The 72,089-nt window shown below is 39.0% G+C and overlaps 1 protein-coding gene and 6 non-coding genes across 7 annotated transcripts; 4 read left to right on the top strand and 3 right to left on the bottom strand.

Annotated features, from left to right (window-relative positions):
- Positions 1–30,797: 30,797 nt before the first annotated feature.
- Positions 30,798–30,871, bottom strand: Trnas-aga. Its single transcript has one exon. It is a non-coding gene; the product is annotated as a tRNA-Ser (tRNA).
- Positions 30,872–31,300: 429 nt separating this feature from the next.
- Positions 31,301–31,374, bottom strand: Trnas-aga. The gene has a single exon. It is a non-coding gene; the product is annotated as a tRNA-Ser (tRNA).
- A 429-nt stretch (positions 31,375–31,803) lies between these two features.
- Positions 31,804–31,877, bottom strand: Trnas-aga. The gene has a single exon. It is a non-coding gene; the product is annotated as a tRNA-Ser (tRNA).
- A 643-nt stretch (positions 31,878–32,520) lies between these two features.
- Trnas-aga lies at positions 32,521–32,594 on the top strand. Its single transcript has one exon. It is a non-coding gene; the product is annotated as a tRNA-Ser (tRNA).
- Positions 32,595–33,023: 429 nt separating this feature from the next.
- On the top strand, positions 33,024–33,097 carry Trnas-aga. The gene has a single exon. It is a non-coding gene; the product is annotated as a tRNA-Ser (tRNA).
- A 429-nt stretch (positions 33,098–33,526) lies between these two features.
- Trnas-aga lies at positions 33,527–33,600 on the top strand. Its single transcript has one exon. It is a non-coding gene; the product is annotated as a tRNA-Ser (tRNA).
- Positions 33,601–44,639: 11,039 nt separating this feature from the next.
- LOC5574731 lies at positions 44,640–52,545 on the top strand. Its single transcript, XM_001661572.2, has 3 exons — positions 44,640–45,153; positions 49,822–49,932; positions 50,016–52,545. Exons 2-3 carry the CDS (start codon positions 49,839–49,841, stop codon positions 51,677–51,679), a joined length of 1,758 nt encoding a protein of 585 aa, XP_001661622.1. The 5' UTR covers positions 44,640–45,153; positions 49,822–49,838; the 3' UTR covers positions 51,680–52,545.
- The last annotated feature ends 19,544 nt before the right edge of the window (positions 52,546–72,089 follow it).

Genomic DNA, 72,089 nt, shown 5'->3' with positions numbered 1-72,089 from the left:
TGTTTATTGTATTATAGCCAACTTTCATATATGTTGAAATTATGGTATACATTCTTGCAAAGTTGTAGATGGATTGCCTTCTTCTTCTTCTTCTTCTTCTTCTTCTTCTTCTTCTTCTTCTTTCTGGCGGTACATCCCAACTGGGACAAAGCCTGCTTCTCAGATTAGTGTTCTTATGAACACTTTCACAGTTATTAACTGAGAGCTTTCTTTGCCGATTGACCATTTTTGCATGTGTATATCGTGTGGCAGGTACGAAAATACTCTATGCCCTCGGAATCGAGAAAATTTTCTTTACGAAAAGATCCTCGACCAGCGGGATTCGAACCCACGACCCTCAGCATGGTCAAGCTGAATAGCTGCGCGTTTACCGCTACGGCTATCTGGGCCTATGTATTGCCTATTACGGCTTAATCCAGCGTAAGTTGTGAATATATGACAAAAGGTCGAAAGACAAAAGGTCGAAGAACAAAAAAGAAGGGACAATAGGTCGAAAATCTCTTTTGAAAGAAAAAAAAATCCACCAAGCAAATGTTTTTCGACCTGTTACCTTTTCGACCTTTTGTCTTTCGACCATTTGACCTTTCGACGTTTTGTCCGTATCCCAAATAAAATACAATATTTAAAAAAATAATTTTGTAGAAGACAGTTTTTGTGTAAAGCTGCTAAACATCTTTATCGCCATATCCAGCTTTTTACGCTAGCTTTCTGTAATATTTGATTCATCCCCTTTTGACATTTCTTTCATTTTTATAGCTCAATCGATGCAAGCTTTGAAGAGATGAAAACTTTTGATATTGACAATGAATTTTACCATTCTTTTTCTCTGAATTTATATACAGTGAGTCACAGTGAAAATCGTCCACCTTGAACATTACCAGAAAAGTAATTCGTACTATTTATGTATAGAACAAGAATTCAAATTAAATGGCTCGTTACGTTAGTTCGGCAAGGTTCTTGATAATTGTATGCAATTCAAGTCATTCAATATAAAAAGAATAAGTTAAGCTTTAAATTTGTAAAAATAATCAATAATAAGGTCACAGTCAAAATCGTCCACCTTGCGGTTATGCATGATTTTTGGGGTAATATTATAAAGTTTTCATTCATATCATTTCTTTAACTCGCGCACCGCACACACATACATTCAAGCACGATCTGCTATGCAAGAATAAAAAAAAGTTTAGTTTTTTAGAGTATTTCCATTAAAATGGGACGAAATAAACAGACATCGTCAAATATAAGAAAACTTGTGATAAAACTACACAAAAATGGCAAAAATCAACTGAAAATCACCAAATTTGTTGGAAAAGGGTGTACTACCGTATAGAGTAAAATAAATCGCTACAAAATTAAGCATTGAAGTAAAATCAAACCTAAAACATCGTTGAAGAAAATTATCAATGAAGAGGTTGAGCGTTAGCTTCTTCGCCAGGTTGATGTTGACCCCAAGATAAGTGCACCGAAATTCGCAATTGAAGCGAAATAGTATCTCAGGAAGCAGATATCTCAGAAAAAGTATCTCATAAAGGCAGAAACTATGCGTAGAGTGCTTCGAAAACATAACGTTTCATGGCCGAGTTGCAAGTCGGAAGACGTTTGTATCACCGAAGTACGTGAAATGTCGTATGGAGTTTACAGAAACACACGTTGGAAAGGATTTCAACTTCTGGGAGCACTTACTATTCACAGATGAGAGCAAGTTTAATATTTTCGGATCTGACGGCAGGGTTATAGTTTGCCGGAAACCGAATGAAGACCTGAAAATGAAAAATATTTGTGAAACTGCTAAGCATGGTAGTAGTTCCGTGATAGTTTGAGGCTTCATGCCAGCATCTGATGTTAGTAACTGTCACTTTATCGACGGGATCATGGCTCAATACGTCTCGAAAGCCTAATGTAAAAATGGCTTTCAATTTACCTATCTACCTTATCTCAAAAAATGGGCATTACATCTACCAGGATAAACATCTGCAACATACAGCGGCAAAACCGAAAGCTTGGTTAAAAAATGCCCATCAATCATTAATCTGCCGAGACAATCTACAAATCTCGACATTATCGAGAACTTGTGGCAACTGTTGGATGTTTAAATCAGGAAACATCAAATAACGAGCAGTGCACTTACTATTGAGTGGATTAAGATCGCTAAAACTTAAACTGAGAAACTTGTGCGATCTATGCCAAATCGTCTCAGGAAAGTTTAAGAGAGCAAAGGCTTACCTACTCGATACTGGTTTATGGGTTGACACCAGAAAAAATGACAATTCTTTTAGATCAACTATAAATTGATATCGGTGGACGATTTTCACTTTGACTCACTGTATGTTAGAAAAAGTGTTTGCCTACTTTTCGAATGTGCCTTTTTTTCTATTTTAGGTTAATACTGAGCGGTGATAAGTGCCTAATTGATGATAATATTATTGGCTACGAATCTTTACCGAAATAAAATTGGTAAAATGGTTTTAATTAAAGATGTCGTCAGGCAATAGATCGCTTAACATGCCGCTCTACAACCCAACGGCTGAAAATATAATTCGATTCGATTTCATATCAAAACATGAGTCAAGGTACTTGGTCGTATGCTGACAGGGAAGGGGGAGGGATTTGCATCTGCAAACCTGGAGCGTCCGTACTCCATATTAGGAGCGGCTCAAAACACCATCTGCTTTCCATATTAGGGGCGGAAGATCATCGTCCGAGTACCAGAGAAGGACTCTAAGCTAAACTGCGCACTATGGTCCTCCGGAAATCTAGGGGGTTGGTGTCAAGCCCTGCAGATCAGCCTGAAAAAAAAACAAGCAACGAATAATCAACCAAAGAATGTAAACCGGGACAATCGGCGAAGACCACAACGACGTAAAGGGACTAGCGATTGGAGCTCGGTACGTGGGACTGTAAACCTCTCAACTTCATCGAGAGCACACGCATACTCGCCGACGTGCTGAAGGACCACGGATTCGGCATCGTAGCGTTGCAGGAAACGTGTTGCAAGGGATCAATAGTGCGAACGTTTAGATGTAACCATACCATCTACCAGAGCTTCGGCAACACACACGAGCTGGGAACAGCTTTTATAGTGATGGGTGATATACAGAGGCGCGTGATCGGGTGGTGGCCGATAAATGAGAGAATGTGCAAGTTGAGGCTCAAAGGCCGGTTCTTCAACTTCAGCATAATGAACGTGCACAGCCCTCACTCCGGAAGCACTAATGATGAAAAAGACGCTTTTTATGCGCAGCTCGAACGCGAGTACGGCAGCTGCCCAAACCATGACGTCAAAATCATCATAGGAGATCGAAACGCTCAGGTTGGCCAGGAGGAGGAGTTCAAACCGACTATTGGAAAGTTTAGCGCGCACCGGCTGACGAACAAAAACGGCTTACGACTAATTGATTTCGCCGCCTCCAATAACATGGCCATTCGAAGCACCTACTTCCAGCACAGCCTTCCATATCGATATACCTGGAGATCACCTACCTTACCTTGATGGTTACAGCGTAGCATCACGCCATTGCCGGGCGTATTGTAGAGCTCCATCTTCGTCGGTCTTGGGCGAAACTTCTCCAGTTGCCCCGAACGTTTAGGGTCGCCAGGTCCTCTTCCACTGCGTACAGCCAGCGTATTCGTAGTCTTCCCCGAAGCCACCGACCTCTACCTGGATCCCTGCTGAATATTATTTTCGCAATTCTTTCTTCCGACATTCCCACTGAAGTCTGCCGTATTTTACACGATTGATAATATTCGCATCTTTGTACACTTGATACAACTCGTGATTCATGCGTCTGCGCCACACACCATTTTCAAGTTTCCCACCGAGTATTGTCCGCAGCACTTTATGCTCGAAAACACCGAGAGCTTTCCGGTCTGACTCTTTCAATGTCCACGCTTCGTGCCCGTAGAAAGTCACCGGAAGAATCAATGTTTTCTACAGGGCGAATTTTGTTTCCGTTTGCAAGCTGCGGGACCTAAGCTGGTTACGTAGTCCGTAAAAGGCTCTATTCGCAGCCGCAACACGTCTTTTCACTTCACGGGGAAACGTCGTTGTCACATGTCACAAGTGTTCCAAGGTAAACAAATTCTTCAACAACTTCAAACACATCCCCATCAAACACTATCTCAGCACCTACACCACCATGCCTGACTCTATCTCTACCTGCAATCATGTACTTCGTCTTGGTAGAATTGATGGTCAGGCCTATCCTCGCTGTCTCCCTCTTCAGAAGCACGAAGGCCTCTTCCATTGACCTTCGATCGATTCCAATTAAGTCTATATCGTCCGCAAAGCCAAGGAGCATGTGCGACCTTGTGATAAAAGTGCCATTTCTCTGCACGCCTGATCTCCTAATAGCACCCTCGAGTGCAATGTTGAACAGTAAATTCGAAAGTGCATCTCCCTGCTTCAATCCATCTAACGTCACGAACGAGGTTGACACCTCGTCTGCGATCCGAACACTTGATTTAAAACCATCCAGCGTAGCACGTATCAGCCTAATTTGTTTCGCCGAAAAACCATTTTCAGACATTATCTGCCAAAGCTCATTTCTTTTCACTGAGTCGTACGCCGCCTTGAAATCAATAAACAGATGGTGAGTCTGCAAGTTATACTCCCGGAATTTGTCTAGGATCATTCACAAGCTAAACATCTGGTCCGTTGTTGAACGGCCCTCACGAAAACCAGCTTGGTATTCGCCGACGAAGGACTCCTCGAGCGGTCTCAGTCTGTTAAACAGGATGCGCGACAGAATTTTGTACGCCGAATTCAGCAGGGTTATTCCTCTGTAATTGGCACATTCCAGTCTGTGCCCTTTCTTGTAGATGGGGCGGATGAGGCCATCCAACCAGCCGGTGGGCAATTCTTCGTCCTCCCATACCTTCAGAAGTACTCGATGGTTCGACTGGTAAAGCTGCTCGCTTCCGTGCTTGAGAAGCTCGACCGGGATCTCATCCTTCCCAGCAGCCTTACAGTTCTTCAGCTCGCTGATAGCCTTTTTAACCTCTCCTATGGTCGGTGGGTCCACAGCTTGATCGTCATCATCTATGTTCATCCTGTTCCTCGCTACATTTCCATTCTCACCGTTCAACAATTGCTGAAAGTGCTCCTTCCACCTGGCAGCCACCGCAGTTTTATCGGTCAGCAAATTCCCTTCTCGGTCATTGCACATGGCGGGCACTGGTACAGTATTGTGCCGCGCACCATTGACCGTTGCATAAAATCTCCGCATATCATTCCGGTTCATGCTTTCTTGAGCGTCAGCTACCACACTTCCTTCGTGTTCCCATTTCTTTCTGCGGAGGATTCGCTTTTCTACGGCTCTCGCTGCCCTGTATCGCTCTCTGTTCTGTCGGGTACCGGCCACAAGCATACGGCTTCTGGCGACATTCTTCATGTCTGTCACCCTCTGGCACTCTTCATCGCACCAGTCGTTTCGTCTTCGTCGTTGACCAGACTTATTGAACCAAAAGCCCAATCTATTGGGGCCTAACTGGGACCATTTTTCCAATCATATTTGAATTCAACCATTTTCACGAGATGTTGTGTGAGATTTAAAATTTTATGGATCACATTTTAGACTATCATAAGTGTCGAAAGCAAGAACAATTTTGTTCAAAAGAGATTGGTTTTGAATTAGTATTAAATAATAAGGTACTGAACAATTGGCCATGGTTTCCTCAAGGTTTACTTTTTTCAGTAAGGCGCTTTTTAAATGTTATGCCTGATTTTTGTTCGTGGTCGTTAAACTTTGTATTTTGTCGCGTTTTTTATTTGGCTTTCACAATCAAGACTCAATCAGAACGGCTTGTTTTTTTATTACTTGACAAATCAGTCATTTGTATTTGTGTATATTGAAAGCGATGAAAAAGTGGAACGTATTCTATTGTTTTAACGATTGGTTATAGCATTTGTTGTTATAAGAAGTAAATATTATCTGCAGTTGGAGAGCTATCTATTTATTTAGGTGATGCAAACGTAGTTTTTAAAAGATTAAAAAAAATATCAAATTTAAATCGAAAACAACTTGCTCACAAAATGAAATAAAATTGCTATTAAAGTTGATTTGCGTAAACACTTTAGATGTGTTTGAAAAATAATAAGGTACCCAAACTCAAAATAACTCTACTCTACATTGTATAGTCTACAAGTTACAGTAAAATACTGAAAACTAACCCATAACACAGATTACTTCAGCATTTTCATAATCGGGTCCTGATTACCATCATGCTATTCAAAGACTGTTCTCCCGGCTGCGTGGATCATCAACAACCGTTCGTATCAACTATCGAACGAAAACAAAGAAAGTGGATTAGTGAAAGTAGGAGGCAGAGTGGAAACGCGAAAATAGGTTATGACATAATTAGCCGTGTACCGGTTTTGTTCTTTCCTCTTGCGTGTTCCACCAAGGCGATGGATGGATGCATTGAGAGGCAATAGCAAACGGCACAGTCAAAAGTCGAGGCTATCTCTTCAATAGGTTGATAATAGGTATATAAGCACCGCCCGGCCCTCTCCTTGGCATTCCCGATGGTGCCTACGGGATGAATTTAGGTTAGCGTGTGGGAGAGAAGTGTGCGGGCTCCGATATAGTCGACTGCCTGTGGTATGGAGAAGCCTGCAAACGTGGCACGTCGCATGATCCATGTTGAGCCACGTTTTCCGTAACTGACTGGACTGTGCTTTGTTCGTCTGAACTAAATTTAGCAAGATATGCATAACATCCAAGCAGAAGACTAAGAGACAAAAAAATCCTCTGTGCTAATTAAAGATGGTCATGTGGCTTTATGGAAATGTCATCCGTCTCCAAGCTCCAAGAATTTGATCTATTCAAAGAGTTGGTGGAAATAGAATAGCAGACAGTTTTTCAACTTTTTATAGACACTCACAAAGTCTCAAAATAACTTCTGCAAAGGAGAACATTTTATAATTATCTGAGGATGTTTCTTTGTGAAAAACTTCTGGTAAACAATCATCGACAGAATTAACTTTTTTCTGTTGATCTTCTGTTATTTTTAATATGCTGGCTCAAAAGTAGAAACAATTGGATGCTTTCAGTTATACCCACAGAGTGGATACGAGTAACTGACACTGAATAAGACTGCAAGTGATAGCCGAAATATGCGTACCTGTCAAAGATAAGCATTTAGGGTGGAATTGAAAGGTACAAGGTACTCCAATCTACTTTTTAGTTTCTCTATTGATATTCTACTCAGAGGATTCGAATACATTAAGAAGAGAAAAAAAGCTTCCCGATGAGTGGATTACAACAAAGTTGCAACAGATTTTGTTACTCAGTTAGCGCGTTTTTTTTTTTAACAAAATGTGTTATAATTTTGGCTGATTAGTAGTTAAAATAATAAAAATATAACAAAATTTCCTCCACAATAAACAAAAATGAAATAAAACATGTTCTAATTTGAACAAAAATGTAACTCATTATGTTTCAAATCAAACAAATATATAACTCATTTTGTTATTTTCCGTAACTGAATCATAACAAAAATTGTTATAAGCAATCTCTTTCAAACAAATTGTGTTATAAACATGTTTTAAATTGAAACAAATTTGAAACAGCCTTTGTTATTATAACTGATATTGTTTTGATTATGTTATTAATTCATCCATCAAACCAAAGTGATTCTAACAAAAATTGAACAAAATTTGTTATTTGTAACCAATTTTGATATAATTGTGCTACAATTTTGTTGTAATCCATTGGTCGGGTTTGTGTGCGATATAGATTTTAACTCACCTCGAGCAATAAGTTATATGCAATCATCCGTTCATTCCCTGTTTTGGTTTCCTACTGCAGATAATCAAAGCGCCATCCTTCAAAATCAGAAAGTGCAACGTTCTTTGCTTGACGTTGTGTACGTGCCAATGACATCATAAGCGCTACACCTTATACTTATTATGAATTGTGATCGCGTGGATGCGTTAATAAAAATATTCTCTGACATAAATAAGCTGCAGTTTCCTCTTTTAGTAACGACATCACCAATAGAAGAGCACAGTGACATTTTTGAAACATCCGTCATTACTGCTGTAAAGCAACAGTCACAAGGGGCGCTTGTTGGTAAGGGTATGCGATCTCGCGATTAAAAAAAAACCTGCGGAAACGAAATTTTGCAGAAAATCACGGAATCCAATGAGTGAAATGTATGTTTTCCGATTGCGTCCAGTAAAAAAGTTATTGGGGGAATTGTTTTTGAAACTGTCGAAACAAAACGAATTTGGCAAAATATCGAACTGAATTCATTAGGAAAAAAAATAACACGAAACAAAATGTGAGCTTGAACTTAACATTTTCATTGGGTGTAAATACGAGGAAATGTTTTTTTTATTTTTCGTGATTTTTAACCCAAAATTTCTAGGCAAACAAAAACAATCTAAAGATTTCGTGCAATATCGGATTTCGTAGTGAGCTACACAACAGTTTTTCATATTACGTTTTGTTTATGTATTATAATTGTAAGAAGTTCCGTATATTGTTTCGTTTCGTATCGATACGAAAAATTCATATTGCATACCCTTACTTGAAGGATGATTTCTCTCGTTCAAATGATGAGGCATCCGTTGCGAATGTGCTGAATCAGACCAGCACTGTTCTTTGTTTCGCAACGCTTCTACGTGCACCGGAGGTATCTTCGTGTGAGATAGTCAATTGATTATTCCGCTCTCGGCGCAGGCTAACTTGGTGAGTATTACCAACAGAATCATCATCATCCATTTAGCAGCAACGACTCCCCTCATGCAACAGATCGCAACGGCTAGCAGTCATGCACTACTGAGGATACGGAAATGATGCCGTTGGCATTCCATTTATTGAATTATTTACTCGATCGATCGATCGTTAGTGATGGGCACAAATCGAGAAAGGTAATGGAGCTTTATTGCGACATGAGAAGGAGCTGTTAGTGTATCGCCTGTGAGTTATATCACTTTTGTGCAATGACAGAAGATGATTGATTGCACCAATTGCAAAGCGTTACTGGAAACATTACCGTTTTCAAAAATATACTAGCACATCTAGTGTCAACTTCTGGTTTCAAAAGACCCGGGTCATGAAGGGGCCTTAAATTTTAAATTCAAAGCATTTTGCCATGCTACAAACTGACGTATTAAATTCTTTTCGTAAAGGAAATCTTTTCGCAAAGAAAATTTTTCCGACTTCCCAGGGCATAAAGTATCTTTGTACCTGCCACACGATATACAAATGCAAAAAATGGTCAAACAGCAAAGAAAACTCTCAGTTAATAACTTTGGAAGTGCTCATAAGAACACTAAGCTAAGAAGCAGGCTCTGTACCAGTGGGGACGTAACGCAAGAAACCTACCTGTGTTTGCCATCATTAGGGAAAATATTTTTATAAATCAAATGAAAGACTTCTTAATACTGTCAATACGTAGGACGAGAGCATGCAATCCATGTTAAGTAGGAAAAAATAAATAAATATATAGATAATAATAAACGCTCCAAATTTGAGAATATTATTTTGCAAATTATTGGCAGATATTATTATGTACCCGGAAACAAGCGATATTAATTTTCACCAAAACTGCCTCGCACTAAAAGCCTTATATAATGCTTCCTGTTTCACAATCTTTCCCGGCTCACAGTGCTCCTCCAAAACACGCTCATCCTCCTGCAAACGGTTCCGTCACTTGGCGCGTACGCGTGACGCGATTTACAGCAAACATGTGCACTTGCTCTAATCCCGTGTCGCGAACGGTTGTCGCTCTTCCTAGCGTTAACGGCTGCCGCATGCATTGAAAAAAACCCCAAACGATGCAACCGAGAGCCACTTATTGTGACACAAATCTAACGCTAATGTCGCAATAGCTATAGGTAGCAGACTTTTACATGAGCACGAATGGTTCCGACACCAGAACAACAGCTCATGGGGATGTCTAACTGATGTTTGGGGGATGTACTTGGTGTAACTTACCGGTAATGAGCACATACTTGACCAATGAATTTACGTCTAAACGCAACGTGTCGATAAACACATCGGTGATTTGAACGAGAAACGAAGAGGTTTTCAGGTGCTAAATTAAAAACAACTCTATCCTAATAGAAAACTTTGAACATTATAGGTGAACCTTTGAAATCCTGACAAACAACTAAGTCTTTACTGCATATACCATTTGACGATGTGATGCGGGAAAATCACTCATTTATTTATTTTTGTTCTTTTTAAATTGATGAATAATTCTAAAGTAAAAAATATATTGGTCGTTACGCATATAAATATGGCAATCTCTGTTGAACATGTATAATGTAAAATTATTGGCGTTTTTCTGATACTCTGCTTTAATTTCAAAAAATTTTGCTTTGTGTCCTCAATCCTCAAATAATTATTCAACAATTGTTACTTTTAAAATTTGGCTTCAAATATACAGTAGAAGCTCGTTGTAGTGACAACTTTTATAGTGACAAAAGCTCTCTATAGTGTTGAAAAATGATTCAATGTTATGACTGTTCTCTATAACGACTTTTCTCGATTACGAAGGTCCTTTGCGATGTGGTTATAAAAAGCTTTGACTGTATTCTAAAATTAACGTTATTCGGAAAGTAGCTTCAATTAACATAAATGCTATTAAAGTTGATGTTGAAAAGTCAAAACAAATGCAAAGTATCGGTATTTTGGTGCTTGAGACAAAAAACAAACTTCCTCAGTGTTATGTCAATAAGTTTAAGTATGTTTTTATCCCGTAAAAGTTTGCTTCATCTATCAACTTAATGTTGCGGTTGTTAAATTTTATTATGGTTCCTTGCCTTTTCATCTTATCCCAACCACTTTAAATTACCCGGTGTACCTAACATATTTTGTTATGTTTTCATGTAAATTGGCCACCTTTGCCAACATATTTCAACATGTTTAAGTGAATTATCTTCAATTTCAATTGAAAACTCCTGCAATAGGATTCACCGTGCTCTGCAGTTATTCATTTCATACAATCGATGGATACTTCTTTTTATTATTTCTGGCGTTACGTCCCAACTGGGATAGAGCCTGCTTCTCAGCTTTGTGATCTTATGAGCACTTCCACAGTTATTGACTGAGAACTGTTTTTGTCAATTGATCATTTTTGCTTCTTTATATCGTGTGACAGGTCCCTGAAAGTCGAGAAAACTTCCAAACCGAAAAGACCCTCGACCGGTGAGATTTGAACCCACGACTCCCAACTTGGTCTAGCCGAATAGCTGCTCGCTTATCGCTACGACTATCTGGGCGCCCCCGATGGATACATGTGGCGTTCTTTAGTTGACAGCCATGTATCCTATTCTACACTTATGGTGTACGATTGGTTGGTACAAAGTCATGCGGCAGCTCCCAGTCGCTGCACGGGACCAATATGACTCAATAACGTGAGTGGTTACCTAACAGCCCAAGAATAGTTTCGTCACTCGAACGGCGCACACGATTCTCGTTAGTCGAGGTTAGGACTACCAAGCGGGCAGAAAGGCTCCCGTTTCGGGTGGCAAAGGGGAAGTGGAAGGCAGATATCATTTTATAGAACTATTTGTATCGCATATGCGCCTATCCACTAGGAACTGCAGGTCTTCTAGGTGCTAATTTATTCACTTTACGTAATTCTATTTTCCAAGAGCACCAGACAATAATGATCGATGTATGTTAGGGTGGCTCATAATGATCATTTTTTTCAGATAAAAGATTGTTGGTTCCATTTGGGGTCTTACAAAGCATATACCACAGTTTAGAGCAAGATTTCGTGCATTCAATATTCGCTCTTCACGGTTGTAATTTATATCGCTAAAAAAGAGAAAATATGTTACATAGTTCAACTCCCAATTCAACTTTGCTGACGGAAGAAAACTGTTTGATATAACTGTTGAAAAAAATCAAACTAAAAAAATGTTTCAAAAGGTACTCTATAAATCACATTTATTGTAAACACGAATGATTGAAAACATTGAAAACGATTGCAACATTCCGTGAATAAAACTTATGAATAAACTATCCCAGCAACAGAGAAAAGCTTCGTTTGGTACTTCGTTATGAAAATCCCTCCCTTTGAGACTGAATATGATTATTATAATTTTAAGCTTTTTTAGGAAGATTGTCAAGCCGTTGCTGGTTCATCTCCATAAAGACTACATATGATTTGATTGAAGATCTGGCGTGCAGAGAAATGGCACTATTATAACAAAGTCGCACATGCTCCTTGGCTTTGCGGACGATATAGACCTAACTGGAATCGATCGCAGGTCAATGAAAGAGCCCTTCGTGCCTCTGAAGAGGGAAACAGCGAGGATAGGCCTGACCATTAATTCTACAAAACCGAAGTACATGGTTGCAGGTAGATATAGAGTCAGGAATGGTGGTGTAGGTGCTGAGGTAATGTTTGATGGGGATGTGTTTGAAGTTGTTGAAGAATTTGTTTACCTTGGAACACTTGTGACATGTGACAACGACGTTTCCCGCGAAGTGAAAATGACGTGTTGCGGCTGCGAATAGAGCCTTTTACGGAATACGTAACCAGCTTAGGTCCCGCAGCTTGCTAATGGAAACAAAATTCGCCCTGTATAAAACATTGATTCTTCCGGTGGCTCACTACGGACACGAAGCGTGGACGTTGAAAGAGTCAGACCGGAAAGCTCTCGGTGCTTTCGAGCGTAAAGTGCTGCGCACAATACTCGGTAAGAAACTCGAAAATGGTGTGTGGCGCAGACGCATGAATCACGAGTTGTATCAAGTGTACAAAGATGCGAATATTATCAATCGTGTAAAATACGGCAGACTTCAGTGGGCTTGTCACTCAGTACGAATGTCGGAAGAAAGAATTGCGAAAATAATATTCAGCAGGGAACCAGGTAGAGGTCGGTGGCTTCGGGGAAAACCACAGCCAGCGTACGCAGTGGAAGAGGACCTGGCGACCCTAAACGTTCGGGGCAACTGGAGAAGTTTCGCCCAAGACCGACGAAGATGGAGCTCTACAATACGCCCGGCAATGTCGTGACGCTACGCTGTAGCGATCAAGGTATCAAGGTAAAGTATGTAGGTCTGATTTGGTTGAATAAAATCCGTTTTCCGTTTGACCATATAACGAATGACCCACCCAATTAATATATTGTTGGTGTTTCGAATTAATTGCAACGATTTCTTTGAAATTGTGCGTCTAATATCAAATTTTCTTATGAAATTAAGTATAAAGAGACTGATTTAAACATGTGGATTCCGTATACCATGCAAGCCCGTTAATTTGAACGGCACCTTATGCAAACCATCGGGGTTCATTCTAAATTTGAACTTCGGCTACCTCCTTCGCTGTTTTGTTTTGATTCTGCGTTCCGTTCCACTGCAATCCAATGCACATAACTCCGTTTTATGAGCTGACGTTTGAACCATTTTTAATCAGAACAATATGCAGATTAGCGGGGTAGAAATTAAAAATTGTTCAGATCAAATGTGGTAAAATCATCCGGTATAGAAAAATGTTTATTCGAATTACAAAAATAAAAATTAAAGGATATTAAGCATTTATCGCTGAAACCAGGCCACCATCGGCACCCGTCGTTAGAATTCCAATTTTCTGTCACTGATCGCTAGTATATTCTAAAACTAAAGGTTTCGGTTTTCTCAAATTAATGGACCCCTCGTACACCAGCTAGCTAAACAGTTATCGAAAAAGCCCATTTTTTGATAAATCTTAGGTATTTCTTCACGTGATATGTTTCATATTTCCCTTGGAACACATAGCACACTTAGTGGCAACGTATAGAGGAAAGGTAAAGCTGTCTTCTGAGACTTAACAAATTTAGGCGGCCATTTTGAATTCGGCTGCCATCATTTGTGTGCGTCATAATCAAGCTAAATATGTAGGTTAAGGTCTTCAAATAATTCCTTGAAGTTCAAGGTCAAGAATCAAACCTCAATTTCGTTTAATTTATTGATTTGAAAACTTCCTGCAGTATGTGCAATAGGAATGTTCAAAATATGTTGTTTTTTTTTTATTCACACCGCTTATTCAATTCTAGCAATCTTGATCAAATTTTAAGTGTCCTCCCAAAACTTGAGCACTTTGTACTAAAACTGAGACTGCCCTAGTCGTTTAAAGTTTTTATGGATATTAGTATAAGAAAATAAACAAATCGTTTAATCAGTTTAATATTTTGCCCATGTTATCTTGATGGATAGTACAATGCAGATACTGTTAGACAGATTCATCGGCTACAACTTTGTCGTTTTTAAATAGGACGTCTTAGCGGTGTGGAGCAAAAACGATATTTTAAACCACCCTAATGTACATTTAATCTAACGGCTTTAATATAACACTGATCCTTTATCGTTCGTTCCATTAGTAAATGGAGTATTGAATTCATTTGTACCGATGTTCTTGGTCCTACAAGGACTCCATGGAATAAAGGATGCGTAAGAATTTGCACAATGATGGCTTTCTATCATTGTAAAAGTTCTCAATTCATGCTTTATTTCAACAAAATATTGTATCAATTTGTACCAATGTTCTGGGTCCTCCTCGTTGAAAGTAAACGTTAAGATCTACAAGTGTAACCATTGTATGATATTGCTGAACATGAAGATGCGGTATAAAAATATAACGCGCATTGAATTTTTCTCGTTACAGATCATCATTTGGACTGTATTTATATAAGGCAGTTGCAAATATTATTATTTTTATGTCACCCCCCTTCGAAAGGCCAAAAATATTGAAGGAAAGATAGAAGGACCCATAAGTTTTTGACATCAGTTTGTACTACAAGAAAAAATATACACTGAAAAAATATTTTATATTTTTTTGTCAAGAAAATTCCAAAAATAAATCTTTGTTTTCAAATTACCGTGGTGAATCAAAATCCGGACGGTACCAATATCCGGACACTCTGATAATTATCATTAATTAAATGTAGAAACAAGCAATCATTTGTATAATTTTATCCATAACTTCTTCTTTCAGGCCTATTAAGCATTTAAGTTACATTCATGATCTAGTTACCTTTGCCTGATATTTAATAAAAATAAAAATAAAAATGTAGCTCCAGTTTGACGTGATTTCTCTGCAGTGTTGGTCATATTTCAAAGGAAGCCTTGGCGAACGCACAACTACGCGTTGCAATGTTCAGTTGACAATAATATGTTTAATCAACCTAATTTTCGAAGTGTTCTGAATAAAAAGTGAACGTAACGTATATTTCGAAGTTCTGAAGCACTACATTTGTGATACAACGTGAAAATATACTCTTAGTGGTATAAAAAGAGACTATCCGGAATTGCAGACAAGTGGCTTGAAATCCGGACATCATTGGAAAGCATTGTATTTTACTTTTGTAAGCCAATATGTTTGAAGTTAGTATACTAGAAAGGCAGAGAATATTAAAATTAAAGTGATACGAGTGATTATAAGTGCTAAGAAAATCAGTGCGATGTGTTATTTGATGCTTTCCAAACACTAAGTACCCAATCGCATGTGTTCGCAAGACTCCTGAACAAGTAGAGGTAAATGAACCACACTGAAATTTATGTCTTTATGTGCCTCACAGATCAAACGCTTGCATCAAATGATCCTTTAAGTTAATTAAATGCAATTTTATAGATATTATTCCAATAATCCATGCTGCGATACAGGTGTCCGGATTTTGATTCACAAGTGTCCGGATTTAAAACCAAGGTATGAGTCAGATGTCCGGATTAAGGGACAGGACATGGTTGATTATTTTAATGTTTTTCATTATATTTTAAAAACTTTTGGCATGAAAATCATCGTTTATACTAAGATCTGGTATATATCTAAATGCGTCAATATTACATTTCAAATTAAATCGAAAAATACTTGTCTAATACTGAGTTCGAATACTTGTATCTACATAAGTGTCCGGGCATTGATGCATCACGGTACATAAAAACCCATTTGATTTTTTTTTTTTAATTTGCTCCATAGAATCTTGATATGATATGATGCTTGGCACAAATTTTAATGATGGGGAAATTTTTCATTCAAAAGTTAGGATAGGCTATATTTATATCCACTTGAATTTGTTTCTCTTGATGTAGCATTGGGAATAACTAATGAAAATGACCTATTTTATTATTTAATTATTATTTTTTGCATTTAACTTCATATAACTCTAAAATCACGAAACTTTGTCTCAAATATCTGTTTCATATCAAGATTCTATGGTGAAAATTAAAAAAAATATTGGAAGTAGGGTTTTGTGTCATTTAAAATTAAAATTTTATTTATGATTTTTCAATGAAAAAACATAGAATATTTTTTCAGTGTATATTTTTTACTTGTAGTCAAAATGGTTCCCTCCAATTTCTTCATGGGACTTTTTTTTTTGTAAAATTAACAGTTTTGGAGTTATTATTTCACACAAAAAATATGATAAAATGATAAGCCATTTGATTCAGTTACTAACGACGTTTTTGTACCAGTGTAAAATCGAATCAACCTTATGCCTGGAAAAGCGATCGGATATATCAAACAGAAACAGATTCGTACCGATCAATTATACACTATTAAACTTTTGATGTGTTTGTAAAGCACTCTAAAATACTAAATTGTTATGAAACCAATCACAAATTAAAATTATTGCGCTGTGTTTTCCTCGGCAATTATTTTTTTTTTTAATGGATCAGGTTGCCAGAAAACCATATTCAATTGTGGTGTATTTAATAAAAAAAATTAAATTCACAGAAAAAATCGAACATAACTAAATAAATTATTGGAATTAGGCAACAAAGCATGTATTGGTAACAATTGAGCCTTTCAATACCTTCCTTACTTGAAGATTGTAGTGTATAAACTTTAATATACTGAGAAACATATAATATGAATCTTCTATAGTATCATCCTTAATTATTGAAATCGTTTTTCAGAAAAGTAGGCAAATTTACGCGTGAAGTAAACCAAATTTTTACAAAAATGTTAATTTTTATTAGCTTATGAATATAAAAAGGAGAAACGCCATGCTTTCAAAATGTTCCATCAATAAATTATGATACAAACGTTTTACGAGATGAGTCTCTACGATACCTCTATCTCTACGATGAGTCTCAATGATACCCCAGATTACGGTAATAAATGACATCTATTAAACATTAATGTTACAGTCGTATATACATCTCAAAATTCTCCATCGAGTTTCTAGAGGTGCTCGCTAGGCCCTTCGAAACACATAACAAATACGAAAACTATAATTCTTTGTGTGGGATTTCTTCCTATATGTAAGCTTCGTGGTCGTGCGGTTAGTGTTACCAAGCATTTAGCCGCATCGAGTCAAGGAGTGTGGGTTCGATTCCCACTTAAGTCCGAAAAACTTTTCGTCAGGACTGTATTTCGACTGTGCCACTGGGCGTTGCATGCTAGTACGTTGTCTAGCGTGGTGCTTTCTACAAAGGTCATAATCGTCCACTGGAAGCATTAACGTGTCGGTGTCTTTTTAATGTCATAAAAAGGGTAGGGTGCTGGTGCCATTAGTGGACTACCTATGCTATAAAAAATCATAACAAAATAACGAAATGCCTTAACAGAGATCTTTTGGCGTCAACAGAAAGATTTCAACCTCTACTATATGGGAAAAATATAAAAAGAGTGATAAAACTATTTTTTTAACATAAAATCGTTTGAGCCACTATTGGTACACGTGTTCCAGTAGTTGCGGGGCCCAGATAGCCGTAGCGGTAAACGCGCAGCTATTCAGCATGACCATGCTGAGGGTCGTGGGTTCGAATCCCGCTGGTCTAGGATCTTTTCGTAATGGAAATTTTCTCGATTCCCAGGGCATAGAGTATCTTCGTACCTGCCACACGATATGCGCATGCAAAAATGGTCAATCGGCAAAGAAAGCTCTCAGTTAATAACTGTGGAAGTGCTCATAAGAACACTAATCTGAGAAGCAGGCTTTGTCCCAGTGGGACGTAACACCAGAAAGAAGAAGAAGAAGTTCCAGTAGTTGCGCTAGTGCTCCAGTAGTAGACGTTCGGGAATGATACAGGGAATTTCAAACAAAATGGTAAATTTTTACACAGGTTTAACATTTTTCCCTTAGAACGGCAACTTATATCTTTCGAATGAAGCATAAAGATCATCTCTGGAGCTCTTCTTCATTTTTATACATCCATTTTTAAAATTGCTTCCACCCGTTGATCCACTACTGGAACACGACGGCTACTACTGGTGCAAGGGAGCAAATTTTTTGCATAAACTTAATTATTTATATGACTTTTTGATAAATTAAAAAGTTGAACTTTTGGCAAATCGACTACACTAGAGACGATCTAACCACCAAAAATAGCACATGTCCTCTTATCGAAAAATGTACGTTTTATTCCATAGTCCAATCTACTAGTACATTACAACCATTGGTACCAGCACCCTTCTTAATTCCCATAGAGAAGTTTCTATTCGTGAAACAACAATGGGTATATAATACGCAGGACAGTTTGCAGACAGATGTAACTATGAACTTGAGAAATAATAGATATGTGATGTTTCATGTACATATATTATTCTATGATTCCTAAATCTATATTTTTGAAACTCTCATCCTAAATCCAGAACAAAATCAGCAAAAAAAATGTGTACTCCTTTTTTTTAATTCTTCAAGGGTGAAAAATACCTATGTTTTGAAGTTCCTGCCGAATACTCTTTAATAGGTAAGTTGGCTTTACCCATTTATTGAATTAAATCACTTTAGTTGGAAATGGGTACGAGAATACCCATTAATGGGTATTTCAGAATTAGCGTGAGGGTCATTGTTTTAAAACTCAGCTGTCAAGTATTTTTTCATAAAGGAATTTTCTCGAATTCCCAAAAAATGAGTATTCTTGAACCCGCCACACAATATACACATGTAACAATGGTTATTTGGCAAAGTAAGCTCTCAATTAATAACTGTGGAAGTGCTCAAAAGAGCTGAGAAGCAGGCTCCGTCCCAGTTGAAACGTAACGCCAGAAAGAAAAAGAAAAAAACTTCAAGAATTATGGGAGGAAAGTGTGACAATTCATACAAAAATAGCTGAAACTGAAACAAAAAAGGACGTTTTCCAATAGTCCTTAAAGTCTTTAAAAAGTGATTCTATCATACTACTTGGAAAAGTTCTACAAAAGCTCACCGCGCTTTGGCAAATTCCACTACTGGTACAAATAATCCTCATATCTAGTAGTAGCCCCTGACCTCACGTGGCCTCTATGCGGTCAAGCTCTCAATTGATATAGCCATCCCACCTACTTCTGCCTCGTCGTGTGTATACCTACTTTCTCGTTGGAGGCTACAATTCCTTATCGCGTTGTTAGGACAACCTTTTTCTACGGAAATATCCAGGGATGTTCATTTTCAACTAAAATATGTTATTAATTCATGTTTTTGTCCTCTAACCGTTTATCATACCGTTATAAGCTTCATAAAACAGACACAATGTAATTATTTAACCTGTATCATCCATGATTAAAAGAGACCATCCCTAGAAAAAATATCAACCGTATCGAGAGTCCAGGCAGCCCTTATCATCCGCAACAAGTAGTTCACAGCAGTTTAATAACCGTGCAATAAACAGCCTAGAGACCACTACCACGACACCGGCTTCTAGCTATGAATCAAGCGTTGTACGTATACGATAGTATATTCCATTAGAGTAGTTCAAAAAATCGTTTTTACTCCACACCGCTCATTCTATTCTAGATCAAATTCTGAAAGTCCTCTCAAAATTTGAGCTCATTTGGATGAAAACTGAGACTGCACAAGCCCTTCAAAGTTTATATGGGAAATACTATGGGAAATGCAAGCAATTCATTTAATTGTTCAAAGTGTTTGCCCATGCGCTCTTGAGGCTTAGAACTACGTTGATACTGTGAGATACAATTAGCAGCTACAACTTTGCCGAAGACCGTTTTCAAATCGGACGCCTCAGTAATTAGTTATTGATTTATATCCAGTCACAAATTCTCCAGCAGTGTTCATTTAACTTCTGAACAGGCAACATTGCTGCACCTGGCGCGAAAGATAGCATGCACAAATCATGGCTACTATGTTTTACTGCATATATCCAGTGATGCCTGCAGAACAGCCCAGTAATTATAGCCAAAGTTTTACAACTCATTCGAAAATCAATAACTAATTACTGGGGCGTCCGATTTAAAAACGGTCTTCAGCAAAGTTGTAGCTGATGGATGTATCTCACAGTATCAACGTAGCTCCAATCCCCAAGAGCACATGGGTAAACACTACGACCGATTGAATGAATTGGATGCTTTTCCCATAGTAATTCCCATATAAACTTTAAGGGGCTTGTGCAGTTTCAGTTTTCATCCGAATGAGCTCAAATTTTGGGAGGACACTCAGAATTTGATCTAGAATCGAATGAGCGGTGTGGAGCAAAAACGATTTTTTGAACCACTCTAATATTCCATATTGGTACTATCATTTCAAGGGTATAGTGCAGTTACTTCAATGAGGAAATACTGTGGGGATTCTACACACTTGCGAATGTCTTACGTCACGAGATTGCCCTGGGTTTCTTCCCGTTCTCGGGTGTAAAAATTTACTCTTGCTTGCGCCTTGTTGATGATGTTGTTGTTACTGTCGTAAGTGATGTTCATAATGGGTGATGATGGCCTAGGTTGTGCTTAGAATTTGATGTCGTAACAAGCGACTAACAAGGTACCCCGATAACATCTTCATCGCATGTGTGCTGGAGTGGGGTAGTGACAGTAATGAAATAGGGACAAAACGTGAATATTGACACCCAGTCAGAGGAATTACTTAGTAACACAGAGATATATAGATAGCAGCAATAAAACAACAACAGTCAGTGCAACGTGCCATTCGAGGATGAGGGTGATTAATCGAATACAATTCATTAGGGAAATTGAATTGATGAAAATGACCTTACAAAGTTTTTCTGTTGTAATGAGACGATACGTAATAGGGTCCTAAACTGCCTCTATTCGCATAATTGTCCCATGTTCTATGGAATTTTCTATTTACATGTTACAATTATATCCCAGACAACCAGAATGCACGTATAATGAAACCATCTTTTACGTTATGCGATGCTTATATGTGCAATGTTTCACGTATAAGATGTCGTGAAAAGGCCTTATACGTACAAAAGTGGAGGCGATATACGTGCATATTTTATATGATGAAACATAGCATTCAATGCGAGTGTGTAGATTTTATTGCGAACTAATCTATACTCTTATGCGACTTAATTTGTGATAACAAAATTTATTTGACAGCTGCTACGGATTGATCCGAATTACTTTGTACGAGTATACGGAACAAAACGAAATGTACATATGAACTCGAAGAATAGCGTTTTATGCGAGGAAACTCATCGATGAAACGATTTCAACCACCATTTAGTGCGGATGTGATGCAATTTGTATGAGTAAACGACTTTGTTTATGAACTGTTATGCGACTTCTGGTTGTCTGGGATGGATAGGGATAGTAAAGTCCTACCTCAATTGTTGCATTAAACGCTGAAACATACTCCAAAAAAAGATGTTTTGTAATGGTTGAACAAACAAATAAGTCCTTTGTTTATTTTTTTTTAATGGATGTCACATCCAAACATTTAAACACGAATTTTGAGTGAATTATGTTTTGTGTTTAACCTTTGCATTGACAGAAAGGAACATTTTGTTTTAAGATCAGTACTCCAGTAGGGCGAAGTGAACGTCAAAAATGATAAAAAGTATCGCTCTATCGTGTTACTGAATAAAAACAAAGGTTTATCAAAATCCACATCATTTCATTTTTTTTTTTTCTGAAGGAATAAAAAAGTTTAAATCGACTTAATATATCTTGTCAAACCTTGTTCACAACCACATTTTTTTATCGATTATATATTCTACAATAACTTTGGGCTTAAATCAAGCTTTCGTGAGGAGGAAAGAAAATACCATGAGATTTTGGGTTGAAAGAGAAATCTAGCAGTCTATCAATAGAAAACACGAATTTCAAAAACTCGGACTTAAATTGTCCGTTATAATTCGATGCGCACTTTTGTCAAAAACGTCACGGTTTTTTTTGGAAATTGCGCAATAACCTATTTTGGGTCAACGCAAACAACAATCGCAATCAATTTTCTTTCGTTTTTGCTGATAAGGACATTCCATTTCGAGTGTTCAACCTTCACGCACGTAACTATTACGCAATAAACTGGCGATGTGATGATATCGTAAGATAGTGGTGTACTGTATCTCCTACACACATTCGCATTTACCGTGCCTTCTTCCCAGCAAAAGCTGCTCCATTAGGGTTTCATTCCATTCATGATAGAAGCAAGTACCGTGAATTGGAGTAACATTGATCGTAATGACCCTTCTTGTAAAAAGTTTTCATCAATATTTTTCGTTGATACTTTTTCAGTACATGAAACCTCTTATTTACGAATTTATTCAAAATTGAGGTTTTTGCGGTAATTGAGTTTATTTTTCAACTGTTATTATTTTTACACATTTAACAATTATTTCCTTGATTATGGTTGCTACTACATAAAATTCATGCTTCATTAATCATTATGCAAATTATATGAGTAACAAAAAAGTTGATTTAACTAAAAATGCAACGATTCCGGGTCTGCCCAACCTTTCTGATCAGCGAGCCAAACCCCAGAAACAATATTGTGCAGCGAGCCAAACTTCATGTAGAACACAAGTATTTTTTTTAAATCGAAGATAAGTCAGCGAAAAAAAAATTTTTATGGAAATTACAGAAAAAAAGTAGCTGCTGCAGTATCAGGCTGTTGTGATAATGTTGCCCAGGATTATGTAATTATTATGTCAAGGATAACGTCATAATAGGGGACGGGCCAGGTTTAGTGGTTAGAACTCACGCCTCTCACACCGAGGACCTTAGATCGAATCTCATCCCAAGATAGTCACCTATGCGTAAAGGTATGGTGATGACTTTCTTCGGAAGGGAAGTAAATCCATTGGTCCCGAGATGAACTAGCCCATCTCGTTAATAAAGATAAAAGAATTCGTAGTCTAGCAAGGATTCCTTGTAAACATTATACCATGAATTTAACGTATATTCTACTCTTTTACTCTGAATTCGATCAAATTTTTGTCAGAATCCTCAAATTAACCTAGTTTAAATTAAATATCCTACCAGTGGTTCTGCAGAAATTACATCCAGGATTATACATAAATCCTGTAGCCAAAATTTTGCTAGAATTCTACGTAGGTCTTTGTGAGAATCATGTCCAATTTTTTATGAACTCCTCCCAAGATTCAGAATTGATATTAAGTGTGATATATTAAAAGTGGAAGATAGTTGTAATGGATTTGACGCGCCCTTCTTATAACAAACCATCCCGTGGGTAACTTGACAGGTATTGCTAATTTCATTATACTTTCCGTTGGATCATATTATTGGAAGGAGATTCTCTATTTCCCGCGGGTTTCACGTAAGTGTCTCTGCTTACGGGTCCGCCACACCCCATTTTGGCCCTTCATACAATGGTATGTTGAATTCAGATTGATAATGAAAATTGACTGTACTGTTAGGTGGATCCGCTTGCTCTGCATGACTCAAGCTAGGATGGTGGCTACCTGCATACATACATACATATATTGAAAGTGGAAGATAGAAGCAAGCGATAAATACAACTACAAAGTACGAGGAAAGGCACGGGCATGGGCTTGAACCTATGACCTTCTGCTTATGAAGCACAAGCGATAGCCATTACACTACCAACCCCGTCGTTATGATTCATCCGAACAATTAAAATTAATTTCCAATCACCTGAATCAATTTGTGTCATTTCGAATACGAAATAAAATAAGCAATATACAATTAAAATATAACATGTAATGGAAAGCATCAAATTACTTTCAAATTCTTTATAAAATTTAACCAAACATTGACATAACTTTGGCTTATTTGGTAAATTGCTGGTCGTTCGTTGGTCAGGCTTAATTAATTGCCTACCTTAAGATTTGTTCCACGGATCAAGTTGTTTTTAATTTTAACCTTCTAGTCATCGCGCGGTTTGCCACCGTCAGAACCACCACGCTGCTGTTAAGTGTATGAAGAGCAAGGTTTTTTCAACAGTGTTGTACAAAATACAACAGCGCGACGACTGAAGTGTTAAAATAACTTAACAAGTAAATAACTTTTAACAGTTTGGTTTTCACATTCAGCTTCAGGTTCCATGAATTTAGTTTGTAACGGAATTTTCAATAATAAAGATCATACTTTACTTGAGTGATCAATGTTACCTCTATTCAGATCAATTAAAATTTGTTTTGAAACTTCTTTCAATGGGGGGGGGGATTGAAAGCAAAAGGGGATGTGAGTATAAAAATCTGCTTTTGAGAAAAACGAGTTAGAAATTTTTGTAACAATTTTTTATTTCATCATTAATTGTATGGGAGTTGAAAAACAAGGCAATCTTCTACGAACTATAATACTTTTTCTGTTAAATGAAAAAAAAACACCTAAAAATTCCGAAAACAGTCAAAGAAAACTGAAACAAAAAAAAATAAAACAGTAGAATTTCACACTCCATTCTATGCAGTGAATGAAACAATCGTGGAAATGAGACGAAAATAGGCATTTTTCAAGCAACTCGACAATACTTTACTGCCTTTATCTGCGAGAAACAGATTTTTTGAACAGCTATCCTGCACAGAAACGCATAATTGTTCCATGTAAATAGGGAATCCAGCAAACATGCGACTGATATGTGTTTATGGGCAATATTATTGTTGATCATAGGACTGACGATAAATCAAGATCGATCCAATCATTCCACTGATCCAACTTCATCGGCTCTGAACTTGTCGCGATAATTATCACAATATAAATAATAAAAATTGTGGCCATCGACGGGATTCAAACCCATGTACATGGACAAAACCGTTTTCGCAAAAATTCGCGCGCATCTAAACTATACGACCACGCTAGCGAACGAAAGGAGAGTGAAATCTGGTATATAAAAGCAACATGCGAAAGCGAAGAACACTCAAAACGACGAAACATAGAGTAGAAAAGGAGGAAGCCAACTTCTAGTTGCGTATGATAATATAAATTCGCTGCTGAAGATCTCGTGAGAAAACACTCTCGCAATGCTGGAAAGGTTTGATATAATCGCACGTCTCTTTCCTTTGAAAAATCGGCTTGAGCTACAGTATTGGACAAAACATTTGCAACTTTTTCGATTTTCAATACAAAATGACCAACTTTGGTAAGCTACATCTCAGCTATTTATGGACCGATTTGAATATATTTTGGCAGAACATCAGACATAACTTGAATTTTAACGTATATTTTTGAGTGATTTTTCCAATCACAAGGTCAAAAGCAGTAACGGTTTGACTAAAGTGAATTTTTTGAAGATTTTTTAAAAATGACATAGCTAAACATTTTGAAGGCATGGTATCTTCAGCAAAGTTGTAGTTGTTAACGAGATGAACAAGTTTGCTGAAGACAATTTGTATGTAGAGCTATTAGATTATGAGATAAATTGTTTTGAATTTTTCGTCGAAAATTACACTTTAGTTAAATCGTTATAACTTATAAACTCGTGATTGGAAAAACTATACAAAAATATATGTTTAAATTCAAGTTATATCTGATGCTCTGTGAAAATTTCATTCAAATCGGTCCATAAACAACTGAGATCTAGCTTACCAAAGTTGGTCATTTTGTATGGAAAATCGAAAAAGCTGCAAATGTTTTTCCAATACTGTATAGGCTAATGATTATCGTCGTGACCGATAATATCACTCCCACGGTGCTCCCCTGACCGCTATTATCAGAAAAAAAATCTCCATCAAATCTGTGCTCACCAGTCGTTTTCTATAGCTAAGCTGCATGTCATGGCTAAATTTTAAAAAAATCGTAGGGCCCGTTTTGAAGTTACGCCCTTTTGATTATATAAGTTCACAGATTCAAAGGAAATCTAAGATAATAGAACGGATTTTTATTGGCCGTGATTATCAGATGTGGTAAACCATCAACATTTTGTTCAAAGTAAATCTTTTTAGTTATTTGTAACCTAAGGGCGCAGTTTTGAATGAGAAGATCGTCAAAATTTTGATTTACGCCCTTTTTGAAGTGTCTATAGTTACACTAATAACTAATTTTAAATAGATTAATTAGGTAATTACCGTTATGCATGTTCCAATGTTTTCAATGACACATTGCAGTTACATGCCGTCAAAGTCGTTAACAATTGACTGGTTTTCCATAGGCTCAAGCGATATAAGGCATTACGGAGCCATAATTGTCATAACATATTATTATATAGCCATTCCATGAAAATCCGATCTAGTGGGTCACCGAGTTCCGTGAAAACCGTTTGCTGTTTTGTTCCTTGTCCGAAATAAGGATACACGTGTTTAAGGATTTTTTGATAAGGGTGACCAGACCATTTCCAAAATAGGGTGATCAAAAAAATCGCGATTTTACAAAATTTTTATTTATTTTTCAATCATAACTTTCGTGTTTTTTTTCTTGGACAAAATAAAAGCTAAAGATTTTGACTTTCCAAAAAAAAATATAATTTCACAAGTTTATTTTTTACCTGAAAAAAAATCAAAAATTTCCGTTTCTTCGTGTTTTGAAGGCTGTGTATAAAAACTTCTAGCTTTATTTTTTTATGTGAAAAAAAAATCAGTGTTTTATATATTTTTCTGAAAAGTTGAGCTTTACTATAGGACCTATAAAAAAATTAGAAAGTAACCAAGGATAGCCTCTCAATGTTAGATGGGTCATTTTCAAAAATTACGCGTGATTTTCGCTGAACTCACTTTTGTTCAAAAACATCATCTGCATTTTTTTTCTGTTCGGAACATAAACCACTGCGACCAATATTTGATCTATTGTAGTATATCCCGTGTCCTTTGTAAAGTGCATGTTGTGTTACTTTGTCACTATCGAGAAGTGATAAAGTATTCGTTTTTTTTACAGTTGTCATTCCTAACTTGATCACAGGAAAGGATTCTAATTGATAGGCTCCGCGTTTTAAACCCTTCGAAGGGTGTGGTGGGTACACTCTCCGCAGGCGCGCCCCTTTATCAGTCAAAACCGGATCCCTTGATAAAGTCGGGAAGTGGCACCGATATTGTCCATGCATCAGAATCCTAGTCCATACTTCTTCAAACTAGAGAACAATAAATAAAATATTAGAAAACAACTTGTTGATTTCGACTCATTTTTATCCTTGTCTCAAGGTCATTCTTGGCTACTGGAAAACCGAGACTTGTCACTTTTAACAAGGTTTAAAATGTAACAAGGACTAATAGTGTTCATTTGATTACTATAGCATTCTGTTCTCTTCGTTTGAAGCAGTCAGGACTAGGGTTCATTGGTAGATCTTTAACCCATAACGCACCACGAAAAGGTGATCTACCCGCGTTATGGGTAATAGCGATATATTCATCTGCATAATCAAACTTTTTTTTTTCATCGTGATTCTGCGATCTGACCCAATGTGCACTGCCAGTAGATGCAGTAGATTTTGGAAATTTCGAAATCAGAATAAATTAAAACTCGTTATACAAACAATAAGCTTAAAAACATTTTTTTGAACAAGAACCTAGTTTTGTGATTGAGTATGTAGTATTAAAAATATTTTGTATGAACAATAAACCATACTGCATACAGAAATATTGTAAACTACTTCACGATCCTTAAAATGCCATGAAAAACTATTAACTTATGTTAAAATACCACAAACAAAAAATCATAAAAAAAAAAATGATGATTCGATTGAACTCACTTGACAAAATATATCTTATTGAAAAGAGCTGAAAATATATCTGAAATTGTACAACTTTCAATATACCACTAACTTGCTAAACGTGAACTTTATGCATTTCTACTAAGAATGCTGAGAACATACTACAGAAAATAAATCCGATGAACTTCGTTACAGAAACTAAGCTTTTCAGATTATGGTGTTACAAGAACTATTTATTTTACTTGATCAATTGAACAACTTCATAACAATGAAATTTGAAAAAAAAAACATTGACATCGACATGTGTGCACGGAGAATTGAGCAAGCGCTACCATTAATCACGATTAATGCCTGCAGATGCCCAGATAGCCGTAGCGGTAAAGGCGCAGCTATTCAGCAAGATCATGCTGAAGGTCGTGGGTTCGAATCTCACCGGTCGAGGATCTTTTCGTAAAGGAAATTTTCTCTATTCCTTGGCCATCGAATACCTTCGTACCACATGCAAAATGGTCGATCGGCAAATATAGCTCTCGGTTATAAACTGTGGAAGTGATCATAAGAGCACTATCTGAGAAATAGGCTCTGTCCTTGTTGGGACACCAGAAAGAAAAAGAAGAAGGATGGCTGCAAAACTTGTAACATTTGCATTTTAGAAGAAATATCAAAACACAATATCAATGATACCCCGTTTTACGGTACATACATCGCAAAACCATCACGATGAAAAAGAGCTAGGTACTGATAAATTTTATCGATAACAGCGATAGTAAAACGCAATAGTCTGGATAGATATTTTTCCGCATAACGCGATGGTGATTTGTTTTTCAATTGCAGTTTGAATGTGCAATTCGCTCTGGTATTTTCTGATTCTGCTGAGCCAACCGTTTCACCTGCTATCGGTGGCGTCATGTAAATTCGGAAATGCGATGAGTAAAGTGGAAAACACTCCAGGATGACTCATGCCGTTGCGTATCCCATCCCATACTCCCTGTCAAGTTGAGCTCGTGCCTTATTTCACCGGAAAACAAACGTCATCGTTTTACGACTTGTTCGACATTACGATGATTCGTCATGTTATCTACACATCCATACCATTCCTGTTCAACGCACCGATATTGGACCAGATCTGATAGAAAATGATTTAATTTCTGGTGCCCGGTTTTTGCGGCGGAATTACGTTTGTCTGCTCGTCGTCGGCGACCTCGTTGATGAGGACAAATTGATATTATTTTTAAAATGGGGATCGTTCTTTGTTCGTCGTCCGTTTGCAAATAGGTGAGTGAGTGTTCTGGAAACGTTCGGGCCCTTGTCTGGAGATAAATACTGAAAGCGAAATCCGTCTGAAGTTTGCGCGCAGACAAAGAATCGGCATTCGCGTTCTGGACGAGGGGCGACGCGATGGTCTGACGGCTGTGGTTGGTTGGTTACTTGTATACATGTGCGCTATAATGCCGACGACGTCCCGTCGCGTCTTCCTTCGCGTACCCCGGCCATCCAATCCACCATACTGTTCGCTCAAGTGAGTGAGCTTGTCTGCTTCAGCAAATGGTGCGATACCATTACTGACCTGGCATAATTTTCCAGCACTCTGAAGCGGTTGGACTGCATGAATGGTGTGCGATGTGCTCCGCAGGCTGTACGTACCGTACATACCATACATGGTGCACCGACAGTAGTCGTAGTGTAAAGTAATTCCGATGATGGATGCATGTTTTGTATTCAGTGAGAATAAAAATAAATAGAATATTTCTCAATATTCCAAATAGTTCCTCAGATACTTAACTAAGAACATTAAAATTCCTCGGAGATTGTTAGCATCGATTCAAAATAGATCAAGCATCAAACCAAGCTTCTGGATTATAATTAAGTAATGAGGAGTAACATACGCAAGGATTAATACATTGATTTCGAGAAGTTTTATAATACTTCTAGAAAAAAATGTCTAAGCAAATAATTGGGCATAGCTTTGAAAATTTATCTTGGAATTTCTCCAGGGAATTTTTTGCGAATTCCATCAAGATTCTAACTCTTAGATTTTTTTAGAGTTTCCTCTAATGATTTCTGCGGTGATTCATCCTGGAATACCTAAAAGGAACTCCCCCAAAATTCTTTTGGATTTTTTTTTAAGATATCCTTTATGGATTATATCAGGGATTCTTACAAAAATACATCTAAGTATTTCACATCTCAGTAGGATGCCCTGAAAAATTACGTCCAAGATTCTTCTAAAAACTCCACAGGGGATTCGTCCAAAATTTCTGCGAGGATTCCTCTAGTAATTACCATATGAATAAAAATTCTCCAGGAATGATTCCAGGGATTCGCGCTGTTTAGTGGAATCTTTACAAATAAATTAATGAAAAACTGAATTTAGTACAACACCATTTATTTCCTCTAGAGTTTGTATCCTTTGACAGATACGCGTATTTCGACCGTCTTTACCCAGACAACCAGAATGTACATATAACGAAATCACTTTTTGCGTTATGCGATGCTTATGTGCGCAAAGTTTCACATATAAGATGTTGCGAAAAGGCCTTATGCGTACAAAAGTGGATTCGATTGTTGTACCAGATAGAGTATCAGTAATAAGAGTTAATAAGATATTCAGAATAATAAATCTAATATATATAGATGACAAAGAAAATAGAAATAAAATAGACTTAGTGAAAAGATAAAATTACTTTGAATTTCATACAAAACAAAGAAGCCTGAGAAAATAGGAATCAATCAAGGATGCTTTGAAGAATCGAATGTTTCACCTAAAGTCAGTCTTACAACGAATCTGGAAGAGTACTGACGGATAATTTAAAGCAGACAATTTTGGAGAAGAAGAGAAGACGAGCAGAAAATAGTAGAAATGGATGATTTGGATACCCCCGGACTCAACAATGGCGCAGCCGAGTCTTCCGGTCGTGGGTGAGTATCCAGTGGAACTGAGAAAGTGGAAACCTTTTCTTAGCTGCTTGTTACTGCGAAGCAGATCTGGATATTCGATGAAAAAGGCGAATATCCTGTAAACTGTAAAAAAATACCGAAAAGCTAAACATTACATATAATTTGCAATTGGATTAGATGGACAAATTGATGTGAAGATTTGCGAAAAAGTTACACGTCTTCTCAGTGAGAATCGAACTCACGACTCCCCGATCTCTAGTTGGGGCGCGTTAACCACTCCGCCATGAGAGGACTCATGAACGCAGAAGTTAACCTGAATTCGATTTCAGCTCAATAATCACGTGGTCCTCTTTCGCAAAGTGCACCTCTTTCGGAAGAATTAGATGCCCATCCAAACACAACGCTTTCTATATATATCCAATGCCTAGCCCGAGAGCGCATTGTTTTTTAGATATAGGAATAGCACACTACACTAGCCAGCAACTGCGCTGGCTGAGGTTTCTATTGTGTGGGCTTCCAATGGGTCGCGACGTTCTCAAACGACCGGTTACGGAACATGAGTCCGTTGCTCGATAAATACTTGTTTTAATTATGAATCGTGGTTTACGGCCAACCAGCCGAGTGGAAGTTTAACAACTACCGAAAAGCTAAACATTACATATAATTTGCAATTGGATTAGATGGACAAATTGATGTGAAGATTTGCGAAAAAGTTACACGTCTTCTCAGTGAGAATCGAACTCACGACTCCCCGATCTCTAGTTGGGGCGCGTTAACCACTCCGCCATGAGAGGACTCATGAACGCAGAAGTTAACCTGAATTCGATTTCAGCTCAATAATCACGTGGTCCTCTTTCGCAAAGTGCACCTCTTTCGGAAGAATTAGATGCCCATCCAAACACAACGCTTTCTATATATATCCAATGCCTAGCCCGAGAGCGCATTGTTTTTTAGATATAGGAATAGCACACTACACTAGCCAGCAACTGCGCTGGCTGAGGTTTCTATTGTGTGGGCTTCCAATGGGTCGCGACGTTCTCAAACGACCGGTTACGGAACATGAGTCCGTTGCTCGATAAATACTTGTTTTAATTATGAATCGTGGTTTACGGCCAACCAGCCGAGTGGAAGTTTAACAACTACCGAAAAGCTAAACATTACATATAATTTGCAATTGGATTAGATGGACAAATTGATGTGAAGATTTGCGAAAAAGTTACACGTCTTCTCAGTGAGAATCGAACTCACGACTCCCCGATCTCTAGTTGGGGCGCGTTAACCACTCCGCCATGAGAGGACTCATGAACGCAGAAGTTAACCTGAATTCGATTTCAGCTCAATAATCACGTGGTCCTCTTTCGCAAAGTGCACCTCTTTCGGAAGAATTAGATGCCCATCCAAACACAACGCTTTCTATATATATCCAATGCCTAGCCCGAGAGCGCATTGTTTTTTAGATATAGGAATAGCACACTACACTAGCCAGCAACTGCGCTGGCTGAGGTTTCTATTGTGTGGGCTTCCAATGGGTCGCGACATCAATTTGTCCATCTAATCCAATTGCAAATTATATGTAATGTTTAGCTTTTCGGTAGTTGTTAAACTTCCACTCGGCTGGTTGGCCGTAAACCACGATTCATAATTAAAACAAGTATTTATCGAGCAACGGACTCATGTTCCGTAACCGGTCGTTTGAGAACGTCGCGACCCATTGGAAGCCCACACAATAGAAACCTCAGCCAGCGCAGTTGCTGGCTAGTGTAGTGTGCTATTCCTATATCTAAAAAACAATGCGCTCTCGGGCTAGGCATTGGATATATATAGAAAGCGTTGTGTTTGGATGGGCATCTAATTCTTCCGAAAGAGGTGCACTTTGCGAAAGAGGACCACGTGATTATTGAGCTGAAATCGAATTCAGGTTAACTTCTGCGTTCATGAGTCCTCTCATGGCGGAGTGGTTAACGCGCCCCAACTAGAGATCGGGGAGTCGTGAGTTCGATTCTCACTGAGAAGACGTGTAACTTTTTCGCAAATCTTCACATCAATTTGTCCATCTAATCCAATTGCAAATTATATGTAATGTTTAGCTTTTCGGTAGTTGTTAAACTTCCACTCGGCTGGTTGGCCGTAAACCACGATTCATAATTAAAACAAGTATTTATCGAGCAACGGACTCATGTTCCGTAACCGGTCGTTTGAGAACGTCGCGACCCATTGGAAGCCCACACAATAGAAACCTCAGCCAGCGCAGTTGCTGGCTAGTGTAGTGTGCTATTCCTATATCTAAAAAACAATGCGCTCTCGGGCTAGGCATTGGATATATATAGAAAGCGTTGTGTTTGGATGGGCATCTAATTCTTCCGAAAGAGGTGCACTTTGCGAAAGAGGACCACGTGATTATTGAGCTGAAATCGAATTCAGGTTAACTTCTGCGTTCATGAGTCCTCTCATGGCGGAGTGGTTAACGCGCCCCAACTAGAGATCGGGGAGTCGTGAGTTCGATTCTCACTGAGAAGACGTGTAACTTTTTCGCAAATCTTCACATCAATTTGTCCATCTAATCCAATTGCAAATTATATGTAATGTTTAGCTTTTCGGTAGTTGTTAAACTTCCACTCGGCTGGTTGGCCGTAAACCACGATTCATAATTAAAACAAGTATTTATCGAGCAACGGACTCATGTTCCGTAACCGGTCGTTTGAGAACGTCGCGACCCATTGGAAGCCCACACAATAGAAACCTCAGCCAGCGCAGTTGCTGGCTAGTGTAGTGTGCTATTCCTATATCTAAAAAACAATGCGCTCTCGGGCTAGGCATTGGATATATATAGAAAGCGTTGTGTTTGGATGGGCATCTAATTCTTCCGAAAGAGGTGCACTTTGCGAAAGAGGACCACGTGATTATTGAGCTGAAATCGAATTCAGGTTAACTTCTGCGTTCATGAGTCCTCTCATGGCGGAGTGGTTAACGCGCCCCAACTAGAGATCGGGGAGTCGTGAGTTCGATTCTCACTGAGAAGACGTGTAACTTTTTCGCAAATCTTCACATCAATTTGTCCATCTAATCCAATTGCAAATTATATGTAATGTTTAGCTTTTCGGTAGTTGTTAAACTTCCACTCGGCTGGTTGGCCGTAAACCACGATTCATAATTAAAACAAGTATGTAAAAAAATGCTTATTTATAAACTCCGATAGAGAAGGCGGATGTTTAGTAATTGAAAAATTAAACACCGATAGAGAAGGCGGATGTTTAAAAATCAAATTTGAACTCCGATAGAGAAGGCGGCAGTTCCAAAAAAATAAAAAAACAAAACTCCGATAGAGAAGGCGGAAGTTTAAAAGTTTGAATTCCGATAGAGAAGGCGGAGATTCATAAATTAGGATTCTGATTGAGAAGGCAGAGTTTTCCAGAACGCTATGAACGGATGCAAATTTTCTGTTTGGATTCCTAACAATTACCATGACAACAGTAGTAATTTTTTTTCTTATGATTATTTCTCAGCAACTTGAAGATGACGGAAATTGAATTATTGAAAGAACTGAAAACGCTACAAAATGAAAATAATAAATTGAAATCGAAATTGATTCAGACGACGTTGGCAGAGAATGTTCAAGGGGAACCTTCAGTACCATCAGAGAATTTCAAAGAAACTCGGCCGAGTACGGATAGAAACAAATCCCTGGAAAAGTCATCATTTTCTACCGGTGGCCTGTCGCTTGGAGCCTTGAATAGTCCAGAATGCCTACCGTCGGATGGAGAAATAGAAATCGATAGAAAAGCATACGAGCATTGGAAAAAGATTTTGGAGGCCTCCATGGATCTTATGGAATCGACGGACGAAAAAACCCGAATTGGTATTTTCAAGATTAAGGCTGGAGCAAAGCTGTTGGAAGTGTTGGACAGTACTAAAACGGCTCCTGGAATGCCTGACGAAACTTCGGAGCCGTATGGTAACGCGATTGCTCGATTGAACGAATACTTTGGATCAAGAACATATATGATGTCGCAGAGAAGCAGGCTCCTTAACATGTTACAAAAGAAAGACGAAAGCAGCGTACAATTTGTAAGAAGGGTCGGATCAGCCACCAAGCTCTGTGGTTACCAGGATAACGAGGAAATGGAATCTGTAATGCGTACAATAACCAAGGGTGCACTGGACAGTCGAGTTCGAAAGCTAGCTCATAGGAACTGGGTTCGCCAAGGATCCCTTAAAGATCTGATTGACGCGGTTCAAGATTCTGAAATAGAGAGATTAAACGAAGAGGAATTCATGAGAACACAACAACGTAATTCAACATCACCATCTGGAGCAGCAGTCATTGCAGCAGTCGAGAGATATTCAAATCTGACGAATTATCGACAAGAAAGATTTAATGGTATGAATAATATGTTTTTGCTTACAAATGATTTAGTTGAAAGTAAGTTATGATTAATATTAGGTGGTAGACCAAGCTGGAACTCTAACGGTAGACGTGGTGCACACAGAGGAAGAAGAGGAGGAAATTCAAGAGCGGCACCGCGCTTTTCTACCGCGGTCCAGACGCGCCAATGCTGGAGGTGTAGTAGCGTGTATCATCCACCTTCGGAGTGTCCTGTGATTGATAAGGTTTGTCACAAATGTCAAACAAAAGGCCACATTGCTCGTATGTGTACCACCGATATTGGGCATCGAGGCATTAAGAGACGACTTCAAAGCGAACCTGAAACGAATCCCCGATCCAACGAAACTCGACGAATTTCTCTGGTTAATCAACGTGATGAGGAGTTAGATGAAAAGGAAGAAAAGGTATTTTCCGACACTTATTCCAATAATTAGATTAGAAATTCAACAATGAACATTTTTTTGTTTATTTCATTTTATAAGAATGTATAAACGACGTAGTTTTGTTTGTTAAAATACTTTTAATAAACGATCGGTTCAGAATCGTAACATTCTTTATTATTGGTAATATATGATGAAAATGAATTGTAGATTCCAAAGTTAAATGAAAATATGGGTCCAATGAACATCTCGAAAGTGGACAAAAAAGATGTTCAGAGAGAAGACGAGGCAGTTATCGTTGGCACAGTTGCTGGAATTGGAGTAGAATTCTTTATAGATTCAGGAGCTCAAGTTAATACCGTTACAAAATCGGTGTTTGATTTAATTTTGGCAAACGAACCTGCGAAGAAATTAATATATGATGTGCGTTTCCAGTCTGATAGACCACTCAAAGGATATGGATCCAATAAAAATATTGATGTTCTGGCAACATTTTCTGCAGAACTGTATATCACAGAAGATAGACCAATGTTCACGGAGAAATTTTATGTTGTTGATGAAACCAGAGCTTTATTGGGATATAATACAGCGCTACGCTATAGTGTTCTAGCCATTGGTCTTGACGTACCCATAAAAGGTGTTGGTGCATGGCCATGTGAACTAACGCTATCGGACTATATGGATATAAGTATGATCGCTGCATCTGAAGAATTCCCTAGATTCAATGTTCCTCCAGTTTCATTAAAATATGATAAGAATATGCCTCCATCCCGTAATGTATATACTCACATACCGCCACCTTTTAAAGATCTAGTTAAAAGGAAGATCGATGATTTGCTTGTGTCAGGTAAATGAATAAATCAGATGAGTACTCATGTTTTTATTGATGAATAATTTTTTGGTAGGAATAATCGAAGAAGTTAACGAGTCTATGGATAGATCATTCTGTTCATCACTATTGGTGGTTCCAAAAGGAAAGCATGACATTCGTTTGGTTATAGATCTGAGAGGCCCGAATAAGTGTATTTTTAGAACGCCATTTAAGATGCCTACGTTTGATTCGATACTTATGGAATTGCATGGGTCAACCTACTTCTCAACGATTGATTTGACGAGTGCATATTTCCATGTCGAACTTGATGAAGATTCAAGACATCTAACAATTTTTTTTGCTGGTGATGCCTTGTATAGATACTGCAGATTGCCTTTTGGGTTATGTAATGCCCCAGACATTTTTCAAGAAATTCTTCAATCAATCATTTTGAAAGGCTGCAAAGGAACGGTAAATTACTTAGATGATGTTTTAATTCACGGAAAAACAAAACAAGAGCATGACGAAAATTTAGCAGAGGTGATGAAACGGCTGGAGAATCATAACGTAAGGATCAATCTATCAAAATGTGCTATTGGACAAAAATCTGTAAGATTTTTGGGTTTCCGGCTTTCTGAAAATGGTTGGCAAATTGAAAACGACAAAATTAGAGCAATACAAAATTTTCGGGCTCCCCAATCCTTGGCGGAAGTCAAAAGTTTTCTCGGATTAATCACTTTCGTTGAAAAGTTCATCCATCAAAGAGCGGATAAGACAAGGCGTCTACGCGAACTGGCAAATGGTGATGTTTTCTACTGGAATCAAGGATTGGAGGATGAATTTCAAAATCTAAAGCACAAGGCATGGAAGGGAATTAATACGCTGGGATATTTCAGCAAGGAAGATCGCACTGAATTGTATGTTCATGCATCTCCGTATGGTTTAGGTAATTATGTATATTTATACAGTTTGTTTAATTAATTTATAAAGAATAATTGCATCACAGGTGCCGTTCTCGTTTAGTTTGATGGTGAATCAAAACCTCGGGTTATAGCCTGTGCCTCAAAATCTCTAACGAACGCAGAAAAAAAGTATCCACACACCCAAAAGAAGCCTTGGCTATGGTATGGGGTGTGGAAAGATTTTCTATGTATTTACTTGGAAAATTCTTTACCATACGATCAGACGCAGTGTCCAATGAATTTATTTTCAATAGCAGACACAGAATAGGCAGACGTGCTGTTTAGCGGGCAGAAAGTTGGGCTTTGCGACTTCAGCCGTACGATTTTGAAGTTGAGTGTATTCCAGGATCATTGAATATAGCAGACGCATTGTCAAGATTAGTTGAAGAAAGTAGACCAGCAGAGCCTTTCGACGATTCATTCGAGAAACATCTATTGTACTAATTGGATGCCGGAATCATGGATTTATCATGGGATGAAATCGAGAGAATTTCAGAAACTGATATGGAGTTGTCCAAAGTACGTTGTTCCCTGGATGTTGGAGTGTGGCAGTCTGGTTTACAACGTTATGAGGTACAAGCAGCAAATTTACGTTCTTTAGGAAGCTTAGTTTTCAAAGATGATCGTATAATAGTACCTGAGCAACTGAGGTTCAAAGTTCTACAATCAGCACATCAAGGCCACGTTGGTATAGCGTCAACAAAAAGGATTCTTAGAGATTATTTTTGGTGGCCGGGTATGAGCACCGAAGCAGAAAATTTCGTGAAAAAATGCTCAACATGTTTACAAATTTCGAGAAAAAATCCACCCATTCCATTGTCCACCAGGAAGCTGCCACAGGGGCCTTGGGAAATATTACAAATAGATTTTTTTACTGCTAAAGACTTTGGACAAGGCGAATTCCTAGTTATTGTTGATACATATTCAAGGTAATACTATTTCATTGGAATAATTAAGGATTTTACTGTAGAGAGTATGTACAACTTATGAATTTGTTTTAGATATCTACATGTGATAGAAATGGACAAAATGGATGCTGATCGGACTAATGAAGCACTGAACAAAGTATTTCTGGTGTGGAGATACCCTCTTGTCATCCAAAGTGACAATGGTCCGCCTTTTCAAAGCGAAAAATTTATTTCGAACTGGGAAAACAGAGAAGTCAAAATAACGAAATCGATACCATTAAGTCCTCAATCCAATGGAGCAGTAGAGCGGCAAAACAAAGGAATCAAAGAAGCTTTGGTAGCAGCAAAGTTGGATAATGTTAACTGGAGAAGTGCATTGGACAAATACGTTCATATTCATAACAAAGTTAGACCCATTGCAAACCTTGGTGTTACGCCGTTCGAACTACTGGTTGGATGGAAGTTTAGGGGAACATACCCCTGCCTCTGGGACAGCTCTTCACGAACTCCAATTGACAGAGCGGAAATCAAAGAGAAAGACGATTTATACAAATTTAAAACTAAACAGTATGCAGATTGGAAAAGAGGAGTGAAAGAATCAGATGTTACAGTCGGAGACAATGTGTTGTTGGCACTTCATAAAAAGGTCAAATCGGATCCAACTTTTGGTGCTGAAAAGTACACGGTAATTGCGAGAGACGGAGCAAAAGTGGTAATCAGGAGTGACCGTGGAGTGCAATTTTCAAGAAACGTCCAGGATGTGAAAAAAATCTTTCAAGAGACACTGTTACAAGAAAACGATTCACACATTACAGAGAACTCAAGTAGCAAACCAACCGACAGCAAAAAGGATGTCATTATGGGAAGTAGTCCAGCAAATTTAAGAGAAAGGCCAAGGAGAGATATTGTTAAACCAAATAGATTTAAAGATATGCATTTATATACCATTTTTGAGTAAGAGTGGAGATGAGAAGCAATGTTGTACCAGATAGAGTATCAGTAATAATAGTTAATAAGATATTCAGAATAATAAATCTAATATATATAGATGACAAAGAAAATAGAAATCAAATAGACTTAGTGAAAAGATAAAATTACTTTGCATTTCATACAAAACAAAGAAGCCTGAGAAAATAGGAATCAATCAAGGATGCTTTGAAGAATCGAATGTTTCACCTAAAGTCAGTCTTACAACGAATCTGGAAGAGTACTGACGGATAATTTAAAGCAGACAATTTTGGAGAAGAAGAGAAGACGAGCAGAAAATAGTAGAAATGGATGATTTGGATACCCCCGGACTCAACAGCGATATACGTGTATATTTTATATGATGAAAACTAACATGTAATGCGAGTGTGTAAATTTTATTGCGAACTAGTCTGTACTTTTATGCGACTTAATTTATGATAACAAAATTGATTTGACAGCTGCTACGGATTGATCCGACTTACTTTGTACGAGTATACGGGACGAAACGAAATGTACATACTCATAAAATAGCGTTTTATGCAAGGAAACTCATCGATCAAACGATATCATCCACCATGTTGTGCGGGTGTGATGAAATTTGTGTAAATAAACGACTTTGTTTGTAAACTGTTATGCGACTTCTGGTTGTCTGGGCAGTGTCCTATGACTCGACTCACATTCACACGACACTGAAGACAGCCTTACAATTGAGGTCGTAATACGCGTATCTGTCAAAGGATACACACTCTAGTGGAATTAAAAGGTATAGTACTATATTCAGTTTATCTTTCATTTATTTCTTAAAACATTCCTATTGAATATTTCCTCGGTAAAAAATGTGAGTTTCCCTAAGGGGTTCCCCCAAAAAATGGTTCAAGTGTTGATCAAACCTTCTCGATGAGTTCCCCCCAAGATTTTACCAAGTATGCCCAGAAACTCTTTCCAAGAAATTCTCTTTAAGAATTTCTACAGTACAGTAAGGTGTAGCAAAAGATCCAGAAAAAAGCAAAATTATTTGAAACAAAGTAAATACCCCACAGTGAAGCTATACCCCTTTGGCTATACACATAGCGCGCGTAGATCACTTCTTCATGGTGCGTTACGGGGTAAAGATGTACCAGTTAATCCTAGTCCTGAATGCTTTTAACTGAGAGAACAGGATGTTATAGTAATCAAAGGAACACTTAGGTATTAGTCTTTGTTACATTTGTTGAAAGTTAAAAGTCTCGAGTTTTCCAGTTCTCGCGAAAGATCTTTAGACATGGAATCAAATGCAGCCGAATTCAACAATTTATTTATTTCTTTTCTAAGGAGAATGTTCTCACCATACTCTTCGAAGGGTATAAAAAGCGGAACCATTCAATCCTGCGTTTTTTTCCTGCGATTAGGTTAAGTATGATTAAGTAAGCAAGGTTATAAGAAAACCGAATACTTTATCACTTCTTAATAGTGACAAAGAAAAACGACATGCACTAAACAATAGACATGGGATATTGTACAATAGATTAAATTATTGGTCGCAGTGGTTTATATCCCTTAAAGAAACACATACATTGGCTCAGAGGCCGCCAACCGCCATTCTCCAGCACACCGCCAAAGATCGTCCTAAGCGCCCGACGTTCGAAGACTCCAAGTGACATTTGGTGCGGGGACAAATCTTTTTTGACCGTAGGTTCTTCTGGAGTCCATAGTAGGTACGACTTCCACCGATGATAAGTCTTCGTATTTCACGGCTAACATTGTTGTCCGCCGTCAGCAAGGATCCGAGGTAAGAGAATTCATCTACCACCTCAAAGGAATCCCCGTCAACCGTAACGCTGGTCCTCAGGCGGGCCCTGTCGAGTTCGGTTCCGCCCACCAGCATGTACTTTGTTTTCTACGCTTTCACCACCAGTCCGACCCTTGTTGCTTCGCGATACAAGCGGGTGTACATTTCTGTCACCGTTTCAAATGTTCTTCCGATCATAACCATGTCATCAGCAAAACAAACAAATTGACTGGACCTTGTGAAAATCGTGCCTCGGCTGTTAAACCCGGCTCTCCGCATGACACCCTATAGCAGTTCTGCACACCGTGCATCGTCGCATTAATCAGTCTTGTGAGCTTCCCGGGAAAGCTGTTCCTGTACATATTTCTCCATAGCTCTATGTGGTCGATACTGTCGTATGCCGCTTTAAAATCGATGAACAGTTGATGCGTAGGGACCTGATATTCCCGGATTTTTTGGTGGATTTGCCGTACTGTAAAGATCTGGTCCGACAAAAACGGTAAGTTTTGGTTGGTTAGTTTCTTCAGCAGAGTTGTTCACTTTCGGAAGTTACACAAACCTGCAGCACACTCCAACCACTGACAGCTCACTGACTTTCAATTAAATCAAAAAATCTCTCGGTTACTTACTTTTCTTTTTGACCAACCCTCTAAAACTCCTCGCAAAATGATTTAAAATCAATGAGCTGAGTATACATAAAACTTCAGGTTTTTTGTTGTCCGTCATGCAAATTTCAGAAGCTGGCCAACCAGGAGCTGAGATAGAGATCCCTAAACTTGGGCATTTTATATGGAAAAACAGCATTTGGTTACCGTAATCCGGGGTAACATTGATCTTTTTTTTTAGTTTTTCTTAAATTTTTTATTTTACAATACAAATGTTACAAGTTTCATATTTTTAAAACAAGTACTGGCACCCACCGCTCCTAGCTATCTACTTTATTTTGTATTGCGAAAGATTTAAACATGTTTAAATAAATGTTTTAAGTGATTTTTTGATTCAGCTGATATGGGGTAACTTTGATCACCCAAGTAAACAACGTTCGCTAATATTGGATATGTCGTTACTTACTAAAATCAGGGCCCCTGAAGCCGAATATGAAGACCAAACTCTTACAAGTCATTTACTTTTTGAGTTATTTCAAAATTAAAAACAGCTTGAATCGCGTAATACGCCTAAAAGTAGGCATTTTCCTCAGGAAATTCTACATTCGTAATAGTATTTAGTTAATGTTGCCTAAATGAATAAACGTATGAAAGATTTGACAACGGAATCGTTTTCGGCGATGCCATTTTTAGTAACACTCGCATTTTCCTTGATCACATCGTCTGCAGAACTCATGTGAGACATGAATTTTCGGTAGTGTCAGTGAAAATGATAGAAATCATTGTTTCAAAAAGTTGACAAATTTGCGCATGAACTAATCGCAATTTTGGCAAAAACCTTAATTATCATTAGCTTATGAATATACGAAAGAGAGGCACCATTCATGGTTCGAAAATGCTTCATCAATAAATCTTTATTTGAACGTTTAACAAGATGAGTCATCCCGATCATTGTTACTCCGCTGATCAATGTTACCCCGGATTACGGTACTAACTTTTGTCACCGATTGAACATCTGTCATCCCTTTCAATAAATTTGATTAGAATAAAATTATTTTAGTTAATCATTTTAGATTTATAAACAAAATAATCTTTCAGATACTGAGGCTTTCTAACCAATCGATTGTTCCGAAGTATCGTAGCTCCAGCATTTGTGATTAGAACGGAGAACGGATTACTGCAAGTTAAACGCTTCGCATGATTGACGTGTTTATCGTACTCCACTCCAGTCGCTAAATTCTTCACCGTGACACGTGTTCCATTCTTGTGTGTACTAGATATGGTGGTTGCGAATCAAAGTTAAGTGTTAGCTTGATTCTTCACAATAACGTGATCACCAACATCGATTTCAATATGCTTGGCATGTCTTCTTCGATCTCCGTACACCCTTCCTTTTTTTTCCTTTTTAGTGTTGTCTGTATCCCTAATATACTTATCCACTTTTGTATCTGATGGTATCTCTGGTATCTTATCCTTCAAGCTGTCACCGAACATAAGTTTTGCTGGTGTTTCATTTGTGGCAGATTGTGGCGTGTTACAATATGCTAACAATAAGTCATATAAGTCACTTTTCTAGTCCCTGCCTTGAGTAATGCTGATTTTAACTGTTTTCGGTAAAGTCCGATTATATCGCTCAACCAATCCATCTCGGTAGAGTGCTTCACATCGATCCCCGAGATTGAAGCTGTCAGTAATATGAATCAAAACGGTACTGGTAAAATGAACTGCCGGAATTAAATTCAAATCGTGTACAAAATTATTCTATTGAGTTTTGAACAAATTATTTTAAATGAAAATTACGGTTTATGCTACAGCCAACTCTCCGTAAATCGATATTGAAGGAACCATCGAGTTAGGGAGGAATCGAATCGTAGAACACAAGACCAGTGTGATCCAAGGGACCATCGAGGTAGCCATGAAAACCAATTTTCCTGTGGTTTTCTAACTCGATATTATCGAGATAAGAAACATCCAGTAAGAGAGTTGATTGTATAATAGTTGTACTTCGTACCCTTTTTAAAGTTAAACTAGACTTTTTTAAGGAATTATAATCATTTAAAGGTTATAATATGTTTTAAGCAATACAATTCTAAATTACAAAAATATTTGTTTTTGACACATGCTTTGTTAAATGTACGTTTTACCACCATTAAAGTTAAAGACATGTAAATATTTACCTTTTTGAGCTGAATTCGTGTCTATACTGTGTCTATACTGTTGCTATGCGATAAAACCATAAAAAATATCATTTCACCATAAGAAACGCGATAGAATCCGTAAAGGTGTTCATTTCAACATAATTTCCTCTACACAATGAATGCTCAACATAATGGTATTAATTCATTTTACTCTGATGTACAATATTTTGGAACGCGACCTTGAAATTCGTTATGTTAGCACACACTGTATAAAAAATCGATCGATTGCACAAGGAAATATTGTATTGCAATGTTTTTACTGTTCATAATAGCATTCCCAATTATTCATTGAGGCCAACTGTAGGGTTAAACTTTGTACATCTCGGGAAATCGTATACCATACATTTTCTTTCTATATTTCCCCTTCATCGACAAATAGCCCCACATCCTACACATCGCAAATATCCATCGTAAAAGATATCCAATCCAATCCAGACGGTGAGTGGAAGGAGTTGTCTGGATGATTTGCACTTTTACGCGTCGTTAGCATCGATGGGATCATTTTCCGATATTTACTAAGTCGGAAAAAGGGGTCCGTGCGGCGTAGAAAGCGCACCAAGCATCAAAAGTGAAACGATCTAACAACGATGATTCGCAATGCCCTGACGGTGGGTGGCAAGCGCCAATAGAAGTGAGAGTAGAGGTAGGCCTTAGAACGTTACGGCGGGTCGGGTTGGTGAAGAGTGGAAGTGCACACTACCTAGATTCTCTGTATTGCGTCAATTTCTCCGGTTGTGGGTCAGAGACGCACCGCCGCTGGCCTTTTCCACCGTCGTCTTCGATCCTGAAGTTATTGGCGGCAGTGCAGTGAAAAATGGGCAAAGACGGGAGCTTGGGCGAACGAGTCCACAAAAGAAAACCCGCAATACATAACCGGGGAGTCCTACGCCTCACCGCGCGCCCGTCGTTCCGTTGCGTTTCAGTTGTTGGCGTCTTCGTCGTTGTTGAAGTTCAGCATCAAAACATGGGATGGAGGAAAAGTATTACTTCATTCTCCCCCTTGTCGGTTGGATTCGCTCGCTATGTATACTGCAGACGACCGTAGTTTTCGTCATTGTCGACTGCGCTCATTCGTGTCTGGCCAACAGCCGACTCACACACTGAAAGGCCACCACTCGGGGGGAAGCACAGTTCGACACTTCATGGTACCTTCCTGGGAGCAGTTCGAGCTAGTCTTACATATACTCGCTTCGAGAGAGCACGCAAAACGCTAGAGCTCCTTCGCTCCGTGGTCTCTAACAAATCTCGGTCACAAGACAAGTGCGCGCGTTTCGCAACTACGTAAAGTTCAATTTATTTTGATTGCGCGTTTTTTGTGAAGGAAAAATTAAGGTGCTGTAAGCAAAAAGAATAAACAGCTACATCGGTAAAGAAACTATACAGTGTGGAAAAAATATCGGTTTGGAAAAGTGCTATCATAAGCGTAACAGAACATTAGTGTTTCGAGGTTGAATCAGAACGAGAACACCGAATCAGCAGAAAAAAGGATTACAACATCGAGTGCAGAACAGAACATCAAAAAACAGCGCAATTTATATTTTGGAGGCCCTTGTCCCCCAACGACCCCGTCCAGACAGGCTGTTAGACAGTGAGTGTTGTTGCTCTTGTTGTTCGTTTTTTAGAGAGTTCTTGTGGCGGCGGCGACAGCGGCCAAGTGTGTGGTATGTGTGCTGTTATATTTTTGGAGAGTTCTGTGAACCGGCGCACTCTGCAGACAACAAAGGCAGTTAAATGGTGTGAGCTGCATACAGCTTCCATTGAAGATTCTTTGACCCCGAGTCCTGGTGCAGCAGTAGCGCGAAAACCAGACATAAACCAGGACTCGGGAGAGGCTGGCTGGGGGGAAACGCGTGATTGAGACAATATGGGAGGAGGTTTTTTTTTACATACTCTGCAGTTGAGTTTTGCAAAATTATGACTCACCTCTATTGTCAGCAATTTTAGTCTAAGGGACATCCTAGCAACACGTCAGGTTCAGCGAAGCTCTTCAAAGTTCTGAAAGACTTCGCCATAACTTGATAATTGCTAGGAAGTCCACATCTGACCGAAATGTGCTTGGGAATTTATGGTCAATCGCAAATTGGCAAGCTCACATGCGGAATATGAGTTTACAAGTTCAAGACATGATTTCATCATCCCCGTGACCTTCGTCTATGAAGCGGCATGAACCCTTGAAAATGTGATTCAAATATGAAGTGCATGTTGGTGTGAGTGTTTGCACGGCAGCACCTGAACTAAGAACAATCCAGAGACTATTGCATGAATTCGTAGAAATCCAATCGAACAGTGACTCAGTGTTTTTTTCCCGACGACTCGCGGTTTCCTGAGACGTCATTCGCCAGTGTGTAAATAGGTTGGCCTATCTGGCAACTGATGGTGATGAACTTGTTAATGGAGTGAGAGATAGTAAAGGGATGTTACCTAATACGGGATCTCGTGGACTACTTGTGTGATTAGAGGTGCCTAAGCAAAGGTGATAACAGAAACCGTGTCAGCCGTAGCGAAGCGTTTGTCCAGCACGAAGCAAGCAGCGGAATACAGCGAACAGTCCACCGCAGCAGGCGTGTTTTCCGACTCTGACAATAACAAACCCGCGAAATTGCGCCGATGCTGTTGATCGCGACGGCGGCGACGACGATGATGATGATGATGATGATAATGATGGTGGCGATGGCGTAACAGAGCGAAGGCACGCGGCTTGCTCCTCGTGGTACACGTTTTCCGCTCAGAACACAACACAATGGGGTTCTAAATGATGAAATGAGGCGAATAGAGCAGTGTGAGGCCGGTGCGCAGATATCTTGCGAAATGTGACTTGTGGTGGTGTAACGTGACTCTTCCGAACTTGATCGAACCGTTCACTCAAAAAAGAACATTGCGTCATGCCCCTTTCGGGAACAGGTGAAACGGTACAAGACAGTGACTATTGAATGAGATGGTGAAATAGTTCTGGCCTCATTTGTGAAGGGGGTTGTCGCGTTTGGGCTATTACAGTATATTTAATTGCCTTGATTGTACGTACTTTCGATTCGACGACTCGCGGGGAAAAGGACGCTTCCAAGGGGTGCACGAGTCGACGAGAATTGAGTACACGTGTGCCACTACTAACTAACAACGGCCTGCTTATTGCATTCCCGACGGGATGGCGCATGTCAGCAGATTGCAGTGCATACGATAAAAACAAAGTTGTGTCATCACGATGATGGTGGGTGATGGGTTAATGGAACTGTGGGAATCTCAAGTGCGGCGGTGAGCGCAATTTGAATGTTGTTTACTTTTTTTGCGCCCGATACCCACTTAGGTTCTTGGCGTGTATGGCGTAAGGCGCAATAATGCCATCAGACGTATTATTAATTTTGTTTGTCAACAGGACTCTTTTGCGCTTTGATTCTGTATTGATAGATCTAGCGATGATTGTGCAGAGCTCTTTTGAAGAACGTGTAAATTACACAAGCTGAACAACGTAATAGCTAATTTTCCCCGAATCACAATTTATGATTGAGTCAACACATTCAATTGATGATATCATCTCATGCTCGATATAAAATTCTACATTTTATTGCGTCATTTAACGATTAATAGCTGAATTGTGTAATAATTAGATAATATTTGGTAATATGTATTACAAATTTCATAATTTTGAGAAGTTTATATAATTTTACGAAAACAAATCAAGCTAAATATTTTCAATTTTATGGTATAAATTATATGCATAGTACATAAATTAAATTCACTAAGAATATTTGATTTGATTTTTTGACATATTGTTCAGTCATTCTTTAAGCAACTTTTTCATAAATCGGAAAACAACAATCTATGCATCTTGAAATTTTGTAATAATTCGTTATAAAATTTTAACGTAATTAAACTACACGTAGTCGATCGAAATTTTATTCCGTTGACTTCAAGGCCTCAAATCGGAAAAATCTCACAAAAAAAACACAAACTGTAAAAAAAATGTGAGCTGTTTATGTGAAATAAATATCATTTTTGTAAATGAGTTACACTTTACATGATTTTAAAGCTTTTCAAACAAAACAGTGCTTAAAACCTTTCAATATTTAGTTAAGTATCTAATAATAACAACGTGATAAAAAAATTCTCAAAGAAATGGAATTCTGAATATGATACTTAATCCTCCAGCAGAGAAATCTAAAATTGATTAGATTTCTCCACAGGATTTTCAGTGCAAGTATTTTGCATGTTTAAGAATTACAGAGTGGTTACATAATACTGCCTTACGAAGCTTCTAAGAATGTTTATTGACACTATATTTCCTTCTAAACAAATTTACTGGAAAAAAGTTATTGTATTGTTATTGTTTTGCTATTTACATTGAAGTCATGCTAAAAAAATATTTATCAGACAATGTTTCGCCAGAAACATCAAAATTCTTAGTAATACGAAAATTGAAAATATAACTATATTGCGTTGTTATATAAACATGTTGAAACCTTTCAAGAAAAAGAGAATTTGAATTTGAGCGTTTGATTTTAATCATTTAATCATTCAAATTGTAGTTTGAGTCATTTTGATAGAATATACTCCTGGTAGGATTTACATCCATTCAAAAGTTTTTTGTTAAATTTTATTAGAGGTAAAACGCCTATAAACTGCCTTTAAAATGTTAATCGTTGTCAGATCTGATGAGTTTCCAGCTCTGACATTTTCTGTCGTAAAAACGAAGTATTGCAATATTACTTGGAATTGAACTTCCCAGAAACTAGGGTAAGAAGTCTCCCCGGGGATCAAGTCTACCAAGTCTCGTCTACCGCAAATTTTATATACAAAAATGAACGATAACCAATACGTTTCGTATTTCAGCAGAAATTTAACCAACTATCTGATGATGAAGATGATCGAAAAAGTCCCAATCCCTTGAATGATCTTTACACATTTACAAGAAAAACTATAATATTAAATTTTATCTATTTAATTTCTACATATTTCATCTAAGATATATGTGATGAAAAATATAGGGCACGAAAGTTTATTTTTATTAGTTTTGGTTTCAGTATTCAACTGATTCGTGATATGATTACCAAATTATCGAACCTTATTTTTCAGAGTTTTATGTTTGTTTGTCTATGCAATGCTTTATTGTTACAAAGTTGACTAACCTTCAATTGCCAAAGCCACTTATTTATTTATTAGGAAAACTCCCGTTATCAGTGTCATCACTTATTTGCCATAAAAAAATGCACAAATCATGATTTCACAACAAATATTTGCATCAACCTGCAAAACAACACAAAAAGATAGCACACATCTGTTTGGAAGTAAATCCGAGGGGAATGAACTTGTCGAAAACAAACTGCACCGAATAATTTAGCCACCAACTGGCCATGCGATAAGATACGAAATTCCAAATTCTAGCAATGAATCATAATAAACACAATGACTACGTGCGAAATCCATCGGTAAGCAGCTCGAATCCTAACCTCAGAAAACAATTCGAGTGAATCCCCCGACAGGAACAACCATGATTCTCCATACTCAACAAACGCATCACAACAGGAAACCCAATCATCGAAAATGGGAAAGAATCGCGCAAAAACACATTCCTTGCGTAAGCGCACGTTTTGCTCCCGCATGTTGTCAGCGTCGTCATCGCGCCATCGCCTCTCCACGGGACTGCCGTCACCGCACCGTAGTCCTCGTCGCCATTCGCTCATCTAATCTTGTTTTGTTGTATCTACAGTTACTGCCTCTAGCTCATAGTAAATGAGCCCGCCTTATGACGCGACGCCGTAGACTAACATTCTATTGACTAACCGTTTCGGTGGGAGTAGACAGGCAACAGCTATGCTATACGTGACGACTACGAAGACTACGCGAGGGGGGCTGGGAGGCACGATAAAATCAATAACAGGCACATGCCTCGCACTCTTCTCAATGCATGTGTGAGCCGTGTAGTTATGCATATCTACACTGCAGCCGGAGGATGTGGCGAATCCACATTGTCACATGTCGGCTTCACGTGCATCCAACTATTGATTACAAAACACTCCGCTTGAGTTCACCACCCAGCCAGCTTGAGTCACTCCTCCCTCGTCGTTGTATCGATAGCTATTCAAGCACCTTCCGAAGTCGTTTGCCGTTGTTTCCAATGAAGTACTAGATTTGCGTTTAGGTGTGAGTGTGAGCGAGCGCGTGTATGCATTTAAATTTGCCGCAAAGTTCTCACGGCGCAGTTCGTTGCACGTTTTCACTAATCAAGTTGTTTATATTTCTGCCATTCTCCCGCTCGTTGCAGATGCACTAAGACGGACTATGATGGTTGCGGATTTTGTATCAAGACCACAAAACGGTTCGCCAATTAACGGTGAAATACCTGGCCAGAATCATAACAACTCCAATATGCCTGGTAAGTCTGCTCAACACCGAACACCGGTTCGCCTGCGGATCGATACTAATCAATTACTTCTATGCTTTTCGTTTCTTCAACAGCACACAGTGCCTTGCTGATGAGTAATAACTCAACGGGGCGGGCCAGCCCAGCTAGTCCCGAATCGGACTACAACGGAAATGGCTACGATTTATCGGGTCATCTGAAGCGCAAAGACTTGTTCAGTCAGCGCAAGCAACGCGAATTTATACCGGATAATAAAAAAGACGACAGCTATTGGGATCGCCGACGACGCAACAATGAAGCAGCCAAACGGTCCCGAGAAAAGCGTCGCTTCAACGATATGGTCCTGGAGCAGCGAGTAGTCGAGTTAACAAAGGAAAATCACGTACTGAAAGCGCAATTAGATGCTATCAAAAACAAATACAACATTTGCGGTGAAAACTTGGTCAGTGTAGATCAGATCATGGCTACGCTGCCCACCAATGAGCAAGTCCTCAGCTCCACCAAACGAGTCAAAATCAACAGCACTCCATCAATAGTATTTCCTCTTGCGAGGCCCACAGTTCCCCAGTCGCCGTTGACTCCCCAGCAAGGACCACAGATACCATCGCTTCATTCACATCAGCCTTTATCACAACCTAACGTGATCCAACCATCCCAACAGCATCCAACCCAACAACCGCAGCAGCAATCCCAGCAGGCAGCAGTCATTCACCCCAATCCCAACATCGAATCTCCCCCTCCGCCACAATCAATTGCTTCGCAGCTTCAGCAAATCACAATTCAGCATACTAGTTCCCACTACAGTCACCATTCACCCGCCGCCATCTACCGAGAGTACGAACCACTAACCAACGGTAGCAGTCGATGCGATAGTAATAAGCACGAATCAACTATCCGCAGTCCGCTCACTAGAGTTGAACTCATGGAGCATGACGAGCACCGCAGCGAGCAACTTGCTGAGCATCGTGACCGTGAACGTGAACGTGACCGTGAGCGCAACTTGGATCGAAACGATGTTCCTGTGTTACCGGTTCCTACCTTCGGATCGTCGAACTCGCACATCAGTGGACCACATATTTCGCACCATCCGTACTCCTCGCCCTACACTATTCCCAACTACCCGGTCAGCTACGCTGCCAACCTCTACCCTTCACCACCACGAGAGATCAACGCACTACTCACCGCCAACGTGCTAAATCTCAGCCGGAGGGCCCCTTCACCATACGAAACGTCTAACGGAACTGGGTCTAACAGCAGTCACAGTAGTTCCGGTGACGATGAACATGATCGCGAACACATGCACGATCACAACAACAGCCTACCCGTAAAGCTACGGCATAAATCCCATTTAGGAGACAAGGACGCAGCCACGGCTCTTCTTGCGCTGCAAAACATCAAACAAGAACCACAGATTCGATCGTCTTCTCCTTGGGACGATGGTGACGGTGGATCGTCGGATGAACGTGATTCGGGTATCTCTACCGAATGGCCTACAAAGGCCGAACAGAAAATGATGGTTCCCCTACCCGTATCTCCACCATCAACGTCGGTATCCCCAATTGCATCCTCTACCGCAAACATCATCGGCGGTAAGATTACCTCAATCCCTGCATCAGTTGTCATTAGCAAAAAGGCCGAGGAAAACATCCATCTCCAGTCGAAATTGGCCCGGCTGGAGTCGGAAGTGGCCACTATCAAGAATATGATGATTTCCAATACCGCTGGCAGCGGATTTGGTGTCACAGCCGCGGCACAGTGATACAAGGCGAACCTTTTGCCACTGGGCGACCGCGAGATTTAGTACGGTAATGAACGACTTTTGTGATGAGAGCACTAATCGCTGATGAATAGTGGTGACTGAGAAAGGTCCTAAAGTGCAAACAATGGGAATGAGTGTTGGTCCGTTTTTATGAGTTGAGTGGAAGTTAATGAAATATTTATTGCTAATTATTAATGAGAAAGATAGCATTTTTGTCAGTTGTTATTTTTTTTAAGTAAACAAGTCCTGGAAAGCGCAGTGACCGATAATGAGAAGGAATGAGATAAGAAGGTAACGCAGTATAAACAAGGAGAAATCAGTCCATGTATGATAACCTAGATTTTAACTGAACTGTTTAATGCAACAATAAAAGGACAAACAGTTGAAAACAACTTTTATCTTCAGGGAAGATTGTAGTACAGCGAAAGTGATTGGTGAGGAAATAGCTGTTGCGAAAGTACAGAAAACGATTGTAATAGACTCGTATAGCACGTAAGAGAAACAAGTTTCGGAATTGTGATATATATTTTTGTATGATACAGCAAAGGAAAGGATTTACCTTCTGTTTTATGTATTTTTAGACGCAACAGTGAACGTGAGACGAAGGTGTCTTTTTAATTTATTACATTTTTTTTTTTTTCCTATAAGTACCACAGTTAATTAGGATCTAAAACAAACGTATTGAAAAGAAATTTGAGAAATTTCAAATCAACTGTTATATCTTTGATGCCATCACCGGGATATAAAACTAGGTGATAGAGCGGGCCTCTGTGGCGCCCAACACCCCTATAAAATTGACTTTAAACTATTCGCTATATTTGTCTTAAATTTTTAATCTTATAGCAAGAACATCAAACTATTAGTGATGAGATGCAACAAAATAAATAATCATTACTTTCCACAAAGTTGTCCCAACTTTCAGAACTGATCTTGAATCACTACTTACAAATTAAACCTTAAAAGTACTACTGAACCCCTACACTCTAGCTATTATTTGGTAGATTTAAAATTGTCACTTTTAATCATAAAACAAGAAAAGATATGAAAATGAAATGTATAATTTGTATCAAATTTATGTATTTAAATATATATATTTTTAGAAAAATATGCTTGGAACTCGTAAACTTTTATCACAGTCCATTTCTGCTTGTAAGTGCTTCTAGTATCTCGCGTTAAAAAAAATCGCTCGTTTCTTGGCTTAATGATAACGATTTCTAAAGGTAAGGTATTTAAAACGGAAACTCGAATAACGAAAGCTCATTGCCTATCTTCTACCGACCGTCCACAGAGTTCGCATCGACTTTTCCCGTGATAATCCGCGTTTCTTTGCTTCAAAAAAGGCTCATAATCCGCAAATAGCGGTCATCTATGCTAACTTCATCGTTCAGTCAGTTCTTCGTTTGTACATAAACAATTTATTTGTCCTTGCTTTAGCTTTGATTACCGTTTACTTAATGGTTTTCAGTTTATTGGTGCTTTTCGGTGATGGTTCATAACTTCCGTTGATGAATTTTTACGTTTCAACCTACTTTTTTTTTTGTCATCTTTAGAAAAATTCCGCCGACTATTCGTCCGTTGAGGCGGCACACTTAATTCTGTGAAGATTAAGTGTGAGAATTAAGTAAAAATTAAGTGAGAATTAGGTGTGCTAACTCAACGGACGAACGGTTGGTGGAATTTTTCTGAAGATGACCGAAAAAATAAAAGTAGGTTGAAACGTAAAAATTCATCAACGGAAGTAATAAACCATCACCGAAAAGCACCAATAAACTGAAAACCACAATTTCTTTGTAAAACTTTTATTACAATTCTTACACACGTGTTCTCGCAGGTTACTGAAGGCCAATTTCTTGAAGGCCAGTTTCCCGAATACCACGTTTCTCCGGACAGATTTTTACCGTTGAAGTTACAAAATCTTCATACTTTTCAAGATGGTGCCCATAACTGCATATTTGTAACATTCGACAAAAGTAGGCATTGAGTAAATGGAGTACCAAGTGTGTATTTTATGGCAGTATGGGAAGAAACTAAAATTTCTAAAAATTACCACGAACTTAAAAGTGCTTATTTGAGGCTGAAATTGTGTACAGCTCATATCGTATATTGGGTGCATAGTCAGAAAAAAATCTGCTAGAAATTTCTTTGCTACTACATTACGAGGCTCATGCATAATCTCAATGTGACTGTTATGCGGTTACAATTACCAATGTGACAAAACAACTTGGTATTTTTTTCAAATTTTCTAGAACAAAATCACAGATTTTTGTTAGTTGATCGAATTTACCCCGGCATTAACTTGAAATTGGCAAAAATTTCGAATGTGACTGATATGCAGTTATGGGCAGTTAAGCGATCCATTGTGGGTGTTCCTATAGTTGCGGTTGTGCCATTTATACGGAATTCATTACATTTGCCACAGAACCGACACTGCCAATCAACGTAATAGCTTGTTGATACACGAATTAAATAAATTCGTTAGAATTGCTTCAAAATAGATGAAAAACCACCTAAACTGCTTAAGGCCCAAGTAACAATGGAGCAAATGTTAAAAGTGAAAAATCAGTTTTCGCGGTTAGAATCTGCAAATCTAAAATAAATAAGAACACACAGCTGTTTTATTTGCAAAAAGGCTGTGTGTTTATATTCTTTCGGTTTTGTTGATTTCAAGAGCGGAAATAGTTTTTTTTTTGACATTTGCTTTATTTTTACTTGCACCTTAAACTTTTCTCACTTGTACCAATAGTTGTCGTAGAGTGTTCCTCTAATAGTGTAAGGCGGCATCCACAAATTACGCAACGCTCTAGGGGGAGGGGGGAATGGGCTCAAGCGTTACGGCTCATACAAAAATTTGAAATTTTCCATGCAAAAAAGCGTTACGGAGGGGGGAGAGGGGGTCAAAAATTTCCAATTTTAGCGTTACGTAATAAATGGACGCTGCCTAAGAAAACAACGGATACCACAACTATAGGAACACAAATCAAAAATATACCGCAAATAAAGTGACAATGTACCAAAAAGGGAGGTATCATTTTTCACTCACATGGCATTGGTAACTGCGATGAAATCATTTTTCAATGGTTGTTACTTGGGGGGAGGAACCAATACTAAATTTCTGTATGGCAAGGTGAGCCGAGATTGTACTGTCACGAACTGTCACAGTGAGCCGGGATCTTAAACAATGAACGAACAAGATAAAAGCGCGTAATTGATCAAAATATATTTTTGTATTTTATCAATGGTGACACAAATCGAAATTGAATCAATTCGTGCATATTCAAGAGTAATGTCACGAGAGCACCTGTTATTCTGATTGAATATAAAATAATTAAATCCGCATCCTTTCACTTTTTCCAATAAAAATGTGGCCCTTTTTCCATGTCTGTCCGGAAAGATTGAAGGTACACAAGCTGGTAATCTGGAGTTATCATGCAATTTATTTCGTATTGCGTTTGTAATATTTGTGCCTCCCTCCCAGGTCGTTACTTCCCGTTACAACAACAATGTGTACAACTAGGGACAAGACTCGATTAATTATATTGTAAGGATTAGATAGAATTAGATGATATTAATCCTGAGAAAATATTTTTGAAGAACTGAATACATCAAGTAAGCCATGATACAGATGTATGTTTTCTTACATGAAAAAAGAAAAACATTTAGACGGACCAGATACGTGAAAATGCAGAGGAAAAGGCTAAGGATCAGGAAAAAATATTAATGAAAACCTTCTTGACAAACACACGAAAAAACGTCTTCAATTAGAAGCGCACTGAACCAACTTGTTGATAGGTTATATATATTGTTTAAAACAGATATCTCATGACAAATTTGTTTAAACGTGAAGTTTGTTTCATGGGTGTTAGAAATTAATCCCGATATTAGGCAGTGTCTTGCCCCTAGGTATACAATCATTGCGCTTCTTGAATTTTAAACGATTAAACGAAGTTGGATCGTGCTTAGTACCTCCACTATTGGATTCATTCACCCTACTCAGTATTTTGGCACTATGTGTTCAGCCAAAAATTGCCAAATATCGCTTTCTTATGATTACTTATTTTGCTTTCTAGTCACTGAATATTATTCTTGCACCTTCTTGAATATATCATCACTTCTCGGGGAAAAGAGTAATTTAGGAAATTAGTATTCTGTGGCTTTCGGGGAAACGACATTCGAGGAAAATTAGCACAATCTGTGCGAGCATACGTTAAACCAGGATTCCTTTTTGACGAAAACAAGCCTTACGCCAAGTACTATGTGTCATTCCGATTAGTTAAAGTTAAATTATTATGAGCTTAGGTTTCAACCAAAAACAACGATTCTCAAAACAGTAAGTTTCAAGTCAAACACGCCACGTAGTTTTAAACAGAACGTATGCGAGCTGTATAACGTATAAAATGATCAAATTTGTCTAATCATAGTGTTCTAAGTACACTCAGAAATAAAAATAGTTACAGAATTACTAAAATTTATTCATCAATGACTATTTTCTATCTGTCTCTCTTTCATTATGCTGTGAATTTCTACACTAAACGTCATTTCGCCTGGGTTGAAGCTTAGCGATGCTTCAACCCAGGCGAATTTACAAATTGGAATAAAATTTCTAGCGGAATGAAAGAGAGACAGGTAGAAAATAGTGATAAATTACTAAAATTTAGTAATTCTGTGACCACGGGTAGTCACAGAATTACTAATTTTTTTAATTTATGAGTGTACACTTCCACAGAATAAGACCTTATAGCAGATTTTCGATTTCCATAATGATCAATGAGTAGTTGAACAAAAATGGCCTTCAAAAAAATGAATAAAGCTGATAAATGCATCAGAAAATAATTTCACAAAGCTTACCCTCAGTGCCGTATTATAACATGATCCCACAATAAGGGAATGTCCTTTGAATGCGTTAAAACCCTTTAACGATTCTTCTTGCCATATAATTCGATTTTTCAACATAAAAGCGCTTAAAAAACATGGAACTCGACTTCATTTATGATCCCTTCAGTAATTTATTGTCATTTATGGATGACCCCCAAAACCTAGATGGGATAACTCCACAAAATATGTAGACACGCGCATCACCTTCCCAGCAATGTGACCAGAGTTTTTGCAACGTGATTATTGCTCGATGCAATTGTGTCGGCGCATAACGGAAGAGATTTCATAACCGACAAACCAGATAGAATTCCACACAATTAAACCTACTGTTAAAAGAGAAATGCACATGGAAATAATATAATAATAGATTCAAATGCATATTCTAGTATAAGTAACATCACTAGATATTAACACTTAATAGACACCAATCTGATGTGGTTCATCACAATTATGGTAGATGTACTAATAGTGGAGGTACAGAACTTCATTTAGCCACCTTAATTAAAGAAGCGAAATTATTATATATGTTAATGTTGTAACGGAGTGTAACGACCATTGACTTAATGAGAAAAAATATTTCATCGCGGTAACCCACGGCATGTCAGTGAAAAATAATACCTCCACTATTGGTGCACTGTTCCTTTAGTTGTGGTATATATTTTTAATTTGTGTTCCTATAGTTCGGGCATTCGTGGTTTTCTTATGGGATCCTCCACTATAGGAACACTCTACCGCAACTATTGGTACAAGTAAGAAAAGTTTTAGCAATTTTGGTAATATTTCATCAGTTTTAAGCAATTCGAACGCTCTTTTCAACTATTCAGTGTATCAACAAGCCAATACGTCGATTGGCAGTGTCGATTCTGTGGCTAATGTAATTAAATCAGTGAAAACTGCATTACCGCAACTATAGGAACACCCACAACTAAGGGAACACTTACCCTAGTCAAAAATAAATATCATTCTGTTTACACTCATGCAATCGATTAAGCCCAATAAATTGCGCCTGAAAAAAAAAAGAAAGTATGTGATGACATTGCACGGCTGAGGAAGCAAATGTTTTTTTTGTAGCCATGATGCATTTCTTATGTACCTTCGTCATTTCAGCTACCGCAAGTAAACTTCAAACAAATAGAGGCTCTCTCTCCCATAGAAAGCAGTATAGGAAGAAATACATCAACGCAAATCCCTAAGTGTGTCAATTTCAGTGATCGTGGCCAGTCCCCAATATGAGGCACGAAATTGTGGCTGCCTGTAGAGTTTACTGAGGTAACAACAGCACACGATTTTTACTGCTGCCAGAAGGGCTAGGAGGTGCAGTTTTGCTACTAAGATATAAGTTTGTTCATCATTTTGTTACAGAAGTAGGAGGAGATTTCCTAGTATCAGACACCTTAGCCTTAACGGCTGAGGTGTCTGATACTTGGAAATCTCCCCCTACCCCTATTATTACCATAAAACTATTGGATTTATGCTGTCTTTTTACTCATTTAGACTATATATTACCACTTCGAACAAAAATAGATTTGGAAATATCAATACAAACTTAGCCATTATATTTTGGTGATGTATATTACTGCCCATAAAGGCATAACTGTCTCATATGAATAAAGTAGCTCAATACTTATAATTAAAAGTTCATATAGAATTATAGAGACTGTTATGCATTTATTTTTTCAATATGGGAATGCATAAAACCCCTTTTTTCACAACATTTTCAAACAAAGTGTATTATTTTTTACATGCGAAATAATGTATATATTAGAGCATGAAGGTTATGACGATATAAAGTGTTGGTTTGAAAATAAATATGGGACAGTTTTCTTTACAGGCAGTTTTGTCCCTTTATCAATCTTGGAAGAATCAAAGAATTTGCAGAAGAACTGATAAGTCCCGAATTCAAAGTACCTTGAACGTTGATTTGAATTATTTGAGTTGAGCATCGCATTAAGGGGACACGGGAGACCGTGTTATTTTCCCTATCTTTCGTCTCACTCTAACAATAATCATCGAAACTTTGTAGAAGCAAATCTCGAGTTTTAGTGAACCGATGAAGCTGAAAATTTATCGGGTTGTGCACTACATATATAGAATGATAGTGATACATTTTCGCATCGATATATGGAGTGGTTCTTGGGATTTGCTTCTTGAAATGGATAGGGTGATTATGATGACGTCCCGTGCGGCCTTAAAGACGTAAATATGGCTTAATATGTGATGATGAAATCACCTTTAACAATGTTGTTCTGAATGGCATTCTTTTATTTTTTTTTTTGCAGATTGGAAATTGAATGTATATTGAGATAACCATATGAAAACAACGATGATATCCTGCAGAAAATCTCTTTGTCCGAAACTAGGGATAAGATATTTTTTTTTTTTTGATTAGCCAGTTCATTCGCCTCAAAGGATAAGATATGCAAAACCAAAATAATATGTTTTTTTGTATAGTTTCTTTCAATATGGTTCAACTTCATACTTTCAAAATATGATTATTTTTTATCCTGCCTGTTAGTTTTATCAATATCTCATATTAAGAAGCATCGATAATTGAGTTCATATATTAGGAATTATGTCGATTTTTTTATTGGATTACAAATATAAGTGATTTTTGAAATGTGCATGCATTTTCCAAAGATAAGAATAAAGCATCTTTATCTGGCTTCATTTTCCAACAACGGCCGATATTCGTTGCTGCCCGATACTGGGAATCTCTCCCTAGAACTTCCACAAGTAACACTGCGGAACACGTTTTTGTCTCCAGCATCAAAATACCTCTATTTACTTAATTAAGGGTTGCTAAATCCATTGCCGTTTACAGAAATATCAAAGCACGTCTAGTTTTTGAGGTATTGGTTGTTGAAAATGCGAAAATTGACTATTCCAGCCAACTTGCATGCAAGTTTGCCAGCTTGAAAGGCAATTTATTTGCTTAATTTGCCACAGAATTCAAACTTTATGTGTATAACAACACTTATCATGAAAGTTTGTAATACTTTTGACGCGGAAAAGTTATTTTTTGATGGTTTAGAAAAGTATTGTATTTTGCCATATAAAAGAAACGATGAATCTTGTATGGAGACTGCAAGCATATTGAAAAAAATCGGTTTGATCTAAATTTAATCGTGCAATTTCAATCAAAATACATCTAAAATGAAAGTTTAAGTCCTCTTTTGCATGCTAGATGGAAAAGATCACAAAAAAGTTTGATAAAAAATACTTCAAATTTTGGGTGAACATCAATAAAATCAATGTTTTATACAACTTTGGCGACCTGTAGCTAAAAATTGTGACGTGCTGGGAAATTTCTGAGAACGGCATCAGATTCAGCAACCCCAAATCTTCTAGAGACACATAATTTGAACCTTGAGACACGCAAAAATGTAATTTTTTTTGCGCTGTGTAATTGACATTGAAAATCCCCAAAAGTTGAGGGAACATTTGCGGATTACTATAGATTTTTTGTTTTATGAGATGAGATTAGAGCATAATTCAATTTTTTGAACATTTCGCAGAAGTACAAAAAAGTTTTAACAGCCATGAAACTGCTCTCTGATATGCGTGTTATCGTACTATCTATTAACCAGTAATATTATAATTTCGATTCCCGGGTCAAAAAACACAATAATCCCTGAAGGTATTTCGTCTAAGAGCTGGATCGCTGTTAGAGTCTTGGATCTCTTATCATTCAATGTGGCATCAAATATTCAACAACAGAGAAAATTTTCCGTCATCTCATCATTACACATTACCATCATCTCGAACCCGTAACGCTCGGTTGAAGTGCTTGAAACGCGCCTTCTCACGCAAGAAAGAACCCCATCAACAAAAGTGAGACACCACAAAAACAAGTTAGAAAGCAGCCAAAATGTAGGTTAAGCGAATGAAAACTTGGAATGTGGCATGAGTTGCGTTGAAGCTTCGAAGGTTGAAGCTGGAAGAGATGCGCTTCAACCTCGATCAAAGGGAAGGAACACCGGGATGATGGGAAGACGGCTTTCTTCCTTCGTCCATCCGTCGTCGTCCACTGACTGACTGTAGAGGCCTTTGGAGCAGGTTTATTTAGGTACCATCGCGACTTACTCTCTCTTTTAATGGTGCCGCTTGCTTTCTACGATGGAAGATACGCGATGATGCTACGATAATCTTGAGGTAAGTTATGACGTGAACGCATGTGGGATAACAATGAAATAATAAGACGTTTTGCGATAACAGGTGCGATAATCGAAAAGAAGATGAACGGTGTGTAGGTAGTGATGGAATGGATGGAAAGACAAAGAGCACCAATTAACTCAATTATCCTTTCCGCTTAAAGCAAAGTATCGATCCGTAAATGAAGTGTTCGGTAATATTTATTTATTATTTCAAACAGAATCAATAAAACAACTCTCAAGTTTAAAAAAATACAGAAGCTAATTTAGTGGTGTAACGTGAGCCATGAGTGAGTCAAAATTTTCTTAATGAGATTACTTACCTAAATCAAAGACATGTTTTAATGTCATTAAATGCGGTAATAATGTTATTATAAGCAAAAATTTTACTCAAAAAACTTAAAAAATTGAGTGAGACTTGAATATAGCAATATACACAAAAACTAACGACATCAATACATAACAGAATGTGAATATAACGGCAGATATATGCATTGATGGCTCTTAGATTGGGTTTTCGGTCGGTAAAAAAAAAAGTGGAGTTACTTTATATCATCGTTGTGAACCTTGGTTTGGGCCTTTTTCAGCGAAGTTGCTAACTTTTTATCAAATTCAGTTCTCTAAAATCGGGTAAAATGCGTATATAATCAGAAAAAGTTTTTTTACATTTATTCATTTTTACTTGGGCCTTAATATTTTTCTAGAGTAATACATAGTTGAATCCATCAAAGAATCATAAAATATTTTGTGGATAAATTCATATACTGCTTTTTGTACTGATATTATCACCCATAATTTATCGTGTACAGAAATACATAAAATCTTATATGAGTTGAAAACTATTTAATCAAACGTAGTACCGTAATCCAGGGGCAAATTGATCACTGGGGTGAGTTTGATCAGATCGGACCCAATTATAATTTACTCCCAAGGATGCTCAATGCTTCGTTGGCATCACATACATTCCATGTTTTCTAATTTATAGATATCCAATGATGATTTCATGTTTCTTCATATTTATTAAGACCATTAAGCAATATTGTTAGAAATGTTGGTACTAAACAATCCTACATGTTAATTTTTAGTGCTTAAAATGTAGTGTAACCGAAAGAGGGAATTACTGAACTCATTTTTGAAATCATACAGCATTACAAGCAAAGATTTTCGCTCATAGACCAGTTCGTTTTCGAATAATGTGCTTATATCACGGTAAACTGCCTACGTGTAGGCGTGTTATGCAGACTTAGTACAGTTTTGCAATAAAATGATCAAAAACACGACTTGGTTGAATTTTGACATTGTTTTTAAGAACCAGTAGATAGAGAGGTAGATAGAGATGTCGTTTTCAATTTTTAACATTAATTTTAACATTTCATGGAACGCTAAATGTAATGTATTCATCAAAAATCGTTTTCATATACTGATAGTGATTAATGAAGTACCAATTTAATGATTAATGAAGTACCAATTTTGAATTTGATTTTACAATATTTCAATTTCACAGCATAACATTACCAAAAGTTGTAAAAAAGTGATCAATTTGCCACCGGATAACGGTATTATGGATATAATGGATAGAAGTGCTTTTCAAGTTTGCGTGATCAATCACGCAAAACTGTAAGTTCAGTGAAACAGATGTAATCATCTCGTAACTTTCTACAGGAGCAAAGCAGTGTTGCCAGGGGTGACCCATTTCGCATAAAGTAATTTCATACAATAACAGATTGCATTTTAAAGAAAGCATATAATTTTCTTTATGCCAAACGTCCATTATGCGAAACGTCCCACCCGTTGCAAGATCAAACTTAACGATCTATAATATTTTATGACAAAAACTTACAACTTTCGTTACCTAAACACGTTCGGACAGAATCATCTCTCATAAATGTATAAAGAATTTATATTAGGTAAAGCATCATCAATAACGATAAACCACATGGTCAAAATTTTCAGCAATAAATTTTAATTACGGATATATGAAAACAGTCTGCAATTGCATTGAAAATGATGGAATTTTCACAAAATTTTGTTCGTTTTTTTTCAAACATGTTTTTTTTCATCTTTCATGTTTTAATACAAAACATTCAAAACTGCGGTTTACTTCTGTATCTCCACAAAGGTTACTGGAGGGGATGTTTATTGATGAAGAGGATCTTTGGGTCAAAGGAATCACTTTGATAAGCAATTAAACCAATATAAACAATTATCTGTGAGATATAAACATGCTTATAAATATAATATTTTCAATTGAAATTAAAAATTTCCAAGTAGAAAAAATAATCTCGACGCATGAAGTGACGAACCATTCAAAGTTTGTTGAACAAACAACTAAACGCAGCATTCTTACAGCTGTAAGGACGAAAGCATGTGTTACCATGTTTTACTAATATAAAAAGAAAAAAACTCGATAGGCTGGACCATCACGTAACACTCTTATGAGTACACTTACAGTGGCGAGCCATTTCAAGTTTGTTAAATAAAGTGAACCTTTCGCAAGTCTACATATCAAGTGCCGAGCCAAACAAGGTTTTTTTAATTACAAAAATAAAGGTAAGGTACGTCCCATCGTTGTAACCATCAACGATTACATATTTTACAGAATTGAAATAAAGGCATGAAACGAGCTCACCAATTGATCCTTCTTCCTTGACTGAGCAGCCGCAATCAAATTTTAGTTTCACTTAACGCATACAAGCTAACTGAGAAAGAAATTACTCACGCGAGAAAAATAATCATCCAAAAAGTCGCTCTGATGACAGAAAACCAAAACATGAGTGCTTGGTCTTCCATGAAGCACCTCCCAGCAAAACGCGTGCAAACCGAGAAAATAAACAATCCGGCTACGCTACGAAAAATCTCACGCTTGCTCGGGCTTCGCAAATTGCACTCAGTACCTTCAAAAAGTGGCTTTCTAGAGAATCCCCTTGAAAACCGTGTAGAGAATTTCTGCAGCTCAATAAAAATTGTTTTAGTTCTTGAAAAGTTTCTTGAAAATTAAACCTCACAGAATTTGAAAGAACTTATGCTAAAGAACAGGAAATACCTTCATGCCTTGGACTAGGTCATCTACAAAATTTAACAATCTAGTAGAATCGGTAAGTAATTTGTGAAATAGCTCCTAGAAAATCTCCCTAATAAAGATAAATAATAATAATAATAATAAATAGCTCCTGCATGTATGGCTGGAAGAATTTGTAATCATTATGCCTGGAGTAAATTCAGAAAGAGACTGAGGAGAGATGTTTGGAAAAAAATAAGTTCGTCCAGAAAGGTTGCTACTTATCCTGTCATCTGAATAACTATCGCCAACGTTTTAAAAGAATCCAATTGAAACACTGAAAGAACAACTTGTATTTCAGGAATGGAATTTTTGAAAAATGTTTGAGATCTGGTTGTACATAACCTAAATATGCGGTCATTTGTCTGTCTCGTCTTGATGGCTACAGCGTAGCGTCACGCCATTGCCGGGCGTATTATAAAGCTCCATCTTCATCGGTCTTGGGCGAAACTTCTCCAGTTGCCCCGAACGTTTAGGGTCGCCAAGTCCTCTTCCACGGCGCACAACCAGCGTATTGGTGGTCTTCCCCGAAGCCGCCGACATCTACCTGGTTCCCTGCTGAATATTATTTTTGCAATTCTTTCTTCCGACATTCGCACTAAGTGACCATCCCAATGAAGTCTGCCGTATTTTACACACAATTCGTGATTCATGCGTCTGCACTACACACCATTTTCGAGTATTTTCCGCAGCACTTTACGCTCGAAAACACCGAGAGCTATCCGGTCTGCCTCTTTCAACGTCCACGCTTCGTGCCCGTAGAGAGCCACCGGAAGAATCAACGTTTTATACAGGGCGAATTTCGTTTCCATTTGTTTCTGCGGGACCTAAGCTGGTTACGTAGTTCGTAAAAAAAAGCCCTATTTGCAGCCGCAGCACGACTTTACACTCCGCGGAAACGTCGTTATCACAAGTGTTCCAAGGTAAACAAATTCTTCAACATTGGATGTATTTGATCCCCATCAAACACTATCTCAGCACCTACACCAAAAAGCCTGATTTTATCTCTACCTGCAACCATGTACTTCGTTTTTGTAGAATTAATGGTCAGGCCTATCCTTGCTGTCTCCCTCTTCAGAGGCACGAAGGCCTCTTCCATTGACCTGCGATCGATTCCAATTAGGTCTATATCATCCGCAAAGCCAAGGAGCATGTGTGACCTTGTGATAAAATTGCCATTTCTCTGCACGCCAGATCTCCTGGTAGCACCCTCGAGTGCAATGTTGAACAGTAAATTCGAATGTGCGTCTCCCTGCTTCAACCCGTTTAACGTCACAAACGAGGTTCACACCTGGTCTGCGATCCGAACACTTGATTTCGAACCATCCAGCGTAGCACGTATCAGCCTAATTTTCGCCAGAAAACCATGTTGAGACATTATCTGCCACAGCTAATTTCTTTTCACTACGAGTCGTACGCCGCCTTGAAATCAATAAACAGATTTATCTAGGATCATTCGCAAGCTAAACATCTGGTCCGTTGTAGAACGGCCCTCACGAAAACCAGCTTGGTATTCGCCGACGAAGGACTCCACGAGCGGTTTCAATCTGATAAACAGGATGCGCGACAGAATTTTATACGCCGAATCCATCAGTCTAATTCAGTGGTCCTCAGCTTATATGTTTATGCGGGCCACTTAGGTGTTTTCAAAACATAGCGCGGGCCACAACGTATTTGAGATTTTTTTTTAAATTTTCAATGAGAATGCAAAAATATATGAATCTTTTTCTATTAACACGGAAATGAGTTTTGTGATCCTTCGGTTATCTGTTGTTGAAGAAGCTCTTGACCAAAACAATACAAAAAATATTGTCCAATAAAAACAAAATCAGACTCCTAATTAATTCGGGTTGGAGCTGGGCTCCCTGAAATCCTTCCTTAAATTTGGATGCTTATGAATCTTGAAGGTTACACTGCTTCAAAGGAACTAAAATTTTATCAATAAACCGATGCAAAGAAATTTATAGGCACTTGATACTAATTTTAAACCCTTGACTTATATAGAATTTTTTGATTCAAGATATATTCAAGAGATACGGTCTCAGACAGATTTCCAGTTACCCCCAGGCTCCGCAGCATCACCAGAGATCGAAAGCTTGCAGTCTTTGCCTCTTTGTAAGGTAGCGAAAATATACTGAGCAGAGAGGCAATAAAAAATGAGCGAGGAAGACGCGACACAAAACACAATGGAGGAAAATTCCATCACAAAAGAGTGCAATCACAACTCCGCGAGGCTTTGTTTGGACGAGTCACTAAAGAGTTATTTTAAAGTGTCAGTAAGAGTGAGCATAGAAGCAAGAGAGAAAGAGTATCAGTAAAAATCCTTGCATTTCGATGCACTCTCATCGTTTGAGGATTCGTGTTGTGAATTTTGAGTTAAATTTTTACTTTTCAGAAAAACCTCTAAACCATCTCATTTTTGTATCGAATAGGAGCTTCTGTCACTTAACTGGTTATTTCTAAGCTGATAAATACGGTCGATATTCTATTAATTTTTGGCGCGGTAAATGGCTGGGCATGGCGTACCATTGGTACCTCGCGTACCTGCAGGAATAAAATAGACCCCTTTGTGCGGTCCTTAGCCTCTTGCCCAGCAACTCCTATCCCTACCTCCTCGTGGTACTGGCCGGGGTACGAGTAACCTTGGGGAAGATCGGGTAACCAACCCCCGGTGGGAACTTTGGTCGTATGCTGACAGGGAAGGGGGGGTTTGCTTTTGCAAACCTGGAGCGTCTGTACTCCACGTTAGGAGCGGCTCACAACAGCGTCTGTTCCCCATGTCAGGGGCGGCTGATCATCGTCCGAGTGCCAGAGAAGGACTCTAAGCTAAACTGCGCACTATGGCCCTCCGAACATTTAGGGGGAATGGTCCTCCGGAAATCTAGGGGGTTGGTGTCAGGCCCTGCAAGCCAACCGTAAAAACACATCAGCACAGGAACGTCAACGAGAGAATACGGACCGGAACAATCGGCAAAGACCACAGCGACGAAAATGGACTAGCGATTGGAAACTCGGTACGTGGAACTGCAAATCTCTCAACTTCATTGGAAGTACTCGCATACTCTCCGATGTACTGAAGACCCGCGGTTTCGACATCGTAGCGCTGCAGGAGGTGTGCTGGACAGGAGCATTGGTGCGAACGTTTAGAGGTAATCATACCATCTACCAGAGCTGCGGCAACACACGCGAGCTGGGAACAGCTTTCATAGTGATGGGTGATATGCAAAGGCGCGTGATCGGGTGGTGGCCGATCAATGAACGAATGTGCAAGTTAAGAATCAAAGGCCGATTCTTTAACTTCAGCATAATCAACGTGCATAGCCCTCACTCCGGAAGTACTGATGATGACAAGGACGCATTTTACGCGCAGCTCGAACGCGAGTACGACCGCTGCCCAAGCCACGACGTCAAGATCATCATAGGAGATTTGAACGCTCAGGTTGGCCAGGAGGAGGAGTTCAGACCGACGATTGGAAAGTTCAGCGCCCACCGGCTGACGAACGAGAACGGCCTACGACTGATAGATTTTGCCGCCTCCAAGAACATGGCCATTCGTAGCACCTATTTCCAGCACAGCCTCCCGTATCGGTACACCTGGAGATCACCTCAGCAGACAGAATCGCAAATCGACCACGTTTTGATCGATGGACGGCACTTCTCCGACATAACCGACGTCAGAACCTATCGTGGCGCCAACATTGACTCCGACCACTACCTGGTGATGGTAAAACTGCGCCCAAAACTATCCGTCATCAACAATGTACGGTACCGACGCCCACCCCGGTACAATCTCGAGCGGCTGAAACAACCGGATGTCGCCAATGCGTACGCGCAGCATCTTGAGGCAGCGTTGCCGGATGAGGGCGAGCTCGATAGGGCCCCTCTTGAGGACTGCTGGAGGACAGTCAAAGCAGCCATTAACGACGCTGCCGAAAGCGTTGTCGGATATGTGGAACGGAGCTCAAGAAACGATTGGTTCGACGAGGAGTGCCAGGAGGTTTTAGAAGAGAAGAATGCAGCGCGGGCTGCAATGCTGCAGCATGGTACGCGGCAAAACGTGGAACGATACAGACTGAAGCGGAAACAGCAAACCCGCCTATTCCGGGACAAAAAGCGCCGCCTGGAAGAGGTGGAATGCCAAGAGATGGAGTTGCTGTACCGTTCTCAAGAAACGCGGAAGTTCTATCAGAAGCTCAACACATCCCGCAAAGGCTTCGTGCCGCGAGCTGAGATGTGCCGGGATAAGGATGGGAGCATCTTGACGGACGGACGCGAGGTGATCGAACGGTGGAAGCAGCACTACGATGAACACCTGAATGGCGCAGAGAACACAGGCACAGAAGGTCAGGACAGCGAAGGCGATGGCTACGTCAGCACAGCGGACAGCGGAAATCAACCAGCTCCCACGATGGGGGAAGTTAAGGATGCCATTCAACAGCTCAAGAACAACAAAGCCGCTGGCAAGGATGGTATCGGAGCCGAACTCATCAAGATGGGCCCGGACATTTTGGCTGCTTGTCTGCATCGGCTGATAGTCAGAATCTGGGAAACGGAACAGCTACCGGAGGAGTGGAAGCAAGGCGTTATATGCCCTATCTACAAAAAGGGCGACAAACTGGAGTGTGAAAATTATCGTGCAATCACCATCCTAAACGCCGCCTATAAAGTGCTATCCCAGATTCTCTTCCGTCGTCTATCACCTATACCAAACGAGTTCGTGGGAAGTTATCAAGCAGGTTTCATCGACGGCCGCTCGACAACGGACCAGATCTTTTCCGTGCGGCAAATCCTCCAGAAATGCCGTGAGTACCAAGTCCCTACGCACCATTTGTTCATCGATTTCAAGGCGGCATACGATAGTATCGACCGCATAGAGCTATGGAAAATCATGGACGAGAACAGCTTTCCCGGGAAGCTCACAAGATTGATCAGAGCAACGATGGACGGTGTGCAAAACTGTGTGAAGATCTCGGGCGAACACTCCAGTTCGTTCGAGTCTCGGCGGGGACTACGACAGGGCGACGGACTTTCGTGCCTGTTGTTCAATATTGCGCTTGAAGGTGTCATGCGGAGAGCCAGACTTAACAGTCGAGGCACGATTTTCACGAGATCCGGACAATTTGTTTGCTTCGCGGACGACATGGATATTATTGGGAGAAAATTTGGAACGGTGGCAGATTTGTTCACCCGCCTGAAACGCGAAGCAACAGGAGTCGGGCTAATGGTGAATGCGTCGAAAACAAAGTACATGCTGGTTGGCGGAACTGAGCGCGACAGGGTCCGCCTAGGAAGCAGTGTTACGATAGACGGAGATACCTTCGAGGTGGTGGACGAGTTCGTCTACCTCGGATCCTTGTTGACGGCTGACAACAATGTTAGTCGGGAAATACGAAGGCGCTTCATCAGCGGAAGTCGTGCCTACTATGGGCTCCAGAAGAAACTGCGGTCAAGAAAGATTCACCCCCGCACCAAATGCACGATGTACAAAACGCTCATAAGACCGGTAGTCCTCTATGGGCATGAGGCGTGGACTATGCTCGAGGAGGACTTGCAAGCTCTTGGGGTTTTCGAACGCCGAGTGCTAAGGACGATCTTCGGCGGCGTGCAGGAGAACGGCGTGTGGCGGCGAAGGATGAACCACGAGCTTGCTCAACTCTACGGCGAACCCAGTATCGTGAAGGTAGCTAAAGCTGGAAGGATACGCTGGGCAGGGCATGTTGCAAGAATGCCGGACAACAACCCTGTAAAGATGGTGTTCGCCACGAATCCGGTCGGAACAAGAAGGCGTGGGGCGCAGCGAGCTAGGTGGATTGACCAGGTACACCAGGACCTGGAGAGCGTGGGTCACAGTCGAGGATGGAGAGAAGCGGCCATGAACCGAGGGAATTGGCGAAATATTGTTGGCGAGGCTTTATCAAGATAATTGATGTAAAGCCAAATAAGTAAGTATTCTATTAATTCCCACAGGAAAGTTGTTCATATAATAATGATCAACTTTCGAAAACATAGTTGCAAAGACACAAGAATATATTTTATGTAACACGCGGGCCATTTCACATTTACATTCAAAATGTGTTCGCGGGCCGCACAAAACCTTTACGAGGGCCGCATGCGGCCCGCGGGCCGCAGTTTGGTGACCACTGGTCTAATTCCTCTGTAATTGGCACACTCCAGTATGTGCCCTTTCTGGTAGATTGGGCGTATGAGGCCATCCAACTAGCCAGTGGGCAATTCTTCGTCCTCCCATACCTTCAGAAGTACTCGGTGGATCAACTGATAAAGATGCTCACTTCCGTGCTTGAGAAGCTCGACCGGGATCTCGTCCTTCCCAGCAGCCTTACAGTTCTTCAGCTCGATGATAGCCTTTTTAACCTCTACTATAGTCGGTGAGTCCACTGCTTGATCGTCATCATCAATGTTCGTTCTGTTCCTTGTTACATTTCCATTTTCACCGTTCAACAATTGCTGACAGTGCTCCTTCCACCTCGTAGCCACCGCCGATTTATCGGTCAGCAAATTCCCTTCTCGATCATTGCACATGGCGGGCACTGATACGGTAATGTACCGCGCACCATTGGCCGTTGCATAGGATCTTCGCATATCATTCCGGTTCATGCTTTCTTGAGCTTCAGCTACCACACTTTCTTCGTGCTGCCTTTTCTTTCTGCGGTGGATTCGCTTTTCTTCGGCTCTCGCTGCCCTGTACCGCTCTCTGTTCTGTCGGGTACCGGCCACAAGCATACGGCTTCTGGCGACATTCTTCATGTCTGTCCCTCTCGGGCACTCTTCATCGAAATAGTCGTTTCATCTCCGCCGTTGACCAGTGACAATCACTTCCGTGGATAGGCTATCGACATCTCCAGCAATGTTGATTCTTCCCAACCGCTCGTCTAGCTGCTGGCGGTACTGTGCAGCTACCCCATCAGTCGACAAGCGGTGTATGTTGAAGCGCAGCGCTCTGTTTGTGCTGTAACTCGTGACGCTGGATAACCGCACCCGAATTTTAGCTACAACGAGATAATGATCCGAATCAATATTAGGGCCTCAGAAAGTCCTGACATCCATGACACCTGAGAAATGTCGCCCATCAACCAGCACGTGGTCTATTTGGGAGCAGGCGTCGCCACTCGGGTGTCGCCAGGTGTGTTTACGGATATTCCTTCGTGCAAAGTAGGTACTGCTGATTGCCATCCCTCTAGCAGCAGCGAAGGTTACTAGCCGCAGGCCATTATAATTGGTAACGGAATTGAGGCTTTCCGTTCCAATGACGGGTCTGAAGAAATGTTCTTTCCCGATCTGCGCATTTGCGTTGCTGATGACTATCTCGACATCTTGTTTCGGGCACTCTCCGTAGGCTTTATCCTGGCTCTCATAGAACTCATCCTTCATGTCATCGGGCTTATCGTTCGTTAGCGCATATGTATATGCTGATCAGGCTGTAGTTGAAGAATTTCCCTTTCATTCTCAACGCACAGATTCGGTTACCGATTTTCACCAAATAATTCGCTTCATCTGCTTCCAAATTGTTAAGAAAAATACCAGCATACCTATTTAAGATTAATATTGCTTTTGATAAAATCCTTAACAGAAATGGAACCGGAAGCCAGAATTTTGGGTGGACTCCAGAAATTATTAAATAAATTTTTCACTATGCAATTATCTTATTGTCATTTATTATCTTATTGTCAAAACAAATGATAGAAAAACATGTACCTGCGATAAACCTTCTTCGCATATTGGTAAAGAGGCGAGTAGAAATATCTGCTACATTTACTCTAGTTCAAATATACAGAAAGAGCAACATAAATTATTGCTGCACGATTTACAAGCCAATCACTCTATAAAGCAATGCAGCTGCCATTATTAGGTTAATCCACCTCTGGAATCGAGCAACAGAAGAGAAAGTTTCTAAGTGTTGCAGGAAATAGATCAATCTGTGTCCCACTACAAACTTGCACTCATCATGCTCTCTCCATATAGGTGGGGGGGTTTATTCCACGCGGCTTCCAATGTCAGCCCAGGTATTTCCCCTTGTACGTTCCGGGGCATGCTGTGGGCACGAAAGTAGGCCAGAGCAATGAACAAAGTGGAAATAAAATCGCGCAAGTTTTTGTACACAAATTGAAAGGGTGTTGAATTTAGGTCAAATTCACCTCTGTCCCGGCACAAACGCGAAACGACTGTATTACCATAGAATGGTTGCGATGAAGACAAGAAATCAACTTGAAAATTCAACCCAAACCGTTGCCAGAGTCTTAACGAGAACGACGCTCATCTACTTAGGGACAGGGGTGCTCCCCAGCAAGCTTAAGCGAATCAGCACTACGCA

This window comes from Aedes aegypti, chromosome 2 (genome assembly GCF_002204515.2).
Source record: "Aedes aegypti strain LVP_AGWG chromosome 2, AaegL5.0 Primary Assembly, whole genome shotgun sequence".
Classification (NCBI taxonomy): Eukaryota; Metazoa; Arthropoda; class Insecta; order Diptera; family Culicidae; genus Aedes; species Aedes aegypti.
The sequence above is the reverse complement of the archived record's forward strand: the minus strand, read 5'-3'. Positions and strand labels throughout refer to the sequence as shown.

Coding starts and splice junctions, on each gene's coding strand:
- LOC5574731 (XM_001661572.2), top strand. CDS start 49,839: ATGATGGTTGCGGATTTTGTATCAAGACCACAAAACGGTTCGCCAATT. Junction 49,933..50,015: donor TAACAACTCCAATATGCCTG/GTAAGTCTGCTC, acceptor TTTCTTCAACAG/CACACAGTGCCTTGCTGATG.